This window comes from Xiphophorus couchianus, chromosome 9 (assembly GCF_001444195.1).
Source record: "Xiphophorus couchianus chromosome 9, X_couchianus-1.0, whole genome shotgun sequence".
In the NCBI taxonomy this organism is placed as follows: domain Eukaryota; kingdom Metazoa; phylum Chordata; class Actinopteri; order Cyprinodontiformes; family Poeciliidae; genus Xiphophorus; species Xiphophorus couchianus.
In genome coordinates, this window is record NC_040236.1 from 22,843,185 (window position 1) to 22,901,414 (window position 58,230).

Consider the following 58,230-nt stretch of genomic DNA (forward strand, 5'->3'; position numbering starts at 1 on the left):
ACGACACAGTGTGCTTTGACACGGTCACTGTTGGTAAATTCTATGTGGTAACCTGGTTATCTAATAATATTTGGGTTTCCTAATATTCCTAATTCCTAATATTATTAGAAAACCCTAATAATGGGTTCCTAATCAAATGAGGAGCTGGAGTGCTGCTGACTTTTATTTTATTTATTTTTTTGCTTAGTGTCATACAGTCCGTCTTTGCCAAGCAGGAAAAGAAGTCTGAAAAACAAATCTGAACTTCGCCACACACAGTGGGCTAAAACCTGAAAAAGTTGCAGGACAGGTTTGTTCTGCCTCTGGGGAGCGAATGAGGATGGGGTAGGTGGAGGGGGCATTTCACACCGATTCTCCCTCTTCACTCATCCCCAACAGTAGAGAGGCAGTTACCGCTCGGGCCGCTTACTAACTGTTGGAAACGTGCGTCCGTTTTCAGACGGACCAGGATGCCTCCGAGCCCAGTCGGAGAAAAGCCCGGCTCGATGACAAACCTCTGAACTTTCACTCCTAAAGCAAACACGTCGCTGGGAAGGTGAGTGTAAACAAAGTCCTGTTCAGTGCTGTAAGAAACACATTGTTGGTGCTCTCATATTTGCAGTTCTCGTTGTGTGTGTGTGTGAGAGAGAGATAGAAGAGAAAAGAAGAGTGGAAGAAAAAGGGGATGAATATGTCATCAGTTGGATTTTCCATTAAAGTTAAAGAGGCCAGATTGCTCCCAGCCAACCCCGCCCCATCCCGCCACGGCCAAACGGCGGCGCCGAGTGGCAAAACAATGTGCACACACACACACACACACACGCGCCCACCTGCAAACACACACACCCTAAGGTATAATGAATAGAAACATAATCTCAGAATTCAAACAATGAATGCTTTGTGACTTTTAATGAGTGAAAGAATGACATCTTTATTTCTTCTTGGGGATTAAAGCGTAAAATCACAGCTGCCGTTTCAGTTCAGATTCCATCGGTCACATTTCCCCCACAAACAATGGATGAAAGTTACATGTCAAACCATAAGTAATTGTATAGATGCACAAACCTACACAATATGTAAGATGAAATCAAGTCACCCTCTTTCTGAGTATAAAGATTTTTAGCAGCATAAAACATGCATCCTAAAGTTGTTGTTCTGAGAAACAAGGGGCTCAACCCTCCTACTTGCTCTATGCTAAGCTACAGCTGGCTCACCACAACATAGCCTGTCACGAATGCTAAGGCTAGTTAGCATGGCCACCGGTGACGGCGGAGAAATGGTTTTCCTGTAACGGTAAGTTGTTTTTCCACCATTAGCACATTGAGCAGAATACAGAAGGTTGGTTTTGATTGACAGCACTAAGCCCCTCCTCTTGGCTCTGATTGGTTGCTTCTAACTGGGGACGGTGCAGCTCTGCAGACTGCAGTAGCAGTTCCGGGTGGAGGTGGAGGAGCTCGATGTCTTCAGAGATTATCTGTCTCATACTGTCTGGTGAGAAGTTTTATTAAATATGGAAAAAGCATATTTTTGTAAAAGCTACATTCTGCAAAAACAGAACAGACAGTTTAATTAAGGACATGTAGGAACATGTATGGAGGACTGATCCTGCCACATTTCTAACTATCCATCCATCCATCCATCCATTTTCTGTTCACCCTTGTCCCTAATGGGGTCGGGAGGGTTGCTGGTGCCTATCTCCAGCTACGTTCCGGGCGAGAGGCGGGTTCACCCTGGACAGGTCGCCAGTCTGTCGCAGGGCAACACAGAGACATACAGGACAAACAACCATTCACACACAACACACACAACAACACCTAGGAAGAATTTAGATAGACCAATTAACCTAACAGTCATGTTTTTGGACTGTGGGAGGAAGCCGGAGTACCCGGAGAGAACCCACGCATGCACAGGGAGAACATGCAAACTCCATGCAGAAAGACCCCGGCCGGGAATCGAACCCAGGACCTTCTTGCTGCAAGGCAACAGTGCTACCAACTGCGCCACTGTGCAGCCCCATTTCTAACTAAAGAGAAAAAAATAAATAACAAAATAATGTGCCAAATGTTGCAATCAAAATAATAATATAAAAATAATGTATTTTTTTCTTTTCCAGACTTATTGTTTTAATTCATTTTTTCATATTTGGTATTTAATACTTGTTTTTGTTGTTGTTGTTGTTTACACTTTTATCATACATTGATTTTCTCACCTCTAATTTCTCCTTTGCTTGTTTATTTACAGATATCTTTTTTTAAATCTCCATTTTCTTTTTTTCTCCTTCAGACTCTTTGCAAGACTTGAGGTGTAAAAAGGTGAAAGAGAGGCAAAGGGAGCCTGGTGGGCAGAAAGTCGGAGTCAGATTCTCTCCTATTGGTCAACATCAAGATCCCAGCTCCTCACACACACAAAACTTTATTGAAATCTTCCTTTTTATTTCCCTTTGTTGTTGTTGTTGTTTTTTTTTTTCTCAACTCTTAGCATACAGTCTCCAAGCTGCCGATTTGCAACACTGCAATACCCACCCTGCACCAGGAGATGGCAGATTGTCAACAGTAACAACATCAAAATTCCAAAGAAGAAGGCAAAGCAGGTGAAACGATCGCAGCCCATCTTTTCTCTGACCTTTTCGGTCTTAAACTTCTTCAGCCTATCTGTTTAAGACAGTCAGAAAAGAGCGAGACATGTATGGAAAAAAACCATTTAAAATGCTTCATTGTTTTTTTTAATTTTTAGTGCAGAAAGTGACAATGGCCATGTGGAAAATGGGCCTCTGTGTCACTGTCTTTAATGTCTTTGCAAGACAGTGCAAAGCTCAAAGCTAACTAAGCGTGTAAGTTTATTAAAGTAAAATAATAACAATATAGCAATACTGCTACTACTTCTACCTCTGCTATTAGTAATAAACTGCTACTAATAATAAATTACTGTCAACGTCGCCCCGCCATTTAGGTTTTTTTAATTACTTTTGTTTCATCCTTCTGCTGATTTGTTGAAATTTCCTAGGAAGTAATCCAATACTGATTCTGACTGATGTTGCAACAACCTGACAGAGACACAATGCAGTCATCTTTTCTACTGTTGAGAGAAGGAGGTTTCACAGTAGTTCGGTTGTCTTTTTTTCCATCTAATTTATAGAGCCTAGAAGCAAGAATTTGTCCAAGTTTTCAACTTCACTGAACCCCGGTAATGATCTATCGCTCGTTCTCCAACAGAATTATGGCTCAGAGCAAATAAGCATGCATGGTTTATTAAGCTGTGGGAATGTTTTTTAACAACCTCCATTTTTATTTTGCCCTCGGGCGTCCAATGAGTTCCATACATACGGCTGGATGGTGCTTTTCTGTTGAAATCCATGGTGGTAACTTAAAAACAAAGAAACAAACGGGGGGTGGCGGGTTGGGGGAGGGCCTGTGGTTGTTAAAAGCAAATGTTCCCGGTCTATCCTTTAGCTGTCAGCCTACAAAACCTTTAAGGCTAATTTTTAAATAGTAACTTGGAGGGATGGATGAGAAATCAGATAGTGACAAGAATGGTCAGATTTTCAGCTTGACTGGCTCTGAACAGACACCAGAGAGACAGAAACTTTAAAATAATTCAGTCTTTTGCCAGTTAGTCAACGGTAGAAGTGGGCGGATCGATCCACAATATCGATAATATCGATACACCAAATCAGTATTGGATAGATTCTAGAGTAGTAAGAGTTTACTTTAGATTCAGATTCGCTCTTCATGTTTTAATTTATGTTTGTATTGCAGTTTTTCCAACTCTACCGCTAAAATAATTTTGTTTTGATGTGCTTTTAATGATAATGTTTTGCAATGTATTTAGGAAGTGCACACAAATCATGATAATATTAATTATTAAAGTATTTTGTAGATAACTTCTAACTTTGCCCAAATCCTGTCCTAGGTTTGAACAAAATAATTCAAAGGAAAAAAAAAAACCCAAACCTAAATATAAGAGGTTTGACGATTTAATCTAACTTGAAAAATTTCGGTATCATTAGTATTGGCGATACACACTGGTGATTTACTTGGTATCGGATCAATACCAGAGTATTGACTCCTTCTTAAAATAACGGCCCAAGTTACCAGCTCTTTCTTTCCAAAAGATGTTTTAGGGGGGAAAAAAAATCACTTTTGGCAAAAAAAATGGCCATTATTTTAGGAAGGTGACAATATGCAGAATCACACAGGACCCAACATAAACGTCAATAGCTTTCACTTGCAACCAAACTTCAGTATCCATGTCAACGCCTAATGAAGTAGTTTACAAATCAGGAAGGTTTTCAAAATCAAGTCAGAAAATGCCAGAAGATGTAAAAAGTTATTTAAAAACCTAAACATATTTTGTACCTCATTTCGGCACATCTATGTGGTTCCTTTAGGCTTCGTGACTAAACGAGCAGATAACAGGAAGGCTCAATTAAGTTTGATCCTTTTGAGCTTCTCTCCTCCGTGCTACAGGTCACGCTGGCCTCACAAATGTTGGCAACCTTTTTAGAAACCTCAGAGTTAAAGTAAGTATCCAAACTCAATGCACATAAAGCCATTGATAACCCTAGCAATGCTAACTGCTATTATAAGACGGTGCAGACAGTTTAAAATGTCTACTCTGTTGTGACGGCTTTGAAATATTACGGTGACTCCTCTCTCACTCAGTCACAGTACGGTCGCCCCTGCTCCTAATATTACTGATTAATGAACGCTCATGTCATGGAGGATGGAAACATGTATTCTCAACACTGTTCTCCTGTTATAGCGCTAAATGAGAAATTCAGCTATGGCTGGTTTCAGCAGGTCCAACCAGAAATTACCAAAGAAAAAATGAGATTGGAGAAATTCTGATTGGTTCATCTCTAGTAGTTTGTAGCTATTTGGACATAGAAGCCACATAATTATGTAAAAATGCCAACAGTCGTTCTAAAATTAGCTTTGGCTAGAGGCAACGGTGTAGTTAGGGCATCCTCCATTGAAAGAATAGTTTCTCTAGACAAATAAGGTATAGAAAAGAACCAACTGCAGTGATGAAAGTTACATTTCTCATTTTTACATAACGTCTTCTTCCATTTACTCGTAAATAATAATAACAATAAAAAAAGCTTGTTGATAATAGGTTTCAATACTGTTGGTACTCTCTCCGATTAAACGATCCAGAAGATTAAACAGACGTAAAGCTTCGAAGTCGGACCAAATTCTTGCTTGAGCACAATCAATCAAGTTAAGTGACCCAAAATAGTATTTTGCTGACATTTTTTTTCCCCAGTGCAACGGAGGATGGGAAATAGATTACTGACAGGGTAATCTATTTCCCATCTGACAGATCGTCAGAGTGCCAAAATTACTGTAAGGTGATTCTAAGGCGGCCATATGTTCCCACACACACACGCCTACAGGTGTCATCACACCTACTCCTTCCTCAGCATTAGTCACACAGAGTCAGCTCAAGAAGAAAAGGCCCATATCCATCAACAGGAGAGGCCTTTCTAAACACCACGCCATCCCTCTTATCAAAACAATGTTAAAAGCGGTTGACTAGATTTCAGCGATGCCAGGAAGCGCACGCATGCTGCTGAAGTCATCCCGGGCCCGGTTCATGTCCCGTTGGAGTGACCGGGAGCGTCTGTGTCTGTCCGTGTGTGAGCCTGCGATCAGAGCAGTGAGCACCGTGACCTGACAGCCGTGTTGATGGCACATTGCTTCTCATCACACGCTGAAGACTGCAGGAATGTAAACTCTGTCTGCACTCTGACATCAATGCCGTCAGCCCAGTCTGCACTGAAAGAAATCCACTTTTGGACCTCCGCTCACTCAGTCGAAAGTACTTCGGTGTCGTTTCTTTTTTGGACGTTGAAAATTGAGAGCCCAACGCGTGTTTGTCGTCTGAGGACGATTGTTCCTCGTTTTCCTACAGTGTCTGGTGATGGACCGATACGATGTAGGGAATAATGGTGAAGTGGAGGAAAAATGACCCGAAGGTGAAACTGAGACTTTTACCAAACTGAGACATTTTTGGCAAAACATCTGTGGAATCATAAGACAATTCGTAACTGCGTTTCCATTGCGAATGTGCGCAAAGCTTTGTCAATGTTACTGTCAAAAAGCCCACAATTTTATAATTTAATGTTTCCATTAAATAAGAAATGCAATTAAGTTCATGTGTATAACATGCCGCGCCATCATCGTCCAACTACTTCCTGTTGTCGTCTTCGTAGTTTGCACCAGTGGCAACATGCGGTTGTTGATCATGTCACTGGAGTGAAAAAAAAGTGTTTCCACTGCAGTTTTACAAAATAAACTAATTTCGATACGGCCTCCTCAAACTGATGAGAGGAGGTTGTAAAATGACCAGATACATAGATGCTATTAGCTTCTTTGTTATTTGCTAACCTGGTCAATGAACAATTAGCAAATCCCAATGTTTTCTGAAACTGAAATTCGGGACAAACGGTAGACACGGTAGGTTTGACGGCATTCTCATATCCCAGTAAACTGGTGAAATGAAACGCCATAGAAATTTTGAATATGTCCATATTTTCCAAACAAATACAAACATTTCTTCTGAATTTGCCAAAAGCAGACTACATAAAATTAGTAGCTGCTTTTCCATTACAAGTGTCAATACTTCACAAGAGAAAAGAACAACACAATTTCACAATTGCAGTGTTTCCATTAAATAAAATACGCAATTAAAATCACACGTGAATAAGTTTGTTCACTCGATAAGTTATTAAAAAATATGCCGCGCCATCATCCTCCAGCCACTTCCTGTTTTCTTCTTCGTGGTTTTGCACTAGCGGCAACATCCAGGTGTTGATCATGTCACTCGTGTGACGTGAACAAAGTGCTTCCATTGCACTTTTGCGAAATAAACCTATTTTTATACGGCAAAAAAAAAAAAAAAAACACCATCTTGTTCTAGCGCCAAACCTTTTATTGCAGCCAGAGTTTTTTTCTAAATTGGCATGTTCCCATTATGCAAATTAATTTTCCACATGTCAAATGGCACAATTATGTGGTGAATGGAAACGCAGCTCGTGGTACTTGCGCTGCCGTTTTAAAATTTATTTTAAGAGCATAGATCAAATTAAAATAACTACAAGATAAATTGATATATCAGGTCATGGTGTGTTTTGAACCTGATATCGGTTAAGTGGGTGACACCCAGTCCATCGCAGACACTCTCCAGAGACCTGAGCTCTTCTTCCAGCTCTGCTTACCTGACCAGTAGGAAGGTGTCACAGTGCCACCAGCAGGCTCTGCAATAAAGGACAAACTCTCTGCTACCTCGCTTCTGTAGAGGACATTCCTCCAGTGGGGCCGTCCAATGAGCCCATACCCAGCAGAGGACCAGAGTCTGTCATGACTCCAGCTGTGAGTGAGTAAAACACAAGCTTCCTCCCTTCAGTGTGTTCCTCTGGGTCTTAGAAATTGCTGCCCTGAGGCCTCAGTCCATGAGCGCCGTGACAAGCAAACACTGCAAAACCACAAAATCTTACCAAGGAGTTTTGGTCTGGTTTCTAGTCCAAATATCTTATTTCAAGTGTACTAATTTACAAGTGACTTCTCAGCAAGACATAGCAGCTTATTTTAGGTCCATAATTTATTTATATTGATGAAAAAGTGCTAGTCCTACTGGCAGATTATTTCATTTGTATCATGGGAACATTGCTTTTTATAAGGGACATTATCTGCCAGTGGAACTGGTACCTTTTCATCAATATTAAGTCGAGTTTATTTGCACAGCACATTTCAGCGACAAGGCAGTACAAAGTGCTTTACATCATGAGAACATAAAAGCATCATAAAGTGAAAACCAGTCACAGTCATTGCATTTTGTCAAGCGCCATAGTTAAAATCATCAATACACATCAGATATGTTGGTCAATGTTTCATTTATTATGGCTCAAAAGCAACTCTAGATTTGATTTAAAGGAGCTCAGTGTTTCAGCTGTTACGCCGTTTTCTAGAAGTTTGTTCCAGATTTGAGGGATATAGAACCTGATATTAAGCAATTAATGACTTAAAAACTACTACTTGCTGAGTAGTTACCTGTAAGTTATTTCAAATGTGCTGAGATATTTGCACTGAGAAGTAAACCAAAGTCTCTTGGTAAGATTGTGCTTTTTGCAGAGAGAAATATTTACTGTGTAAAGTCTGTCCAGATAAGGGGGGCAGGAGGACTTGGGCCATTTCGTCTCTGCTGAAGGTTGGCAACGGTGAAACTGGTGAAACTGTAGCCCACAGCTGTTGCCAGCCTGACATCTCCTTGCCGTCACAATTACCTCCCGCCTCTGGGACACCTGCGCCCGACATGGCGGCCGTGTCGGGGGCAGGGAGGTGGGGCACATCCCAGGAGGTTGCTGGGTACATGGTGGTTCACGCCAGGAGCTGCTGCGGAGCCCACTTCACGGAACGGAGGGGTGAGGAGGGGAGACGAGCTCTTGTGTCAGGGGTCAGGCTGGGGGGACGGTTAGAGCAGGGCCGTCTGTAACCGCAGCTCACGCTGACATCTTGACCTCACTCGTAAATTGCTCCACTTGCTAAGGAAACAGGGCCTTCAGGCGGCGAGGGCTACCGGCTCAGACCGGTATGGTTAGCATTCTTGGAGGATGATAATAATACTATTTTGACATGCGGCCCATGCAAGGCGTGTTTGCTCACTCATAAAAACTGAAAACAGTGGAGATTTCATTACAGGTCCGGAGAGCAGTGTCAAATAAAAAAGGCTTTTGAAAATCGTCACAAATCAGCACCACCGCAGGACAAGGTAGACATGGGGACTTTTTTCTTTAGCATTGTAACGTCTAAGTGGCATTTTTTTTTGAAAACACACACAACTAGGCAGAGCTTCTATCCAACACAAACTTCCAGAAAAGGGCAAAACAGCTGAAACACTGATTTCCTTTAAATCAGGTGGTTAAGACCTGTTTAGAGCTGATTTGATTAGCAGTAAATGGAACATCAATCAGCATATTTGGTGTATTGATGATTTTGATGACGGCATTTGACAAAATGTAATGTTTATATGCCGTTTCTCAATTGGTAACCGTATAATGCTTTTATGATGTAAAGCATTTTGAGCTGCCCTGTTGCTGAAATACAAAGCTTTCAAATGTAAAAATACTTTATTGGTCTCAAAGAGAAATTGAATGTTGCTACAGGAGAGCTTTCATCAGCAACTGTCTGAAGAGTCTGGAACAAAATGAGTTACAGTGACATTTAATGTCCCTTTGGGATCAGTAGCTGCGTTTCCATTGACCATAAAATGGCGCAAACTGAAGTTACGAAAATAAATTTGCTTCATAGAAAAGGCAATTTTGAAAAAACAACTCATGTTTTTACACTAGGATGAGGTGGGGGTGGGGGTTTCCACCTTTTTCGAAATTGGTCTACTTTCCTAAACTGTAAAAAAAACAGTTGTTTTTTTGACATCACAGGAGTCACGTGATCGACAACCGGATGTCAGCACTGGTAGAGAAGACGAAGTAGTGATGGCGTGGCATGTTTTCTAATGACTTGCATTAAACTTAGTCAGTACTGGTAAATTTAACGTAAACACCGCAATATCAAAATTGTGTTGTGTTTTTTTTTTTCCACATTAAAAAAAAAATGTGGAAAGTCTACAAAGTTTTGCGCACATTTGTAATGGACACCAAGCTACTAAAGTACTTTTTGAATTGAACTGGATGGAGGAAAATGCAGGAAGGAAACTTCTTCGCAGCTGCAAAAGATCTAAAACCAGGCAATTTCAGTCTTTTAATGCCTAAACTTTAAAGAGCCACACCCCATGTGACCTGCAGATGTAAAAACACAGTCATTTCATAAAGCGTGCTCTCTCCACATTAGCCGAACGTGGAACGCAGGTGCTCGGATCCCTGTGTTGGTAAGCAGGCGAATGTTAAAACACTTTACTCCAAGCTCCAAACATGAACTCCCAACATTCATTAAAGTTAATGATAATCTATGGCTAATCACAGCCTAGGTAGCGCAGATCAGACACTTTGTTTTCCGTCGCAGCAATAAAATCCAATCCCAGGCGTCGGATTGCAGGCGGCTATGCTGTGCATTGCGCAGCGGCTGAATGTGGGCTGGTGAGTACACATTGGTGAGTACTCACCAGCAGACACGTACTGGTGAGTACGTGTCTGCTGCTCAGGCCGTGCAGTCGCCCCCTCGCTCCGTCTTCCACCGCCGCCTTTCCAGCAACTTGGCATCAGCGCTCAGTTCCCACCACCGTTGATGGCCTGCCCGCCGTCGGAGGGCGGCATCCTAAAACAAGAGGCCGGACGACTGACGAGCCGACACAGATTGGGAGTTTCATTTGGTCTGAAATGCAAAATATGTCGGGGAACGCAGTCGTCACCGAGCCCTGCTTTCATGCCGGCCTGCTGGTTTTCAGGAGCTGCAAGTACAGACTGGAAGAGAAGCTCAAAAGCCACACTTTCCCCCTGATGTTTATCAGAAAGGGAAAAAATCAAAAAAAAAATCACTCCAGCACATTCAGAGACGGTTTATTTAAGTGACGATGACAGACGCGCAAGTCTGTGATTGAGCGATGATGTGAGGCACGTTTATATTCACTAAATGGAAAACGAAAGCGGCCTAAAGAAATGCTTCTGTGAGCACAACCCGTGTTTTATTAAATATATCTAGACGTTACATTAAAAATATTAGGGTGCAGTTAATCTACATGGAGCAAAATACTTTGGCTAGTTAAAAAAACAAACACTTGAAGCAGATGAGAAGGGGTTCACATATTTTCGCTGTGACTGGCTACAGGAAACTAAAGGCTACATCATATCTTGCTACTTAAATCAGCTAGCCAGCTATGATATGTTTTTTTTGTTCTGATATGTTAAAAAAAGAAAGTTGTCTTCTTAATACATCCATTCTGACCTAAAGTTATTTGAGGAAACTATTTAGCTCAGGGATGGTCAATATGTGACATGTTAGCCGTTTGTGGCTTTTGGACTAATTTTGTGCGACTCCTGATTTCAATTCAAGGATGGTACAGATTTGGCTGCAAATGGTGGTAATACAAACGGACACTTCTTAAAATGATTGTAATCTCATTTTGTTTATGGGAATAGGCTAAAAAATAAAATACTTTCTACAGCAACAAATTAACAAACAGTCCACTGAAGAAGCTAGGAAGCTCTGCACATACGGTTAAGGTAAATGTCTGAGACCCTTTCTGGACCTACTGTGGCTTATTCTCTACTTTTCTTTATTAATGAAAAGTATGTGTTTTTACAGATTTATTTCTGCTTTTACAGAAATAAATCTGTTTTTAATGGTGATTTAATTCACCATTAAATCATTTGGTATTTCTAAATTAGGGGGGAAAATGGTCTGAAAGTACTTTCAACTGCAAAAGGTTTGGACAATGATCAAGCTGTTTTCATGTGTCGTATTTATTCGCCTAAGCATTTAGGGGAATAAATGCCTAAAATAAAGCTAAAATAAAGCCTTATTTTAGCTGCAACGAAGCTAAAATTTCATCAGATTATTAGAAACTAGGTGCTTTAATTGGGAGCAATATTACCCTGTGATAAAAGATATTACTTAAAATATAGAGAAAATATATGTTTTTTGTCTATCCAACATAAACTATAGGGCTGAGGTTAGCTAAGAAAATGCTGGGTCTTTAGGCTAAGGCTAGGTTAGCATCCAAATGGAACTAGCTAGCTTCCTCCTGCTTTAAAATATCAAGTTAGCTTCTTAAAGCTAAAAATAAAATTCTATCTTTCTATTAACTGTATTTCTCCTCTAATATGTTGTATCATGTTTTTTTTTTTTTTTTACCACAATATGTTACCTTTACCTGTTGCTATAACCTTGCTGGTTTAGGGATTAAACCAAGTGCTACTCTTGGTAACCGTTCTGGGGCAAAATCAGTATTGTGATATCTATCAACACAAAATAACAAAACAAACAAACAAGAAACAAAAAAAAATCACTTTTCAGAGGAGGCCATTTTTAAAATTAGTTATTCAATTACTTTGTCTTTGCAGGAAGAGAAACGACGAGTGACTGAGGGTCATTGCGCGTAACGGAGTGTCAGTGTAAATTCTAGACACTAACAGGTACCATAGAATTGCACAAAAATCCATGAGGGACGGCGGAGTCCCTGCTTGAAATTCTGTGAAAGAGGTGTACTGAGCCTTGTGCCAGAAGCCCATTAAAATGCTGTTTACATCGTTTTAAACTGTGATTGTGAGCGTGAGTGGGAATAAAAATAGCAACAGGTATTTTGTTCCATATAACACAGTAGGAGTGTAACAGGTAAACCTTCTATGGATGCAAACTCGACTAAAAACCCACCTGTTTAGGATTGTATTTGAAACGTAATCAATTACAAATGTATTGATGGAACCTGACTTAATGTCGTGCTTTGATTGCTGATTCTATGTTGCTTTGTGTTTCTGTGTTTGATATGATGTGAAGCACTTTGAAATGCCTTGCTGCTGAAATGTGCTGTACAAATAAAATTTGATTTGCCTTGCAATAGTATTCAGCAACCTTTTCACATTCCTTCACAGTTTACAACAAGATTTTTTGCGAGGGACCAAAACAATGTAGTGAACATATTAGCAGGGAAAAAAACAAAAACACATGGATTTCAGTTGTTTTTACAGAAATAAATCTGAAAAGTGTGGCGTGGATTTGTATTTAGTCGGTTTTACTCCAATACCTCTGAAGAAAATCCTTCGCAAGACAAAAGTATTCCAAGAGACAAGAAATGTAGGAGAATATTTTTTCAAAAAGAATAACAAAAGAAAAAAATAGACTTGATGGAGTCAGATAAAGGTTATACTTTTTTTTTTTTAAACATCCTTCTCAGCTTTTGTTTTCCATGAAGTAAATCCAGGGTGTGTTCTGGGCTGTAACATTCTGCATAGTTGGGAGCGTTAGTGGATTTGACAGTTCTCCAAGTGTCCCATGGCTCCGAGTTCAACGAGCACACTTCCAGACACAACAGTGACAGCTGGGAGAGGGATAAATAACAACAGTGTCTCTAGCTCCATTACAAGACAGCAATTCAGACAACAAGCCAGGAGTCTCCGTGCGCAAACACAAAACCTGCGTGGGCAGACGCACGCACGCCTCCTGCTCACACGTTCGCTCCTTCACACTTACTGCTTTCGCCGCTGCGAGGGCAACAGATGGAAAAACGAGCGAGGTGAGAAGAAGGGGAAAGCGCCTCAGAAAATAGGAAACGCCCGTTGGACTCGGCCCGTTAGCAACCGGCGCTCCTCTGACAGGTGTAACGTGTTTACCAAACAAACAAGCGACGCGGATGTCAGAGAAATGAAAATGGTGACCTGAGGTGGCTTGACCTGTGAAAAAGAAGCCCCGGTCTCCAGGCTGGCGTATCTATAAGGACGTTGGGAGGTATTCCAGAGAGATGAGAAGACTGCGTGCCACACCAGGATTGCGAGAGTGTCTCGCAGAATCTGTCTCGAGTTACTCGCCTCAAGCATCCCAGGCAGCTCTGGTTGTTAGCCGAGGCCATCCGGGGTCGCGGGCCCTGATGGGCAGGTTTTGAGCCTCTCGCTTTCAGATTCCACTGCGGGGCAAAGGGGGAAACGCGTCTCGCATCGCGTTCAAGGCAAAATAACCACTTGGACCTGTCGAGCCAGACATGAAGACTTCCGTTGGGAGGAAAGGCGGCCTTGACCTCCCAACAAAACCCATTAGACCGCGCCGTCTATCCAGGAGGCGGCTCCTTTAGCAGCTAATTTGTTTATTGGGTACTTGATGTCGTTTCCTCCAGGTCACGCTTCGGTAGATACGATGCAGGTTATTTACATAGCGCCGGTTCGCAACAGACGACACACCTGAAGGCACTGAGCAAGGATGGCTGATGAAACCGACCCAGTCATATAAACCAAGAGGTGTCTAAAATCACTCAAGTTATTGAGACTATTGAAGTCAGAATGTAACTTTTCATTCAGTCAAGAGGTTTGCTTCTTCATTTCTCAAAAAAGAAATCTCTGTAAAGGTCAACATTACTTAAAGTCAGAAGAAACACGTTGGTAAAATTAAAAAAAGATTAAATCTAAATCTGCTGGGTGCAAGAATAATATTGGCCATATTTTTGTGTTCAAAGCAATTCCTGGATAGAAAGGAAAGTTGGTGTACAAAAATAAAAGTCAATCAGACAGGAATGCTTTACCTGCTTGTTCGTAGTTTGTGTTTCACACAGGAAGATCATTGGTGGCGTACCGCCTCCAACTTTCCTTCCTGGTATAAACAAGGCTTTGACGTAATCGGCCGCCCAGTGAAAAAATGACGATGGTTTAAAGGTGCGTTCCGATCATTTCCCGCCAACATTTTGTACGTTTGCAGTTTTTGCTATTTCTCACGAATTTTTTCCTAGTAAGAAATGGAGTCGTTTGTTGTTTCATTCTGACCAAGAGCCAGTATTTTCATTTGGAGAACCTTGAGCAAAATGTGAAAACCAGATGCCGCTCGTGCCGCATTTCACTCAAATTTTGTGCTCCAAATGGGAATCAGAACCAAAATAAATGCAAATAAAATGTAATGTAAAATAAAAAAAATAAAAAATTTTGATCAAAATTGAATTCTACAAGAGAAGCTCATGTGTCATAATTAATGGATGTGGAACTGTTGGTATTATTTATGAGAGCTAAATGGAAATTGAACTTTAATAGCTGTGGCGTTTCTCCCACTACCCCATTAGCTTCAGCCTAATGGGGGCGACTAATGTGAATTTGTAATGAATAAAGAACCCTGCTGCAGGGAAGATAATAACCGCTCGGACACTTTTCGCAGAACCTCACTTTGAAATTCCTTTAAGTTTAAGTTTTTGGAACTGCCAGAATTGAGCCGCATCATCAATAAACAGGCTTGTTTTTCTTGTACTCACCGGTGTCATTTAATAACCGCAAACTGCGAGTTAATTTCTTTGATGCTGTTACTGGGTGGAGAAAAAGAAGGAAAAAAATGAAGCTAAGTACACATATTGTCTAGCCCAAGGCAACAGCCTACCTTTGCAGAAAGGAATGCAGTTGCACTAAACCTCATTTATCTTGGCCAGGTTAACCAAGTGGAGCTTCATCCATACATCAGCTCATTAAAAAAAAGTGGTTTAATGTTTTATTTTCCAGATCTCTCAATAACTTTCAACATTTCATTAAGTTCTTTCATTTAGCTTGTCAGTTTGTTTCAAACTCAGTATCTTATTCTGATTAGAAATAGGATTTCCCCTCCATTAAAGCTATGCCAATTGAAAACTTATTTGTTTGAACGTGACATTTTAGACTACAGTTCATTTTAAGACCGCTAAAATTAAATCTGTGGCTTATTCCAGATTTTTATTGTTTTATTTTATAGTGATTTTTCCATTTATTTATACCCGCTTTATTTTCTGCGATGACGTTGCGTTTTGCGGTCACCTCGTGGTCGCCGTCCTTGACACTCTGCGGCAGTCGCACTTTTATGTCTCGTCTCAGCCGCCAGTTCTCAACTGTCATGTAAATCTTAAAGAGCAAAGCAGAGCTCTGACTCGGTTGTTCTACCTTCGGGGCTAAACATGATGATCTAGAAAAAAAAGAAGAAAAGAAAAAAGATCATGCGAGGACAAAGGGTAAATCACTCTCAGTAACACGCCCTCCTGTATCCTGCACGCACATCTGAACTGGTGCTGGTTCCTATTCATCCCGAACTGTGGCGTCAAAAAAGAAAGCAGCGGCACACAGGCGAGGCCACATAGCGTCGTCTCCCTCCTGCACTCGCAGTAGAACGATAAAGTCGTGGTGATTGCAGAGTAAAACTTAAAGAGAGAGAGGGGAAAAAAAGGTCCAAGCGGTTTCCATGGAAACAAAATAAAAGCACACGCTCTAGCACAGCTGTTGTCGGGTGAGAAACTTCATGAGCATCCATTTATCTTCCTGCTGATCCTGTTTTCTGATCACCGTTTCCACCTTAAAAGAGCAGAAGCAGGAACGAGGCGCTTCGCTCCGGGCCAGAGCCGCTCCGTCAGGCAGCAGAGACACGTCCTCGTTCTGGGAGGAAACACGTTAACCCTTTTCGACCCCCCCGGGTCACGGTGATACATGAAACCAAAGGGTGTCGAACCCGGCCTTATAATTTACCTTGAAGAATTACAGCTGCACAGACTGCTGGGTAACCTCCTGCTTAACCTCGTCTTCTGACAGTCGGAACATTTTTGGTTCATTTTCTGTTTCCTCGTCATCTCAACGCGACTGTTGAGATATACGCACACAAGGGCGAGTTTAGGGAGACAAGTTTCCATTGTGAGATCATTGAAATAAAGGATTAGCTACGTTGATTGTAACACAGTTTGGTAGGTGATGCGTTTCTGTTCTCCAGGCCTGAATATTCAGGGTCACATAAAGATAGTTACAAAATCGGCCTTCTGTCACCAGGACTAAAGGACGAATGTCTCCGCAAGATCTAACGGAGCTCATTCATTCATTTGTCTTTCGTTGCATTGATTACTGGAACAGTGTCCTCACAGGTTTGCCTAACAAAAGTCAGTCCTTCAGCTGCAGCTGATCCAAACGCTGCTGCTGGTGTTCTGACTAAAACCAGGAAGTTAGGGCACATCACCCAGTTCTAAAGTCCTTCCACTGGCTCCCTGTAGCTCAGAAAATAAACTTTAAAATACTGCTGTTGGTTTATAAATCCTTCAATTGTTTATCACCAAAATACTTTAAAGATCTGCTGTTGTCATAGCAACCTTCCAGACCCCTCAGATCCTCTGGTTCTGCTCTGCATCCCCAGAATCAAACACGGAGAAGCAGCATTCAGCATCTATGCTCCACCAATCTGGAACGAACTTCCAGAAAACTGCAAAACAGCCAAAACACTGACTTCCTTTAAAATCCACCTGTTTAGAGTTGCCTTTGATTCATAAAAACTGGAACTTTGATCGATATTTGATGTGTATCAGCTTCATGATTTTGATTTTAGGTCCAACAACTTTTTTCCTTTCTCTTTCAGTCTCCTATTTGCCTGTCATTTCAGTTTAAAAAAAATACATAGTAGGAGTTTCACACGTAAAAAACAACAACATTTTAAACAGCTGCCGATCTCAACACCAGAATAAAATTCACCCAAATTGATCACCTTGCAAAAACACTCAAGAACTACACCTGAGATTCTTCAGGGCTCAGTTGGCACAATGAAAATGTTCAGATTCATGACAGTTACAGTGAGACAGAACGAGTTCGGCTTGTTTGAAACAGTTGGCAGCAGGATTCATTTTCATCAGGAACATGAAAGCAAGACTTAAAGGTGCAACCAGGTCAAACCACAAGAGCTTCAGAGGGGTTTCCCTTGGGCAGATGAGACCAAGGTGTCAAATGTATCTGACCATAATGTCAGCAAAAAACAACTGTCTTTGTACGGAGGGGGAAGGGTGTTGATTTGGGCTCGTTTTCTAGCCACAGACACTGGGTGTAGATTTATAGAGAATATATTTCGTCAAACTTTTTATTAAAAACCTGGTTTTTCCCTCCCGAATATGAACTACATAAAAATACATGACTGAAACTGTGATTGAGATTTTTGTCATCTAATGAAAAGGAGATGAAGTATTGGTAAAATTCAGTCAGATCGTATTCACGTAGCCGCCGGGTCTCATCTTTGGACCTAAAGGGGAACAACCTACTTATAATTCATAGAGCCGAGTTTTATTTATTCTCTTCAGCGGGTAATTCATAAACCCGCTGAATTACACCATGTTGTTTTAAACATGCCAAACCCATAGGGGGCAGTGTAGGGCATAGTTAAAACCTGTCAGCCAATCAATATCCTTCAAAACAATCACAGCTTCCTGTTAGAAATGAAATAAGAAGCCAGGGGGCTCGTTTTTGTGGACAGAGATGAGTTAAAATACTTTTATGTGCTTTCTTTGAATATAAAAATAAAAAAAACTCGAGTCATTGTTGATTGGGAATTGTGTCAAAGCAAGTATTGATGTTGGCAGCATTATGCCTCCGTATTGGGGGGGGATAGCCGGTGTAAAACAGTTGACCCCCACCTATTAGAGCAGAATAGGGGTGCACTGATTGCATTTTTCAGGCCGATCGCCGATTACTGATCTTTTAAAAACCTTAACCTCCCGATTCCGGTTTTGGCCGATACCAATTTTTTTGTCTGAAATGTTGCTGAATATAGCAAGAAGGTTGTTGAGTTGGCAACAGTGGGGTCACTATTGTTAATTGTAAACGTGCAGACATGACCTGGTGGGCCGGTCTGCCAGTTAAACCTTTCTCACCGGAGAGCAACAGAGGACAGTGGTTGATTATTACACATAAGATAAGATCGGCTTCAAATGTAAAAATCGGCCAATCTCTGATCTCTTAAAATTAAGAAAATCTGCATCAATAAATCGGCTGGCCGAATAATCGGTGCATCCCTAGTAAAGAACAAGTAAAATGCGTCTGAACAAAAGTAAAATTCAGCTCTGACATCAGTCATTTTTCCATGGCATACCCAAATAATAAAGGTCACATATGTGACGTCGGGACCACACCGATTGTAATGAGCTGACCTCTAAAAATCTCCATCTCTGATGTGCAAACACAAACAAGAAAAATTCTCAAAACTCCTTTTTTTTTTTTAAATCAAAAGTTTTTAGTATTATCAAGAGTTTACATTTGTGTAACACTGAAAATTTTCCACATATCGGGCTGCAAGTGGAAAGCTGAACCTCGAGTCTACAGGATGTTGTCGATGCACGTCTTGCGTCTTATTTTCTAACCTTTTCAGAAAAAGACAGTTCTAAACAAGTTTTTTGACATAACATCAATATGTGCTTATGCACAGTCACATTCAAAACTTGGGAACAGGACCAAAACGGAGACAGGAGAGTGGAATTATGATGCCAGACATTTATTAATGAATAGGGAAAACTTAGAAAATTGATAACGAGGACCGCGGAGGGAGAGCGGGGGATGGAACGAGTGGTGATTAATGAATCTGGAGTTAAATATACAGAGGAGGGTGGAAATGACAAAAGAACCAGTTACAAGTAACTGACTGCAACTGGGGAAGCGAGCCAATGAGGAGATGACAAAAACTAAGATGGAACCAGAAGGAAGCCTAAACAACAGAAAATACTAAATGTAACTAAATAAATCCAACATTTAAATTAAGGACTAAACCACAAAACTAACAAGAGAATAGGAAAAAAAATCTAAATGCAAAAGAAAAAACTTAAAAGAGAAATAATTAAACTGACAAAGGGAAAAACTAGGATCAGGGAAAATAAGGAAAAGAAATCAGTAGGAATAAAGTCCATAATGATAATTGATCACAACAAAGAAATGATTTTCCTTGACGATGGAAGAATATTTTCTCTATAAGAAATATATACACTTACTATTTTTGATAATTGCTCAATATGTTGTTAGAATCTTGTCTTTACTGCATCATATATTCTTCCGAACTTCATTTTTTATGTATTTTAATACTTTAATAGTTTGTGTGTACCTACACGCCTCAATTCCCCGTCACTTCGCTTCTGCTACACCTGGGTTTCTGCTCTACTTCAGTCAAATCTGTAGCTAATTTAGAAGACTAAATACCATTTTGATCCTGTGTACAGTTTGATTACAGCTATGGCTTTTGAATCTTTCAAACATCGTCGCGTTTGTGTGCTGCAGACATGCCTCGTCGCTGCGCAGCGGTGAATTCATGATGAGCTGCGGCCTTGTGTGGCATGGCAGAGTGGTGAAGACTGCCGAGAAGATTGACAAGACTCTGCAAAACATCCACGAACCCCGAGTCAGGAGGCAAGTGTAGGACTTCTAGAATAAATATTTCCCACACTGGCTGTATATACAGGTTCAATTGTTCTCTCAGTGCCGACTGTGAATGTAAAAATAGGTTTTCTGCAGGATTATTTTTCATCTGTAGACAGGTAGGGTTGGGTGATATGGACTTAAAATTTTTTATCGCAGTATTTTGTACTATTGTGACAATAAACGTGACAATAAGAACCATTTGTTGCTTCTCTTTTAGGCGCCTGTAGAGCTGCGACTGAGCGGCACGGCACTTGTAGTGCCACAAACACGACATTCTCATTTGCAATACGCTTCTTTAGGACACCAGTCGTAAAAAAAAAAAAAGAAATTGTGTGATTTGCATCACTAAAATGCAGACAGTAAGAGCATTTAATCTTATTATTTCCAAACGTATCGATACACTTTTACTGAACTGAAAATGGAGAATAGTAAAAAACAACAATCCCGACAATGCAGACAGTTTAAAGAGTCATTAAACGTAATTAGTCGGAATTTATCGCAACAAGATATCAAAATAGTCCCATGACTAGAAATCGATCCCGATTTATGATAAACGAAATAATAAATGACGGGTACATCTTCAAAAATTAGAATAACGTAAAGTTAAACTTGTTTTTAGACGTGTGTCTGTAAGTAGCATGAACTGCATAGTTGTACGATTGACTTCTTGAAGTTGCGTCTCTGAGGGACAGAAGATGAATATTGGCTCCAAGACCTAAAGTCAGGCACAAAACATCTTCTCATAGAAAAATACATATTTTCTAAACGGGCTTCTGAAAAGTATGTTCAATATTTGTAGACTCAGTACCTGGTTGGGGCTCCTTTTGCACGAATTACTGCATCAATGCGTCGTGGGACGGAGGACATCAGTCTGAAACAATACTGAACAGAACACAAAGAGGCTGTGTGTGTTTTTCACCATGAAACAAGCAAATAATTATGACCATTCTGCATTAGGACCAGAGAACAATGAAAATAATGCACGGCATGTTGTTGTAAAATTATTTATTTGGATACATTCCCGATCCCAGCTCCATCACTTCACTCCCAAGTGCATTTTGTCATTAGAGTATATACAATAACAATCAAAAACACGTGTAGAAGACAAAGAAAAATGATTCGGCTTCAACTCATTTCACAAACCACAAAATATTAATCAGACCGGAAATCAGGGCTGCACAGTGGCGCAGTTGGTAGCACTGTTGCCTTGCAGCAAGAAGGTCCTGGGTTCGATTCCCGGCCGGGGTCTTTCTGCATGGAGTTTGCATGTTCTCCCTGTGCGTGCGTGGGTTCTCTCCGGGTACTCCGGCTTCCTCCCACAGTCCAAAAACATGACTGTCAGGTCAATTGGTTTCTCTGAATTCTCCCTAGGTGTGAGTGTGTGTGTGCATGGTTGTTTGTCCTGTATGTCTCTGTGTTGCCCTGTGACAGACTGGCGACCTGTCCAGGGTGTACCCCGCCTCTCGCCCGGAACGTAGCTGGAGATGGGCACCAGCAACCCTCCCGACCCCATTAGGGACAAGGGTGAACAGAAAATGGATGGATGGATGGATGGAGACCGGAAATCATTTTGTATTCGCTAAATTCTTCATGAACACCACTTTGAATTATTTGGTTGCCTTGTAAAGACTTAATCTGCTCTTCCATTGTAGAAATCAACAAACACAGGCTGGAATGTTAAGACAAACCAGCTGTAACCCAAGAAATAAAATGATTAACAACAAAAAAAAGGCAGCATGTTCTTCTGTAAAGAACACAAAAGAGGGAAACCGATTCTTATGAGGAAATAAACCAAACAAGGCATTAAAAAGAACATCATGGGCACCAAGATGCAAACTCACGAAACTAAGGGAAATTCCTCAACTGTATGCACTGCAAAAATACACAGAGAATGATAAAAACTAAGCTGACAAATGAGCCCCTATGCTCCAGTGACTCTCTAAGGGGCCGAATGGCATGGGGAATGAGCTCCTAACAGAAAAACCGGGGGAGGAAGAAAAGAGTCTCGTTGCGAAAGAGTTGAATTACCATATCGCTGGGGTGAAAAGGGAGCGGGGGGGAAAGCTGCTTTAAGCCAGAAAGGAAAGGAGAACTGCTCTGAAACCGGGAATATGTCTGAGAATCACACGGCAGTGAATGAAGAGCGCCGGGGACCCAACCTTCAGAAGAAGCAAACAAAAACAAATCTTTGACCCGCTTTTGGAAGGTTTCCATTAACTTTCGAGATTTAAAAAAAAAATAAAAATATCAGAGAAAACATCCCAAACATCGAAAAAGTTACACCAAGTTTAAAATCCGAGGTTTCCTCGGGCCATGCAGTAGCCCAGTTTGTTCTGGTTTCCGAGGAAGGACATGGCGCCCACGTACGCCTCGATGTAGATTGGCTGCTGCAGGACCAGGACGCCGTTGGCTTTCCCAGGAATCGGCTTTCTGATGTGGGCTCTCTCAGCTGCATCCTTGAGCCTCTCGGAAAAAGTCTGTATCTGAGGAAAGATCAGAAATGTCAACACAGAGAAAGCAACATTTTAAATCCATCCAATGAAGTGCTGAAGGTTCTGGTGGGCCAAAACAAGAACACTCATGTATTCATCCATGCAGAAACGCCTAAACATGTTGTGCAACAATAGATTTGGCTATGAATAACTAATAAATACCAAAACATTTATTTAAATTTTTTATTTAGATCAAAATTACCAAATTGGGGCACCACGTATGATGGCATATTAGTGCCACTGTAAATAGGGAAAAAAAGGAATAACCTTCAGACAAAAACTCAAATTCTGAGATCAGAATTATTTTTAAACTCAGATTTTTTTTTTCTAGAAAATTATTCTCAGAATTTATGAGCTTAATAAAATATACTTCTTTTTTTCTGACTATCATGGCCCTTGCATGCCATCCTACACCACTTGATTATCAGGGAAAGCCAAAAAGTTTGAAGTCTCCATTATTGTTTATGAATATCTGCATAATGGTTTGTTCCTGAACAGCAACGAACTCCTCTTGAAAATAGGAAATACTTCATTCAATAAACACACTAATTAAAATGAAAAGTAAAGTGAAAATTTTACTGACAACTAATAAAACTACAAAAAATCAAATAGCACAAGAGAATAAATAGGAATAAAATCAATGACAAAGTAGTTCCTTTAAATATACCGTGGAATTGTGTTTGCAGGAACAAAGAACCGCGTTGTCGATGCAACAGCGTCCCAAATTTATGGCCGTAAAGATGTTACTGGACACACAAACAGCAACAGGGTTCTGGAAGGTTCCACCAACTCACATTAAGACTTTCTAAGACCATTATGAATGAAATTTAAGACCGATATCGCAAGAGAAATGTATAAACTTTGTTCAGTCAACTGGCGCTAAATTTGAACTTACCCAAGACAGAAGCAAAACAAAGATAGCTAGCGAGGCTAGCGGTGAGTTAGCGGTAGCCCCAACCGCCTCTAGTCACGGATCTCAAACCTTTGGCTGACAGAAAAGTGCAGCGAGAAAAAAAAAAAACATAGAATATACGGGATTAAATAGTCCTGTCGAGACAAAATTCAAGACCTGTGATTAATTTATTAAAAGCTAGCTTACATTTTTAAAATGAATTTAAGATATTTCAATGCCTTGATTTTTTTTTTGATACATGAATGTAAAACTTTTTCTATAATGTCACAAACGCACTAGGAAGCTCCTTCTTGCTTGGAAGTGTGAATAAAAATAGGTCAAGGCAAGGCATTCTGGGATTTAGAGTTTTTACCAGTATATTATTTTCTACATGTCATTCAGTTCTTGTTTTCCAGACATAACTGAACCCAACAGATAAAACACTGGGTAACAAAAAATATTTGTTGGACGTTGTCTTTGTTTTTTCAGCTGAATTAGGATTATTTTCACTTCTGGATCGAAACATTACGTCCATTTTTCGCCGTCAGGTTTTTATTCTAATTTTATTTAGAGAAATACAATCTTCTGATTAAATTCGTTAAGTTTTTGTGATATTATCAATTTATTTCCGTTAATATTTCTCATCCAATAAAGGTTTTAGTAAAACAAAAAAGTTTTCCCAACAGTGTATTTAAAATGTTACAAACGTGGATTTCTGTAAATTGAATAATAACCACTGATAAGGTTAAGTAGTGAATGTGAATTGAACATTACGTCTTCATTGTGTAAAATTCTGCGTCTCTTTTCTGTCCTGATGGAGTCTCTCCTCCTGCTCATCACTCATTGATCCTCAGGAAACCGATCCAGATGTGAGAACAAGTCGTGCATTTTGATGCTGATGTTGCTCCATAGTTCATAAAGTTGACCTGATTGAGCAAAACCAGTGTGACTTTTGGACTCAGCTCATGAAAAATGACCCTAAAACAGTTGAAAAACCTCAGACAATTTTTTTGTCTATTGACCAGTGTGATGGATGGAGACGAGTGATGCACATCAGTAAAATTAAAGTAGTACACTCCAGTGTTAAGGATCTACCAGTTCTCACACACAGATCCCCCGGATTTCTGATTAATAACATTCTTTATTTTAGGGCAATAATATGAAATGATTTCAAAAATTGAGACAAAATACAGAGTTTACAAGATAAACCTCTGTTTATCTAGTTTAGAGGACCAGTGCAGTTTACCGCTTCTATATCCATTATTAGGAAACTGTTTGAGGGACTCTCGTATGTCAACATACATCTATGTCCTAACCATAAAGTGCTGCCAAGCATAACTGTAATTTCTGCCTCAGCGGGGTAATTAAATCCTTTCCTCACAGCAGTAGCAGCATATTTACCTTGGTGCTACACAGGAGCTGAGTTACACCCAGTAACTATGTTGACCTCCCAGAAAACACACCTGTACGCTACGACATGAAGAAATGAAGTCAGAGTGTTTAATCACAGCTTTTCACTGGAGATTGTTTCTGTCAGTGGCAGAGTTTACCGTCAGGCATATTACAATGTGCCATATGTTACTTTCATTATATATATATATATATATATATATATATATATATATATATATATATATATAGATATTATATATAGATATAAGTTGAAACTACCACTATATTGCGACAGTATGTTATGAGAGAGATAATCTGAAAACAAAAAACAAACAAAAAAAAAATCCAAAACAAACAGCTCCTTTACCTTCTCCCAGTGCAAACTAGAAACAGCCAATCAGATTAAGGAGGCGGACCTTAGCGCTGTCAATCATCATCCATGTTGCCCCTTGCTCTCTGTTTGGGCTGCAGCTAGCAGAGCCTGTCAATGTTCAGGCTAGTTAGCAGAGCCACTGATGTCGGCAGATAAATGGTTTTCCTGATACGGTAAGTCGTTTCTCCACCATTAGCATATTTAGCAGCGTGTAAACAAGGATCACTGACGGCGCTAAGACCCGCCTCCTGGCTCTGATTGGGTTTTATTTCTTCAGATAGAAATAGTAGCTCAGGAAGGAGCTGGATTTTTTTCACAAATTTGTCTCACGTTACACTGTGAAGGTATGGCAATAGCTTTAACAAATATGTAAAAAACATTAAAAAAAACCCAAAACCTACACACTGCAGCTTTAAGGATGTTCCCACTTTGGCAGCCACTTGAAATGTTTGCGTTCCTATCTATGGCAACTGGCACTGCATTTACTGTAAAATTCTCCAATTGACACGAAAACGTCAGATTTTAGTTAATGCTAGCGCAGAGTTATGAACCACGGGGGGGAAAAAAGAGACTCTCAAATAAAATAAACAAAGGTGAAAGTAAAAACAAACATGATGTTGTTTGGCACACTGTTTAATCTGTCCATAACTCATACTGTGGCGGCACACACAGACTAATGATCAGGTTCAGACATGTGGAGGTAAAGGATCTTTAGCCTCAGGGAGAAAAAGTTTTAGTTTTAGTCCGACTTAAACTGTTTATTGTATCGTTTCTAGAAGCAGCCTCACCTCATTTACAGTTTTCTAAAGCATCTTGTTGCAGAGGATCAGTTTCTGTTTAAATAAACTTTTTTTCTTTTTTTTTTTTAACCAAAGACGGGATCAAATTCCTGATTGCAACATCACTGATGACACCTTTTAAAAAGGAGGTTGAGTAATGTTCAGCAATTTCCCTTTTAAATTCCACACCTCGAGGTGTGAAGATGCACCGTCTTATCAGATCTAAACTCGGCAACAACTCGTTGTGAAACTACATTCGTTTCAAAAACGACTGAACGCCTTTGAACAAAAAGATCTTCTCAAATTCATAAAATACGCTTTTAAAAACCAGCAGCTAGAGAACAGAAAGCTGCAAAAAAAAAAAAAAAGAAGCTTTGATGCAATATTTAACAAACCGGATGGTGAATCACGCATCCAGACTGACTCAGACTCGGAACAAAAGAGTGGACGGTTCTAGGTACTGTGGTTTGTTGAAAAGCCCCCCTGCGTCCCCTCAGTGGGGCAGGAAGGCGACATGACCTCGTTTCCCGCTGTAACATACACAGTTTGATCTCCACATGCACCGTGATGTAAGGTTGATCGATATGTAACATTTTACCAACCGATATTTGTCAGTCCCAGGTGACGTTTGGACTTTTTTTTTTTTGTGGACGGAACAATGGCCAAAAAAATGTAGGAATTAGTGGTCAAAAACCACAAAGTCGCCCATTTGAGATGACCTTGGTTTTAAACGGGATAGGAAAGATAAACCGCAGGATGTAAACAGAGCGGTTTTAGCAAAGGACTCAAACATGACGAGATTACACGAGCGCTACGTGTTATGTTGGCTATGCTAGGCAATAACCAGCAGAGATATGGATAAATATGTGAAGGACGTCCTCAGACTCGCACAGCGAACCTTCGCTGGAAATGTCTCGCAAATCAAAATGCATGAAAAACTTTTCCCACTGACGTCACAAATTGCAAGAGAGTTAGTTATCTGTACCTGCCGGCCGCAAGCGTGCCTTCTGAACTCTACGGAAGCAGATCAGGGTCACTGACAAATTCTCACTTTTTTCTCAAAACTGTTTATGCACCATAGTCTTAAAACAGAGCCTGCGTCATTATTTATTTGTGACTCAGCGAATAATATGTGTTACGTTCATTCTTTTTTTCCTATTTCTCATTTTGTTTGTTGCATCTTTTTACTGTGGACCTACTTGTGTGTCTGGAATATTTTGCATTTTTTTAATGTGAATTTCATTTTGCATGCCTGCTATTTTGAACATCATTTTAAAGACACAGCTCGAACAAAAATGTCTCATAATTTCAGATGATGATAATGATGATGATTTGGACCAGCTTTCGGTGTGAATAATGTGCAGGTTTACAAATTTCACAACAAGGAGGAATAAGTCGTGTAAGTTTAATTATTTTCCTGTCCGTATAAAGAATTACGGTGGTAATCATTACTTTAACAGTCACATTTTTAAACCACAATAATATATATATGTGGAAATAAAAATGTAGCTCAGTAGAAGAAACTGAAACTCAGTTTCTTGTATTTTATGTTTGAATACAAGAATAATGCAAGAATAATTTATATAGGCTAGAAAATCACTAGTGGTGCAAATGCTGGTAGTTATTTGTTAATATAAGGGGACAAATTTAAGTTAATGTAAGCCTTATTAATGTCACTACTTAAACTCGCACTGAATCCAGGTTTCAATTGATAAAGAGAGCTAGGAGTGTTTATCAACTCACAGTTTTGAGGCAACCGATCAAAAGTTAACTGCGCTAACAGATCGACTCTAAAGATGGAGGACAGAATGGAGAAGAAACGACGACTAGTTAGGGGTGTAATGAGATCAAGTCTGATGGAGACGCCAAATATTTCTCATCAAAGTTTGTCTTGAAAACAACCACTACTAAATAAAAACTTGAAATCTCTGAAACTCAAACAAATTAGTTTTCTTGTATTTTGCCTTCAGCACCAACTTGTTAAATTAGATCATGCAGCTCGTTCCTGGATCCAGGTGTGTGTGTGTGCGGGCGTCGGGGTGTGAGTGTGTGTGTCAGTTCCCAGAGTTGAAGATGATCAGTTCCAAATAAATCATCTTTGATGCTCCTTTTCCAGTTAGTCATTTCTCTGTTCTGACTCACTCCACCGCACCATCAAACATGGAGATGTCAGAACAACACCTACACCTGGGTTAGAGAAAGGCAGCTGGAAGCAAACGCAACTGAAGCCTTAATGTGTCGGGTTTTCTATTTCACTATGAAAATCACTAAATTGGAAAGGATTGATAGGAATGTATCTGTTTTTCTTTATAGAATAAATCCTAAGGCAGAGAGTGCGTCTGTGGATTATTCCAAGAACTCCAGAAGAACATTGTTCTATTCTGAGAACAGGATTGTTGTAACAAGCTAAATTCCTTGAAGCACCAGTACATGGGTTCTGTGACAGGAAAAAAAAAAAGAACCGCGTCTCTCTCATGGCGTCAGCGTTTTCTAATAATTAGAAAAGCAAAAACGTCATCAGTCCACCTACGTCACAGAGAGCAGCCAAGGTGTCGATGTTCCTCACAGGGTGGTGAGTGAACGTGGTGAAGGGGAAGTCGTTGGCAAAAGGGTTCCACCTGGAACTGAACGAGGGTTCCCTCAGCCGGTCCCAGAAGATGCGCACTCCATCCCCGTCTCTCCTGAAAAAAAAAAACCAAAAACACACAGAAGCGTTTTTTTTTTGTTTTTTTTCCGCCAGCGTTGGTGACACTTGGCCCACGCGGCAGCCTTTCAGCTTCCTGTGACAGCCGACTCGTGGCCCTGAATGTGCATCTTGTTTTTGTTTTGCTTCGGGAGCCACGCGCAATCTGTCAATCTCTCCCTGGCTTGAGACAGACACCCAGATGATCCGAAGGAAAGATGTTTGGGTTTTGTTTCATGGACAAGAAATTATGTGAAAAGAACAACGCTGCCTAAGATATAAAAGAGCTTTCACTGCTGCTTCCAGCGCTGTGTAGGCTTATAGTTAGACATGAAAATTTATAGAAAATCACAATGAGATTCCCACAGTAGGACACCCATAACCAGAAACACCACAGTCTTATTGTATCGCAGTATTTTCACAAAATATATCACACATTTAGAACAGGATCCAACTGCATTTGAAAGAGAAGGAACAAATATTTTTACTGCTGCCAAAATATTATAATTAGTTATAGTTATGTCAGCTATAAAATTTTAACACAGCAGAAGTTGTGGGTTCAAGGTAAGGCTGATCCCCCCCCCTTTCTTAAACATGTTCTGCCCATCAGTGTAGCAATCAGAATTGTTGTTTAAGTGCTAAGAGCAGATTTACTTTCATAAATGGAGCATTATAGCTTTTGCTATATTTTTCCACGTGATATACAAATACATAGATTTAAGGCTTGATTAGAAATTGCTTTGGGCTTATATCAAATGCAACTGAGACAGAAAAGAAAGGAAGAGAGGTGGGGGAGAAAGAATAGAGGACAGGAGGAAGAAAGGATGCAGAGAATACAAGAAAGTGGCCTAGAAGTCGGCTTCTACACTTGCAGAAAGAGAGAGAAAAAATACAACTGAGAAAGCACAGCAACACAAAACATGCGCATATATAACAAAGACATCACGGGAAAGTACACGGTACTAATTAATACAAGATGTTTTTAGAGACAACCACAGCCCAAGACTGTATCAGAAGTGGCCTTGGACCCAGACGCCCAGGAGTCAAGGACACACTGACCCTCAACCAGACCCAAAACAAGGAGAGGTGGTACTCTTCATTCCAAGATGGAAGCCAGCAGACCATCCAAGCCCCCCACAGCTACAGCCCAAGGGCCTGCATGAGTAGGGGTGTGGTGGAGCAGGTGGAGGGACAGACTGGGGAATACTGCACATCAAGAAAAAATGTTTCTCAGTGAGGATTTCAAACCGAATAACAACAATCTTGGAATAACTACTTTCAACGTTTTTTTGCCAAATGATTATCAGTAAAGAACATCAGGTTTTAAAAAAAAATGTTGCTGATAAGGAGAGTCCTTTGGTGTGGTGACAATTAGTGGGACGTTTGGACCATGTGTATGGTTTATTGGTTTAATACAGCACCATTCATGAGCATCTGATATCAGACAAGCTTCTTTTCCAACGGTGCATTGAAAGCATCATCAGTACCAACCTAAGAAGAAACATTTTTACTTCAAAGTTAACTCAAACCAGGGTTGTGGGAGCTGTGCCACCTCTGCTTAACATGTACCTAACAACGCGTTAGGCTTCACGCTGGGCAAAATGAAAACTACATTCCCATTGAGAATGAATTGTATATGCATGTGTTGCAATTTAATGCATCCTTTGAATAAACGTACGATGTAAAGTCAAAGCAGCAATTACACAAGAATGTAATTCCTGTGTCGCCATATCATACCTGCACACCCACACATGTATGCATCACCAGATAAGTAAAGTGATCTGTTTTCTGAGTGAATACTTAATGCAGACAATCTTATGTATGCCAGGCTTAGCGGTAAGCTAAAGTGCACTCATAGCCTCGTCATTCTTCTGCTCCTCTTTCTTCAGTTAGCTTTAAAGTAAATACTGCAATACAAATGAAACAGCCCCAGGGTCATATCTTTTCTCAGCTTAATGAAAACCTCAGAAGACCGGAGTGAAAACACACCCCGACCATTCAAAGATCTCATCTTCGAAATGATGTGGGTGCTGACCTACATGCCTGTAAGATCCCTGCAAATCTCTACATACTGTACGCCCGTCAAACGTGATCTGGGGATCTAAGCGTGCAAGACCTGAAATGAATGCAAGTTTTTCTTGGCCGCCCCTCAAGTTGCAGTGGGTCACAGAAAGTTTCAAACAGCCTCCTACATATTGTCAAAGCAATGCTACTTGAAATAAATGAGGACAAAACTGAAATAATCACTGGAAGTTTGAAAAATGTAAAAAAAAAAAAAATAAAGAGGTGTGAGGAGGTTTGCCATTTTAGGACACCGCTCTTCTACCTGGCCCCTCCTAAAAAAATATCTAGACATGCCCCTGTTGACAGAGTCTGCTGATAAAGACACATGAACAAGCTGGCTGACAACCATCTGAAACAAAGCAAAGAAGGAGCATTTGTTGTACGATAAAATAAGTAGCAAAGTGACAAATTAAAATGATTTGTAATCACGGTAAGAAGAACTGGCTAACGTTAGTCGCTAAAAATGCTAAAGTTCCCATCTTATTCCTGTCAAGCTCTAACGTAGATTAAGACAAGCATGAATATTACAAAAGAAGAAGAAAAAGAAAAATACTCATTCATATGAACCTTTCATTGCATATAACTCTTTCTTGTAACCTGAATACATTGTTTGAAGTCCAGCAAAAACAAGTCTTTTGTTTAAAACAAATTCTCATCATGAGAGTATAACAACCTCTTCAAATTAGATCAAAACTGGCTATAAAAAATAAAACCAATCTTGGAGCTCCAGCATCATTTATCCCCAACAAACTATTAAAGTTGTTGCTAACCAAATGAGTATTTGGAGGTTGAAATGTCCAGACGTCTCCCTCTGCCAGCGCACAGAGCCCCCCGCTCTCCAGCCCTTCAAGGAGACACGTGTCAACACTGACTTATGAAAAGATACATCCACTAATGAGAAAACCAATCCAAGGGCGGAGAGCTGAGCCGCAGCAGCGTTCTTTTTAAAATCAGCTCTGGAAGGCTCTCGTCTTTAAGACTGCCGATTTGGGCTGCGGTAATTATAGAAGCCATGATGTCCATCAGCTGTAAAATCATCTCAAACGGTTTGCATCCCAAGTGAAACCGAGCAAGCCAGTGGTAAATGCTTGGCTCAACACAGACACGAGCCAAGAATTGAGAACTGCTGGCCCGGGGTCACGGTCCAAGACTCGCATGTGTGAAAACAAGTGTAGAGGGTGGTGGCAGGGGGGTGTAGATCAGTGAAAAACAGGCAGGATTTCAAGATTTTAGATGATATGTAACTTGGCAATAGCCACTGAAACTTAAACCATCTGTACAAAGAGCGGCACATGCAGTCATTGCTGAATTGTCGATTTGCATCTCAATATATTAAGATCGTCTGATTTTGTCAGATGATCTTAAAGTTAGCTTGATGAAAACCAGCCCTGGTTCATACAGAGGGTCTGGACACTCCACTATTGAGAAACGATTGCTTATTGGCGTCAACTCGATTGGATCTGATTTTACCCAATTGCTAATGTTTGGTCATCACCTAACATAATGCAACAACACAGCTGCGCAGGAAGCTATGCTATGAAGCTTACCAGAAATTGCGTGCGCTGTAAATGAACGTCCACCCATTGCAAAGAAAGAAGTGGTGACGACAACATTACCAGCAATAAACCATCTCAGATGGTCCTTTTGCTCAGACTTTAATTACTTGGAAGCGCAGAACAACTCGGACTGAACGGCTTTGTTCACTTCCGCCGCTGCTATTGCCAAACAACACTCGTAGAAGCAGACCACAATTCTAAAACGGCGTAGAAAATCATCGTCATTATTCATAATTCCACTTTCTGTTTGCTGATTGGTCCGGGTTGAAATTCATCCAAAGAAATTGGGAGAAAGAAAGGGAGAAATCCCAGGTGGAGCACTGAAGGGAGAGGAGAATCGAGAAAGGGATTGGGCAGGCTAAGTTCAAGAGTACAAAGTTCTCAATTCCCAATCTTATGGTGTTAACTTATTTTATAAAGGAATCCTTCTTAAAGAGAGATTTCCACAACTGCAATTCCCAAACTTGGATGTGACAAAGAGCTCTCCGGGCGGAAGAGTAGAAGAGGTGGGTTTTGATACCAAAGAGACTGCAAATTAGCAAAATTATAAAAATTTTAATATTAAGTATTGAAATTTTGTGTTGTCGGTCCGTAACTAATTTTTAGCAATTTTTAGTCGTCCGGTCACTACTGGGAAGGTTCACCACCATTCCATGTTTTCTTAACATGTGGGTAATAGTTTTAAAACCTTAGAAATGACTTCGTAACTCTTTCCAGATGGATAAATGACAATGACCGTTCCTCGTCTGTTCGCAAATGGCTGTGATCTGTTCCTATTGGAGATCTTTTAGCCTGCGTCACATTGTCAGACAGGACTCAGTCATTTTTGATTTGACCAGTGAAATCGAACAAAAATGTTAATCACAATTTAGGGGGACAGAAAATTTTCCACAGCTCTATATATCTGAAGTACTTATTTATTTATTTTGCTGATAGAGAAATTAAATTAACCACAAACCTCAAATATGAGGACAGCTACTAGGACTCTGCATATATTAGGAGCCATTAATCAGACATTCTCCAAAACCCAGTCACTAATAAAAATGTTAAGATGTTTGATGTGATTTCTGGATGATCAACAACTGTAACCACCGTTAGAGGAGTTTGTGGTCAGAGCCTTTGTGACAAACGCCGAGCAGAAACAACAGCTGGATTTGATGCGAGCTAGTAAAAACAAATAAAAGCAGAACGCGGGCGATTTCTCAACGCTGTTCTGATTTTGCTAATGACCTGTCATGCTGATGTGCAAATCTTACCACATGCCTTGTGCAACAGCTCGCTTCCTGCCAACCAGAATTAAACACCTGAGGCTAAACAATAGCTGTTGATATGTCATGGTGGCAGGGAGGGGCTGCATCATAATGCAATCGCCATACCCTGTTTACACAAGTACGCTCAGAATGACACCGCCGCTGCCGCCGAACACTTTTGAGTCTCCCTCCTACCTGCCCCCCCCCTACCAAAGGAAATGCGGTGCGGAGAGAATAGGAAGGAGGGCTGACAAAAAACCCCAAACAAAATAAAAACCTAACACAAAAAGCAAATCTCGGCTTGAAAGAGTGATTGTATTTCAGCAAAAAGCGGCTGAGGACGATGGAGTTTGCACACACTGCCCCTTTTGTAGGCGCGTACTGCTGTTTCTGCCCAATCAATGGGAATATATAAAAGCTTTGCTGAATTCCAGAGGTAAGCTATCACCAAGAGAGGGACCGGCCCAAACAGGCAGAGCAGGGCTGGGCTTTTCAGGCAGAGGCTTTGCTAGTTTCCCCCTGTATTTATGCGGCAGAGCTGGGGTTAGGACTTTCACTGCGCCTCGCCTGGATACAGTCACCGAAATCAGAAAAAAAAGGCAGGTTTCAGAGACCGCCTCAATAACACCCAATGAAACAAGAAATAAAAAAGGGTCAAGAGGTCAAACTGGAGGAAATCTCCCACTATTGACCTCTCCTATAAAGTTAGTTTTAACGCTGTTTTAAAGCAAAGTAAACATTGAATTCCAATTCTGTGTCCAAGAGAAGAAAAGTTGCTTCCTGGTCTTTCAGGCGTTTAAGTCAACATAAAAGACACATATCAAGCAAGTTCCAGTTGTCACGGCAAGTGCCCCGAGTTGTTTCAAAGCGCACAAACAAATCTGATCCGATTGCTCAACAGCACCTGCAGGTTTGTCAGCCATCCACTCACCGAGATGTGAAAGGCTGAAAAGAATAAGAAGAAAGGTGGGACTTGGAAAAACAAAAGGAAAGGGTAAGGCCTATTTACATTATTCGTTACATATCTTCTTGTGCATCCTACGAAGACATGTGACCGTACTACTGGGAAAAAACAGAATAGGAAAAAAAAAAGAGACTGTAATGCTATAGCCGCAGGGCTGGTGGCAAATATTCCCATCGTGGAAAAAGCAGAGTCCACAAGCTCTGAAGTTTCAGCAGCATGCCTCATGAGGACATGAGGATGTGTGTTATTATGTGATATGATGTGTGTTATGAGAGCAGCGTGTGTGAAGATTTTATCCACCTTCTGCACTTTTTAGATCATGCAAAGGTTTTCTTTGGGTCTGTGCATGTTTTAATAATTGGATTTCCTCCTTAAAAGCATGTAAGGCAAGACAAAAACATGTTTATGAACTTTATTAAAATAACAAAAAAATTGAAATAGAAATATGAAGTGTTTGCCTTTAAAAAAAAAAAGAAAAAAAAGTGTAAGGGTTTAAATTTGGTTAGGTTGGGCTGGTGACCTGACCAGAGAGTAACCTGACTCCTGTCCAGTGACCGCTGGGTAAAGACGCTGGGCTAAAGCAATAGAGGCTTGGATGGATGGACAGATAATTAGAATGATGAGTTAAAGTCACAGTTTTCTGACTGATCAACAAAATACCTGACCTTGGTATTTGCCAAAATTGGCAGAAACCAATTGTTTTAGTCTGAAAAGTTGCTATAAAGTCACTAAGTTAAAAGACAGTGGGGTAATTGTTGTTAACCACACACGTGGAGACGTGACCTGGTGGGCAGATCTGTCAGTCAAAACTCTCAATGCAGAGCAAAAGGAACCAGTGGCTGATTTTCAGACCTTTGCCGAGGTAGATACAATTGGTAGATGAGATCGGTTTCTTGGGTATTGACTGACTGCCAATCTCCCAAAATTCAAGGCAACTGCCCCTCCTCTGAGCTGCCGTTTCCGAACTTCTGCCTCACAGAGCAGCTGCCCTCCACATCTCCCCCACTCAGCTCCTTCAGACTAGCCAGCAGCAATTAGCAAACACCTAAAGGAACTACACATCTGCTGAGCTCATTATAGGAGCTGCTTCTCAGTGAAATGCTGGTAAAATGTTGTTGAAGGGTTAATAGAGGAGCCATGTTGCGATGACTTCCTGAAGCCGGAGTTTTAGAAAGAGCAGGAGTTTTTAAAGAGACATAGGCCCAATTTCAAGGCACTAAATTACAAAGTAAAATTTCTTTTAAGTCATATTTGATATAAACTTTTTATAACAACTGAAGGTGACATAGTTACTTGACTATTCTAGATAATGGCACTAAGTATTTAACTGCTACAAAGTATTGGCAAATCTTAAATCTTAATTCGTACCGAGAAGGAACAAATTCTGACGAGGACAGACATCTCAGTTTTTTCTTCATTTCTCAGAAGCTAGGCTTGCGCTCTGTATGGCACTTTAATGTTGGGCAATAAACATTACAAATATCTACTTCATTTCTGTACTCTGTTATACAATAAACTGTTAAAGGATGTTTTAGACTAGTTTGTTTATGCAATAGAAAAGTTGTTCTCCTGCATATTATGTTGCTTATCAGCTCCAACATTCCTTACCATGGAAATTCCCTGCTGCCCTAAATATCTCCACAACAATCCACCATTTCTCTGTTTTATGTTCTTCTTTGTCCTCACCAATGTCTCTGTATGCAAACAGACTGATTTTAACACCTACATATCTTGATCAGCATTGGTCATCGGCTTCCCATCTTAGCAGATGGGACACGAGCCAAATGTAAAGAAAAAAGAAAGTGGGAGTCAATCAAAATAGAGATCTGCGTTTATCTTGCAGGTCTTGTGATATCAAAACAACAGGGTGGAGGTTAGCCGGGGCTGTCTGAAGGGTTTCAGATTCTTTGGAAAACATTAATTTGTCAGCACCACCTCCAGAGTAACTTTAAATGTACGTCTTATCTTAAGGCTGATTTGTACCGGTAACCCAATCCAATGAAAAGATGAGATGATCAAGATGAACACAAACATCCTTTGGTTTCATTGTAAACAAAAAAAAAAGACGAAAAAAAAAAAGGAATTAAAAAAAAACCCCAAAAAACTCTGGATAGTGGACCCAGCTCAACCAGCACACCCAGCCCCCAGCAGGGCGTCATGATACCATCTCTAAACTGCAGCGATCTTGAAGTTGCGCTTAGAAGCAACGTCTACGGACGTAAACCCATATGTACATCAACTCATGCCTTCCCCCGGTATCTACACAAAAAAAGTGTGCATCCACTTCTTTAGCCCAGTCAAATGAAACCTTGGAAAAATTCAAGCTCGTTTTAACTTTAATAGGAAACGAAGAAGAAAGAGTTAGACACAGCAGAAACTTCAGGAAGCCTACAGCGATGGGTTGGTTTCGCGATTAAGTTTATCTTCTTTTACAGGGTCTATTTGCACTGCGACTGCTGCGTAGGTGAACCACATCTGCTAACATGACCAGTTAAAGCAACTTTTTTTTGTGATTCTTCTAGTTTTGTAGATATGGAGCCTGTTTTTGTGCCCTTGTTGGTTTCAACAGGCTGATCCGGTTGTTTGGCACTAGTAACCTTTGGGACTTAATTGCTCTCTGCAGGCTCTTTCATAATCATTATCATCATCATCTCTGGTCTCCCAAATCAAAATACTTCCTCGTGAGACGTATCATTATAATTTTTTTTTAAGGCTGTTGCATTTATTCTTGTGCCAATTTAAAAGGTTTGCAACTTCTGCCTATAATCTGCTATCAGAGGTCTGTCCACGTTTGTCAGGCCTGGAGAAAAACATGCATAATCTTTGAACGCAATCAGGTTTGGCATCATATTGAAACCAGGAAGTATCATCACAATATATGAAAACAATCAATTAATAAAATTCCCGGGTTTGTAAGCTGTTTTGATTTTACTGAACAACCTGCTTGTCATTGTGGGCAAATAGTTTGATATATGTTTGGTCTGACTGGGAGTAGGAGATATGGACCTAAAGTTTTATCACAATATTTTGTGGTACCATCATGAAAGTGACAACAACAACAACTGTTTATCACTTCTATCTTAAGAAACTAAGATAGAAGTACACAAATACACAAATACTGCTCTTGAAAGACATTTGAAATACATTTCTTTAGGAATCCAGTCACATGACAAAGTGTGATTTGTATCACTTCAGTGCACAGAGTAACTGCATTGAATCCATCCACCCATTTTCTTACACCCTCGTCCCTAGTGGGGTCGGGAGGTGCTGGTGTTATCTCCAGCTAACGTTCCGGGCGAGAGGCGGGGTCACCCTGGACAGGTCGCCAGTCTGTCGCAGGGCAACACAGACACAGACAGGACAAACAACCATGCACACACAACACACACACAGACCCCAGGATAGGAATTGAACCCAGAACCTTCTTGGCAGCAAGGCAACAGTGCTACCAACTGCGCCACTGTGCATCCCGCATTGAATCATATTTTCAAATTTATTGATACTTTCATTGACTAGTGAAAAACTTCTTCTTTAGCTGGAATTTGTAATTTGTTGCGACCATAAATCAAAATTGTTGTTTAGAAATGGCTCCAGATGACTTTAAATGGGCAGCATGGTGTGTTTTCCAAGCATATAGTGCCATTTTATAGCACAATCAAGTAACTAACGTTATGTTCAGTTGTTACAAAAAAATCGAAGGCAGAGCTGCTCCTTGAATAAGTCCACCCAGCTGAATAGTTGCTATGGGAGATTAAAGCATTTCTGAAACATGCATGAAAGAATCAAAGCAAAACTCCAGGTATGTTTTTGATGAGGAATTTACCTCATAAGATGATATCAAGCTTAAAAATTTTAATTTTACCTAAAACTTCCCCTTTAAGTTGGAAGGGGATTTAAAGGGGAAGCCCCCTTTAAGGGACTTAAAGCTTTTCGATGTCCACAGAGTTCTTCAACTTTCCCACTGTTCAGAAGATTGTGTGCAAAATCATTTTTCTGCTAGCTAGGAGAAACTACCAGCTACAATCATAAACACACACAAGAGATGAATAGACCTTTGCCTCGTCCTCACAAGACCCCAAATAACATTCAGCAGGACGTATTGAATGATTTCAGTGTATTTAAGCCGTTTACATAATTATGACCTGAACTAGAGAAAATTCAAACTTATCTGAGCAAAAATGTAGGTGAATATATGAATTTTATCAACACCGGTGGATGAGTGCTTTCTCAAGGCTTTGCAACAATTTTCTTCTCTCAGCAGGTTTCTTGTGCAACACCACGCGGCAAAAAAACACTAAATCTTACAAAGTATTTTGGTCTAGTTTCTAGTGCAAATAAAACTTACAAAACTAAATAAATAAAGTTCTGAAAATAAATAAACAAAACTAACTGGCGAGGACCTTTCCAGCAAGATCCATTAGCTTGTTTTAAGTCGATAATTCTTGAATACTAATAAAAAGCGCAAGTTCCACGGATAGATTATTTAACTTATAACATGGAAACCCATTTCTTGTTATAAATGAAAGAATCTGTCAGTGGAGCCATTATTTTTTTTAATTATCACTATTAAGCAATTATTGACTTAAAACAAGCTCATATATCTTGGTGTAAAGGTTCTTCTAAGTTAGTTTTGTCTTATTTCAAGATATTTGCAGTAGAAATAGTGCAAATATTAAGACATTTGCACCATCAAATATACTGCAAATACTTAGACTCTAAATACAAGAGAGTATTTAGACTCTTGGTAAAAGTCTAAATACTCTCTTGTATTTAGACACCAAGTATTTATACAAAAATACTTGATAAGATTTTGTGTTTTTGCAGTGTGCGGTCGGCAATGTTCAAGGTAACTTAATAAAAGTAATGACTACCTCATTTCCTGTTTATGTGGCTGAAGGTCGCATACCTGTTAGAAAGTTTGTCTCCTGCGTCATGACAAAATGTAATGTCAAATTGAAAAAAACAACATTGCAAACAGCTGGGTCTTTCTCAAACTTCTTTGCATGTCGTTATAATATAGTGTGCACCGACTCACTGCCCTCTGCTGTTTAAATAATTAAGCTGCAGCAGCGTGAAAAGGTGTGGTCAAAGGGAGAGTTCAACTACAGAAAACGGCACTTTCTACCCATTTCTGTAGCAATCGCTGCTCCACACCCAGCTTTTTGAGACAGAAATAAAAATGAAGCAAAAAAGTAGATGATTCTACATAATTAGTTTGTCTAGACGGTTTGGAAAGAAGGCGCTCAAAACATCTCTAAACAGATTCTGAATATTGGGTCCTTTTTGTTAATTTGTGCACTTGGAGAGCATGTCGCAAAAAAATGTCTGAAGGGTGAAATCCGGAGATAATGGAGGCCAGTCGCTTCGGAAACTACTTTAGTTTTATTTACCGAGTGCTTCCGTTAAACAAAAAAATACTCCAGAAATTTTAGGCATATATAGATACAGATAAATAAATTGTAGGTTGTGATTTCTTTTTAAAGAATTGAGCTGTAACGTTCAAAAAAAAAAAGAGAGAAATAAATCTAAGGGAGAAATCACAGAACAATGAACAGAGGTAACTGTTTGCACCAAAACGTGATAAGAGAACAATTCGACTCTGCCAGATCTGTGAACATCGGTATCGGAGAACGCAGAGGACGCGCAGCAACAGATGCAGGATGTGATTAGATCAGGACAGCAAGCAGCTGTGGGGATGTGATGAAGGCGATGTGGCGCTGCTGCATTGACCCGCTCTACCGAGGGTGCACACTGACATCATGTGGTCAGACGACCGTCAGCAGCACGCCTCGACGATGATGACACGAGCGCGGCTACAAAAGCCACCCCGGCGTTTGGCGTCGCGTTGCCCCGAGAGAGCGACGTGTGTGAATGAATAACCCGGCAGCCGGAGGAGCTCAATGATGCCTCTGGGCTCTCGTTCATAAAAGTCTAATATGGAAACGGTGTGGGAGTGAATGATGAGATGAGCGAATCGGATTTACAGCATCAGGCTGGTAAAAGGTATGAAACCATCTCCAAGCAGTTTAGATGTCATCTATCAACACTCATAAAAGATCCCCTGCAGGGCCGAGCAAAAGTATTTAGAACGTTTTGTTTTTATTATATTTTGCCACATCACAACCACAAACCCGTGTGTTTCTCACAGATTCGATGCGATAGACCAGCACAATGTACTGCACATGATTATGAAGTGCAGGGAAAAATACTCTACAAATAGAAATCTGAAGTGTGCTTTTTATTTATATTGGATTATAGTTTAGCGGAGTTGGATCATAGAACAGGCTCCCAAGCCGAAACGGCACGAATGTTTACGCCCGTCACAACTTTTGCTGGAAGATAAATTGTTGTGGGAGTTATTGCGATAAACGGTAGTGATGTTGCTTTGAAACCATTTTCCAGTAAGATAATGGTAATGGCATAATAATAAAAGTTCACTCTCTCAAAGATCAATATACTTTAAATTAAGGACATTTTAAATATCCAGAATGAATGAACAAAACAACAGAAATAACTAATAAAATGTCTAAACTCTTGTTTAACTTCTGGTTTACACTGTAAATGCCATGTGGGTGACATTTTATGGATGATACTCTGATGTCCCGTTCTCTTGAAGGCAGCACAGAGCTGCACCACCAGAAACTGACAGAAACACTGAAGAGAAGAAAAGTTATGATTAATATAGTTGCATTTCTATCCATGTTTTAATGTTGCAGAGCTCTGTCCTTTTGCAACTAGTTCAAAGTTTAAACTGGTATTGTTGTACCGTTTTTATCTGGTCATTCTATGCAAGATTTAGCAACTAACATCAGAAAATGGCACAGAACAAGATCTTTTTCCCACTCTGATTAGCTGCTGAAAGGCCTACAAATTTTAACTTGGATTTCCATTCATTGACTTTTTTGTAGACGCCTGTAAAAATAATTTTTATTCGCATGGCTTTTTTGTTCTCTGGGAAATTATTTTTGATGATAAATAAAGAAACAACCATAAAAATCAAAACATCAACTATAACGATAGTAATATTAACAATAAAATAATATTCAGTGAAAAGTAGCCAACAATTTCTTTGCTGGGGGGCAGTGAGGGACCTGGATAATGGAGCGGGGGGCGCTGGCCCAAAAAAGGTTGAGAAACGCTGATCTAGAATAATACATAAGCATTTTCATGGCCCTTATTGAGGTGAGAAAATCAGAAAAACCGACAACATTGTTGGTGGTGTTACCATTTTCTGCCAGTGTTGCTTCCATGAGAGCATCAATAAATATCAATATATTTTAAAATGTGATTAAATGCAGCTGCAATGAAAAGTAAGTGGTAAAAAATGATTCATTTTTCTTTTAATTTCATTAACATGCTTATTATGACTTAAACTAATATTTTGGAGCGCTCAAGTCAGAGTCCCGACTTGATCTAGTAAAAAATAAACATCCGTGGAAGAAGTGAAGGATTAGGGTGATGGAGGTGTTCCAACCCTTAAAAGACTTGGAGCTCATCACCAAAGAAAAATCATGTATTGAAATTTGCAAAAAAACTCCTTAGCGATCAGAAGAAAGGGGCAATTTTTTGTCAAATACGTCTGCCTTTTTTTTTTTCTTATCACAAATCAACGTTAAACAGCATTAAAAACAAATCATTCAAAATCGAAACATTTTGAATATTATGAATAATTTTGGGCGTCAGTTGTATGCACTACCTTTGATGGTTCATCACATAAAATCCCAATAAAATAAAGTGAAGATTGTGCTTGCCAGGATGTGGGGGAGTTCAAGGTGTGTGAATGCATGCCACATTTGCATGGTGATGCTGCCTACTGATAGCAGCTCTACAAAACCCCTAAAAGCCTGACCGTATCAAAATGAAAAGAGGAACAGTGTGACAGGAGCTGGGTAGTTTCCTTCACTATCAAAAGCTCTATTCAGGAATAACTATGATGGCACCTGCATGGCCCAGATGCTTTCAGCAGATCAGTCCAAGTAACGTTATTTACAACATTTCTCTACCAAAGACTCACATTACCCTGTCAGAACCAAAAAAAAAAACTATTTTTTTTTTAGAAGTTAAAATTTTATTCCTACTCCGTGTATTGCAGTGCTAAAGGGAGCATATGCAAAAGTAACTTTTTAAGGCCTTAATATTTTTTTTGGTGTGTATTTTGAGTGGAAAAACATGTAATATTTTCTCCCAGTGCTGCATCTTTATATTCTTATTGGGTTATATTTTTCAGGCTGTTCGTTTTTTCCCCCTATTTGCTTTAACATTTTCTTGTCTATGACGTCACCGCATCTGCTGAACAAGGTCATGACTTCCAGCTGATCGGTTTTGTGAATCTGACTTTTTTGTTTTCCTTGGAGCGATTTTGTTTGGTCCAAGTTCACTTATGCCAAAGTCGCAAGTAAACAAGTGGTTCTAGCGTGTATTAACCCTTACAACACCCCCTCCCCTGGCATCAGAGCCTCTTTGAAGTGTCTGGTTAAATTCGATTTTTCTCAGAAATGTACACACATCGGTGGGGAAAGTCCCCCAACATGTAAGGTTGGATGGACAAGTTTTCTGCTGTCGACATCTTTAATAAACTTTGGAATAAAAAGTTTCTCTGCCGGTAGATACTTGCACCGTTGCTTTCAAACTACAAAAATGATCTAACGGGGTGGAGTGGAATGCATGAAATGTCTAATTCATTAAAAAAAACAAAAACAGTACAGCAAAACGAGTTGCCCAAAAGAGCGTTTCAGAACGAGGTAAAGTAGGAGTTTGTGGAGATACATCAATGAGAAATTCAGGCCAAAGCATTCTACTTTATATAGACCATAAGTAAATGATTTACATGCGAAAAGGTAGGATTTAAAAGCATGAAATATCCACTTTAACATATTTCCTGAGCCTAACATCTGTTCTCATGAAACAGAAAGTTCTGCGGAAGGTTCAAGCAGCAGCAAGACTTTGCTTTTCATATATACATGAACACGATTGCAGATCCACAACCAAGACAAAAAAAGGACACACTTCCTGTGGGACAGAGGAAGAAATCTGAGAAGGAAAAGGAGCTAAAAGAGAAAACAGAGAGACAGAGGGAATGTTTGAGGCTCAAGTCTTTGCTATTTGAAAACTGTGTCTTTACAGCCGGACTCCCGGTTGGCTTTCGCAGGCGTTTCATGTATAATTCAGCGCAGCGTGCCGAGATAAACCCTCCAATAAAAGGCCGCGCTCTCTAAGCTCGTCGTGGCACATTACGTTTTATTCATCAAATTAGTTTTAGTTGGTTCGGTGTCCCCCGGGCCCGTCTTTAAAAGGTTTACATGAAAGGAGGACATTAATTTTGCCACTAATCAGCTAAGTGACAGCTCCGAATGACAGCGATGCGCCTCACCCGAGAAAAAGGCACAACTTGCCCGTTTTTTATCCTCCTGCGAAGCGAGTTCCCGTTCCCCATTGTCCCCGTGAGCTCCCTGCGCCGTGTTACACTTTTCATTACATCCTTAGATATTTATTTTAAATGGACTCTGTCTGATACAAGATTAAAGAAATATATTAAAAATGGAAAAACTGGAATAAGTAGGTCAAAAAAAAATCGAGCAAGCATGCTTTTGCTGCAAAGAACACCGGTTAATCACGAGGAACAAGGACATTTTCTCACAGGGAATTTTAGCTTTTGTGAAACTAATTAGAGCGCAGAGCTCATATAATTAGGGCTAATATTTGTAATCCTCCAAGCTGAGGGTTTTTAAGGCTTCTAAATTGCCAACTAACTCCCTGAAAAAAGGGAAATTTAAGCAGCAACGTCAACCAGCAACCAACACTTCGACTTCTAAAAACCGATCAATATTCCAAGGTTAGACAAAATCACACAAAAAAGTACATCTGCAGGAGAGCTTAAAGCTGAAAATCACTGCTGACCAACATGAACAAAGATCCATCTCACATTTTGCCAAAAAAAAAAAAAAAAGAAATTTGTTGACTAACCCCAGGACTTTGGGCACCGACAGGACAAACGTGGGCCCTTCAGAAAGCAACAGCATTTCAGAAAAAGAAGATCCAGCCTGGTGGAGCACGACAGTCTTCAGTAATTTAGTTTTCAGTTTACTTATTTAGCATCAATTCGCAATTGTCAACTCACACCAGTTTGATTCTAGTTAAACAATGAAGCCCTTCATTATGCCAACAAGTAACAATTTTCTAGTCGACTGCATCAAGTCTTTGATTTGACCTGCTTTGCTTTTCCAGGACGTGAACGACTTGATGAGACTCGCCACAAATTCTGCTCTCTAGGAGAAAACCCAAACCTGCAATCAGTTTGTAGCCTGGAGCTACGCGTGGTCAAAGATAAATAAACTTTCAATTCCAATCAACATTTAACATTGGAACTAAAAGACATTTTAAATATCCAAAATAAATCAACAAAACAGAAACAATAAATAAAATGTGTTGTGAAGTCTCTGTAAACAAAACTGTCCTTAAAAAAAGAAAGGGATAGTTGAGACCAAAACTGGAGACTTTTGTCATCCAGTTTTTGGTAGAAAGAGAGAAAAGAGAAAAACAATAAATCATGCAAATGGAAATTATTGAGCTTGTTTTCATTAATCATGTCATTAATTGATTTATTGATTATTGCAACAGGCCTAGCTGAATTAAACCAATTTTACAGAGAAGAGCAATTTAAAAGATTCATTTCCATTTACTGTAACCTCTATGTTGAAGCTGCCGCTGGGATTAGAGTGAAATGTCTTTTTCACACAGGGCAAAGTTGCTTTGATTGCTTTTCCCCCCCTTACTAAACAAAGACATCATTTGAAAACAGATTTGTCCATTTACTCCGGTTGTCTTTGATACTAAAACTGATAAGATTTGAAACATGTCAGTGCAACAAAAAAAAAATCCCTGTAGGGGGAAAAAATACCTTTTCACAGCACTGTATGCATGAATTATGCAGCTGGAGAAGTGGAGGGACTTACTTGAGCAGCGAGCGCTTTGGGAAGCTGAAGGAACCGTGAGCGATGCGGTCTATGTAGTTGAGCTGGATCTTCTGAATCTGCTCGCAGCAGAGCAGGACGAAGTCGTACTTGAAGATCAGAAGCGTGTTGTCGGTGATGACAACAAGGCGCTCCTTCTCGTTGTTCCAGTGATCGACTCTGAAACGGCCACACAGTGAGACATTATCAGTACGAGAGGAAGGGAAAGGGCAAGACGTGTAGGGCAAACTGTAGGCTTCCTGTAGAGATAAAGTCGTAGCAGCTTGGTGGCTGCTGGGGATAAAGCAAGAGCTCATGATATCAATATGTCGCTAAACCTGTCACAATAAGCAATTAATCAATTAATGACATTATAAAGTAAAGAAATCTCAAAATCTTGTGTTTTATTTTTGATATTTACAATATTTTCCAGTTGCAGTGTTAAGTTTTCTTTACAAAATTAAAGTTCATCAGTCTTTGAGAGCGCGAACTTGCATTATTATTCCATTATCAATATATTACTTAAAAGTGGTCTCAAAAGAACAACATTATCGTTTATCGCAATAATTACTGGGACAATTTATTGTCCAGCAAAATTTGTTATGGTGACAGGACTACGTGTCACAATAGTTCTCAACGTTGTGGCTGTCGCTTGTTGTTTTATAAGCATTTTGAATCATTTGTGTTGCAGCATTTTGTTCTTTTGGAGACAAAATAAAAACCAGTGCGACCGGCTGATTATTAGCCGCTAACGATGCTAAAAGGAGTCATCTCCATCAGAGTCCTGTCTGGACAGAACTAAAGAAACACTTTGCTGTTTTTGTTTGGGCAGTATTTTATCAGACTGATCCAACACAGGAAAAAAATGTGATTCTTTTAAGAGGTTTCAAATTTCTGAAACAGTCTGTTTTTCTGAAGTAGGGTCACTTTAGAAGTAGACAAAAACCGCAAAATATGGACTGAATTACTCTACACGTTATAATGAAATAAACCCATAAACACACTAAAAACAATTTGTGAAATATGAATTAAAAGTTACCCACCAAACATTGCTATAACCTCTAATTTTTTGAATACTCAAAATTCATTGAGCTGAATCTTAAACCTAGAGGTAAGCATGATCAAATAAAATCAGAATTTTATCAGACCAACCTCACAATTCTGTGAAAGTTTGACTGCAAATGTAATCTCCTTGAGCTTCTTTTCAGTTTTACACTAAGTTTGATTCTTAATAGCCAAAGCTGAAAAATTAACAACAGAGATCTGCTTTTTATTTTATTTATTTTTTGAGAATAACAGCTTATAAAACCAAAGACAATGAGAAAGACTCAAACAGATGTAAATGAGCTGGGAAGACCACTTGCTTCAGAAAGTTTCTGTTTTAATTTACCATGCTGGTTCATTTTCAAAATGATTCTGACTCAAACTCAGCATCTACATCAGCTGTAAAAAAAAACAAAAACATTTATCGACTTAACTGAAAAGTTGCAACTGAACTATAACTTTGTCAATTTAGAGTTTCGTCCAGCACGTCTCAAAAATGTGTCGTTAATGAATGATTTTTTGACAATAAAAATTGTAGCATCAACCAAAAACAAGATTTATTTTTTTATGAGTAGATTTACAAATTTAAGAATCACTGAAATAGAATTGAAAAACTTTAAATTCTCATATCTAGATGTAGACATCCTCATGGGTGATGTCAATTAAAAAAATATCACTTTTTTCTGTAATATTTAATAAACTAAATGATTTTTCAAATAAAAAATGTTGTTTCTAACGTAATATTTGCTACTATACAAACTTCAAACATAAGTTGAATACATAATAAGACATTGCTAACTAATTATGGGTATTTAGTGTTTAGTTTATGGCAATTTTGAAAATAAATGCAAGAATTGCAGGGCTCTTCAGATTAATAATGACACTTTCTCAACCAGTGATTTAATAATGTACTAATTCTATTTCCAATACCATTTAAAAGTACGCAAAATGTTTGAGTACAACCAGAAAAAAAGAAGAAGTTTACAATACTCCTTTCAATCTGTTTTACATTTTGTAAGAATGTTTTTTAAAGAAAGTGACCCGACATTCTTTCCTGTCTTATTGCATAACGAAGCTTGCCGTTATTGTCACCGACATTTTCTGTAAATAAAGTATTCAAATAGTTTTGTTCCTGAGCAGGTTTACTGCCCAAACCTTTTCTTTATAAATAGAAAAAAAAAGATCTTTAAGACAGAAATCCTTTACCTGATGTCATTGATAGACTGATTGCACAAAAGTCATCACAAATAATTATCCTTAAACATAAACTAGGTATTCTAGGTATCTGCAGGCTAAACTTTGAACGTTTCCTTTAGACTCTTTGACATCAACCACAACTCACACACATGCTCCACTGACTAGACATTTACATCAGTGCTACTCAAATGTTGTAGGAATGATTCAATAGTGTTATGTGATCTCATGCTAAACTATGCAGACTCTCTGTCTGCGCCGATGAAGAGTCACTCACTTCAATAGGCTAAATGTTTGAAGTGGCTGACATGGCAGAGGAGTTGGTGCTATTTTTATGAAGCTTGGCCCATGACAAAATTGTTTTTCATATGCCTACATATATGTTTTAATGCTTTGGTTTATTTGTCTTTAACAGTATTTTTGCATGTGGAATCAGAAGTGTACTTCACTTATTTAACCTGATAAGAGAGTAGATTTATGAATAATGTAAAATCCTGGTAAATAAAGCATAAAAACCTAAATCTCATCGTATGATTAAGATGTCTTGGTTTGAATCATGTGACATTTTTTAGGTCATGGAAGAAAGAAAGGTAGCTCTACAACATTGTGACTGTAAAAAGCATAAGAACATTCAAAACTGGTTACTAATCGCTTGTCAAAACGCAATTTTAGTCCATCGGTTCAGATGCAAAAGAGAGAAAATAAATCACCAAGAGGTTACTTTGAGTTCTCAGACACAAAAACATGTTTTGCAAATCTCTTCAATTATGTACTGTAAAACTTTCACAATTTCTAAAAGTGCCCTTGGCAAACATCATACAATATGCATGCTGGCTTTTCAAAATCCCTGAAAATTTCACTGACTAAAAAAAAAAAAGAAGGTACCGTCAGTTTAGCAGAAGCACATCAGTTCCCGGAAAATCTCCTGGCGTAATTAAAATGACTAAAAAGTCTAGTTTTTTGTACCTCCTATGATCCCCCCCATCTTCTTCTCTTAAACATCCACACACACACACGCCCACACACACTTCCTTAGAGCCCTGCTAATTCATGGTGGCATGGCTCCTCTCTCAGAGTGGCTCTCTTTCTTACGGCCCGCTGAGCCGAGCGTGCGTGGCCCTCTCCCAGTGAACCACTCATGATTGAATCTGGCAGCCAGGGGCTAAAGAAGACAGTTCACTGCACAGCCGAGGCATCATGGGATAGGTGTGGGTGAAGAGGTTTGACTCCAATAATCAAATGACTTAACCTCGACTAGGTGTGAGCATTGTGGATTGTGGTGTTGCGGAAATTCAGGAACAGCGTGTGGGCGGACAGAACGGTGCAGCAGCGGTCGAGAAGAAGGGAGGAGGAAAAACTTCTACGCAGCAACCTGCAGTTTCTGTGTTTTGTTTTTTCTCCACTATTTGGAGAACCATCGGGGAAGAGCATTTTTACTCCTTGGACAAGACAGAAATTTACAGTATTTCACAAAAGGATTCATACCCCTGGAGCTGTTTTCACTTTTTTTTTTTTTTTTTACTTTACAAAACTGAATTTCAAATCAGATTTCATGAGGTAGAGCGTAACGGTGAAGCGAAAGAGAAGAGGCATGGTTTCTGTAAGATTTTACAAGAACCAAACAAAAGGGCGGTGTAGATTTACCTACCATCTTTGCACAAGTAGAGATTAAACTTTTCCCATCATGCAGGTCAGAGTGTCTGTGATCAGTAATCTTAAGCCTTGACACAGATTCTCAATTAGATGCATGTCTGGACTTTGACTGGGCCATTCTAACACACAGACATGCTTCATTTAAACTATTCTATTGTAGCTGTAAGTGTTTGTTTTTTTTACTATTTAATACACTTAACACTTCATGTTGTGAATTTGCGCTGAACTAAGTGCATTTATCGATGCTAAATGTCTTTTAACGATTACCAGAGATGAAATAAATTCAGGTTGTACCACTCTAATGCAGAATTTCTTTTTCTGATTTTCACCCTTATTGGATCCAAACTTCCAAGTTTCTCTGTTTATTCATTTGCATTCGTTTTTTGACATTAACCTTGTTGTGCACTTGTTTAATTCCTTTTTTAATTTTCAATATCCCAACATGTTAGGGCTTTCAACCTGAACTTGGACAAATTGTTGTTACCTATGTTTAGAAATACATCTCGCACATAATCTCACTGAAAAAAACTTAGAGATAGCCTAAATTTTATATTGGTAAGAAAGCAGTAAATGTAGCACCAATATATCTTTTAGGATTTTCTCAATTTTTCAGTGTAAGATTTTGCTTGAATTTACTTTATTTAGTTAGTTTTTTAACACATCAGCACCAGGCGTGCCAACTACTTATACCATCTATACCATCTATGATATTTGCACCAGGGCTGGGTGATCTCGCTTAAAAATAAAATCTTCAATTTTAATCAATTATTTTTTTTCACTCGCCCTTTCTCTTCTTAAAAAGAAATTCCAAATGGCAGAAAATATTTTCAAAAACTTAGCGTTTATTTCGATCGCACCTTCTGCCCGTTGACCTGGATCCAATGTTAAACATCTTGTGTTTAAAACAAGATGGCGGCTCTGGGCGTACTAAAAATGACTGAAACCCAAGTAGTGCATAGGTGTGGGGAAAAAAACTAAAAGAATTTTTATAAATAAAAATGTGATTAATTGATTAGATCAATTTATCTCCCAGCCCTAGTTCACAACTTTATCGATGATAGACATCCTTAGTTATTGACTTGAAAACAAAAGTCAAACCAAAATGGCTAAATATTCCCTCCTGATCCAGAAATACACCATGTTGAATTATTCACAGCATCACATCATAATTGCAATCATTTAAATACAGTAAAAGGTCAGACGAGCATGAAATATACATAATTCCGCCCATTCATAAATCAGATCCTTTGAAGGATTGATTGTAGCATTTATTCATGGACACTTTGTGTCGCAGTAAAATAAACGTATTCTTCAGATTTTAGAGACGATCAGGATAATCATGTCCCTATTCATCTACAATCACATCACAAGTTACATCACATTCCCCACATGCTGACAGGACGCACACACACACGCACACACACACACACCCCGCCTCGTGAACTCACTCTGCCATCAGCCAGGTGCCGTGAATGCTGCCATCTTCCTCCTTGTTCACCAGAGCTTCGACGTCTTTGACGGCCTGATTGAGAGTGCCGGGCTGAGGAGACAAGAAAACAAGCCTGGGTGTCACTTTCTAATGTTCCGCCGTGGCAGAGCGAGGCTTTAAGGGTTATCTTTGAGGCTGATGTGCGGCGGGGGGACTGAGGGAAATGTCAGCGCGGCTCTGCGTCGAAGACAACAAACAGAACAACAAGGGAGGTGCTGTGTGTGTGGGGGGGTGTAGAACCACGGTACACACAGATGTGAAGTGTAGGTGTTTGAGAACGACTGTAAAATAAAAATAAAAAAAGGGGTGGGGGGGCTGAACATGACCAAAATCTGAGTAACACAGACATCTGAAGATGCTCTGGAAGGCTCCTGTACGCAATTCTGCACTCTACCCTCCAAACTGTCAGCCACGGGCTTTTTCTTTTTCTATCCTTTCACTTTGTTTCATTATTTCAACTCCAAGCTGGAGAACTTAAAACGATTAGGAGTTCACACTGAGGACTCCTGACAGTCTTACTGTAATCTTTGGCTGGGGCTGACTGCAGAGTCGGCCTGGCAGTCCGGGATGCTTTCCCAGTGCTAACCCAACACAACAGGCCTGCATCAAACGGCTTCTGAGATGGAAGTTTCAGTGCGCTGGCAAAAAAGAAAAAGAGAACGTGGATGAAACGGACTCAGAAGAGTGCGTGTGCGTTAGAGACGGAATTGTTTAATGACAAGGACAGATCCAGGAGGATTTAGAGCGTCGTATCAGTTTCAGTGAAAGAGCATTCTCAACTCAGGGTCACAAATCCGTCTATGCAGCCTTGAAGATTACCATCTCTGACTGATGGCCCTTGGCTGCACACTAATCATGGAAACGAGAGGACGGAGAGGAGGTCATCTTTACTCAACAGAGAGCATTAACTCTTCCCAAAGTACTTCTATCTAAACGGGCATGTTTGATTAATCTGATACGGCAGGTGTTCTTCACAGACAATTCGGCAGGGTGTATTACAAGCCTGGCGGGCCACCAGGCTTTACTTGCGACTCCACCAGGCTGAGTATTGTTTGTTTATTTATTGCAGGTGTTTTATACAGCAGTAACAGCAGCTGCTTTTGTTGACAATCTCTGTCAATATTCTGCTGATGTTGAAGAATCACAGTTTTCAGTGTTTCTATGAAATAAGAAATGAACTTAAAATCACACATGACTAAGAATCACACAAGATGAATCATTCGAAATCATGGCGGCGACGGATGTAAACAGTTACATGAGATATATTTATAATTCCCTCATGGCGCTTTTCGTCATCATCTATCAGCCAATCAGAGGAGATGTTGGCGTTTTATTCAGGTGTCGGAGCGACATGCCTCTTATGCTTGTGAGTCGCTATGTATGCGACATTTTTGGGAAACTGTAGTCGGCGATTTCACAGAAGAGCTATGGATTCCACACGTTGGAAAGACAAAACTTTTTATGAACAGTACGATGTTGTGAGAGCTCTGGTGGAGACAGCTGCACATTGTCTGAAAAAAAAAAAAAAAAACAACCTAAAATACTATCCTCTTACCACTTCTTGTTGTCTCCTTCCTGGTTTGCGTTAGTGGTACCATCCAGCTATTGATCACATATAATACAAAAAAAAGTGTTTCCACTGCACTTTAGCGAAATACATCTAGCTCGATACGGCAGAAAAAAAAACAAACCCTCATCCCAAACTGGTATCCCACAAGGATGTGTGTTAAGTGCCCTGCTGGATACTCTGATCAAACATGGCTGCAGAACAAACTTTAAATCAAACTACATCACTAGATTTGCAGGCCACCATCACCAGGCAACATCTTCTATCTCAACACCAGGGAAAGGTGACCCTCCACATTGCTGTCAAATAATTTGCAGCCGTCAACAAGTCTTCCTCCAGAATTGCTCTGTTTTAAGGGTAGTATCCGTCTTTACATCAAATCTGACCAGGTTCTGTGTTGGTCTATAAAATAAAACCCCAACAAAACACACTCAAGTCTGGCCCAAAGACTGCCGACAGTGCATTCATTGTATAAGCCTTTGCACTGAGGAACACTCAAGTGCATTTAACATATCATTTAAAGTAATATTTAGATTATTTTAGATAAGAATGAATTCTCAGAATTATATTTGAAAAATATTCTACCTATTGGATTTTAATAAGTTAAAAGTTTTTTGTGTGTTATTGTTCATTTTATATTTATCAATGTTCCATTGTTGCTGCAGTTAAACTTACTTTAGATTTAATAATACTTCAAAAAAAATTTATATTCCTAGAATAGAGAAGAGAGTACTTCAGAACCTTATGAAAGCTGAATTTGAGCCCCTTTGTTCTGATTGACTGACTCGTGTATATTTAGTTTTGTCCACCTGGCTGATCAGCTCAATCTTATGCTGCATTTCGGATAGTTTAGTCATTAATAAACGTGTATGAGACAACGAAAGGTGGTTTTAAACCATTTACATCCACAAATACGTCCATAAAGCAAAACTAAATCGAAGAAATTTCTTATAATATGCCTGACGCCACAAAATCATGTCCCACAATAACATAAATCAAATGTAAATAAATGAAGATATATATATATATATATATATATATATATATATATATATATATATATATATATAAAGTAAGGCATTGTAAGGTGGAAATGGAGCCATTTACCCTCAACACAAAGAACTTCCTCATTTTGAAGTGCTGCAGGCAGGAATCCGCGGGGAGGTTACCGAGCTGGGAGCGAGACGCCCCGGGATCCGTCTTCTGCTCCCCGGCGACCTCAGCCCGGCCAGCGGCCTCCGGAGAGTCCTCTGGTCCGCTGGAGGAGGAGCTGAGCGGGCTCTGCTGCTTCTCTGTGGGAACTCCTTCCTCTTCGTTTGCCATTATGAACCTCGAAAACAAACTCTTAGAGGGGAAGAAACGTAACCGCAGAGAGCAGTTAGTTAGTTAGTTAGTGATTGAAGGAATGGGTGGTTTGAACAACACGCTGTTCTCTGGTTTTATCGCCACCGACACAGCGGGGCTCCTCCGACAACAAACTTGGGTTTTTATTAGAAAGCGATACGCTCTTACCTCACCTGTCCTCTCGGAGGAAATGTGCTAAACGTTGGAAGCTGAATGAACGGACGAAAGCAGCAGGTGTACAACTTCCTTGTTCCGTATATGTGCAGCAAGTGTTGAGAGGAGAGGTAGGATGCAGCAGCCATGAACTAGAACATTCTCCAAAATCGAATCTGAAAGCAAAAAAAAAAGACAAGAAAGTCTAAGATTTGATTTTCTCAGTGTGTGTGTGTTTTTTTTCCATCAGCTTAAATCAGTGGCGTCCACACTTTTCCCAACGAGGACCAAAATCGGCAAGCCTTTGGCAGCCACAAAAGATGCCTTTTTAAAACTAAATAAATAAATAAAATACACTCTTTGTGCTTTTTAAAAAAAAATCTTATATTCTCAATAATAAACTAGAGATGGAAGATTTTATTGAAACCCACAAAATAGTTTTGTCCCCCCCCCCCCTGTAAACATTCTAGATAAAAACACACAAAATGTTCTTTTGCAAATACAAGACAAGATCATGGAGCTTATCAAAGATGGTAGCAAAGAATAACCCACTGCCTGTAGTATTACATGCAACATGTTTGAGTTTAAATGAAATATTTTCAGTTTTTTTCCTCCAATTATGCAAATAAATGTGTCAGATAAAACAAAAGTTAGCAACCACATCATGTCTCATAGGACTTTTATGGACGTCGAATGTGACAATATTTAATTACACTGTCAAACTCACATTTTCCGATATTTGTCTTTTGTTAAACTTATAAAAATGAAGAAATTCATAAACTAATATGGTTCGATATATCAAATACATACAGTCTTCATATTTCTCAAACAGTAAACCCCATACCTCCTACTTTGGTCAAAACAGATCAAGTTTAAAATCTGCAGTATTTACGACAAAGAAAATCTGGTGTTCAAAAACTGTTGGCAACTGAGTCAATATTCTGGTTTGTTTAGCCACGCCAAGCCTCTGTTAACCGCATCAAAATGCCAATATAATGTGACTTAATATGTCTTATATTCAGAGCATTTCAAACTAATTAGCATGATGAAAAATAAACATGAACCCAAGTCGTATAGCAAAAGAACTGGTATATTGTGAGTCCCCAAGGAAAGGAAATGTCTGCCTTGCCCACTTTGCATGTCACCATGCAAATTCTGACCTGAATGGGACTCGACTTCATGTTTCAGTACCTGCTACGTGATGAGAAGTACATTATTGTATGCATTAAAGCAGTGGCTCCTAACCTCTTTAAATTGAGGACCTCTTCCACATCAACTGTTTTACATAATAATGCCCACATTATGCAGACTGGTCCACACAAAAGAAAACCTTGTCAATTAATCATCCCTTTATCAGTAAACATGACACTGTTTTCACCAGCAACGCCTTGTTCTCTCATACATCTGTGCAGGGATCACATTTCAGGATTTGACAGCTTACAAAACACTTCCTGTTATTGTGACTGCTGGAGTGTTTGATTCACAATACTGTAGATAACGGTGGAGCTGAATCTGAATGAATTTGCCGCAAGAAATAGACAAGAAAGAGTCGATACAATTGACAGGTGACTGAATAGAATAGAATAGAATAGTAATATTTTTCATTGTCCCATACTGAGCAAATTCGGTAGGTTTATACAAAAGATTTTTTTAAATTATTAAAAATAAACATAATTAACAATAACAACAATAATATACTGTAAGTGATTGTAACAAACATACTTTGCAGCTGTCAGAAATAGAAATGGCGTACTCCAAGGAATGTGTGAGTGACTTTTTTTTTAATGTACATAATGTGCATGTGTATTGAACATTAAAAAGACAACATACGTTGTCTTTCTGATGTTACTGTATATCAATGCAGCGCATAAATACCATATGATACAGTAAAAGGTTGCACTGTACTATTTGATTGGTCCTGTTTGTGTTTTTATTATAAATATGCGTAACAGATACAGTCTGACATGAACCTCCATCTATTATACTACGAAACAGTGCAGAAACATTTAAAAAATGCATTGCTTAAGCTTTACACAAGTTCACTACAACTGTTTCTAAACCTAATGGCAGATTTAGTCTGCTCTGATTTTTCTAGCTCAATTTTCCACTGTTTGCAGTAATAAAGCTTTGAGGGTCGAGCAGGACAGTGAAACAATCAGTGTGACGCCAACCAGAAGTGAAAGCCAGTGAGAGTTTTTCCTCCCCCAAATCCTTGAACGGCAGCAGTTAGACATGAGTTGGTGCGTGTTTCCTTACACAGCCACTTGTTTCCAATGACAGCTCTATCAGAGTCTTGTTCAGAGTTTAAAGCCATTCCAGTCATACTCTGCTTCTGTCAAAGCAATCTAAGCATTTTTCCCGGTTTCTTAAGGCATTCTTCCTTCATGGTTGCTTAGCTACTCCCACGGGCCGCAGCCTTAAATTGTCATTCTCATAAATGCTGTGGATGGCCTGTAGCTTTTATTTCTTCATTTTTTTTTTCTAAAGTGATTGATATTTTGGTCGACTGTCAAGTAGTTATTTCTAGGGATTTTAAAGGCGATTTCCTTCAGCTATGGATTAAATACAATTAAAAACAATTAAAAACAATTCAAAGTGAAATAAGAGCTTGCGAATTTTGCATAACAGCGGATGATCCAAGTTAATGTGATTGGTTTGTAAATAAAAAGCTTTTACAAAATAAAGTAGTAGAACAAACTTGAGGCGAAATCGCCATGAAAAGAAAGAATAATTGTTTTTAAATGACAGAGGATCCGACCGTAGACACGTTTATCACTGAATGCGATGGAGATATGATTAGTACGGTGGCCCTGAAGCGCAAACCACATCCACAAATTAGTTAACACAACTACAAATTTAACAACAACATCTAAAACAACACATTAAAACCAAGCACAGTTACTTCTTAATTGGTAGCTGGGCTAAGCTAATGTTGTTGTGTTTTCTCATTTTGAAGTTGTGCTTAGTCAATGTTGTGTTTTTGAGTTTTTGAGTTTTTAATTGTGTGTTAATGATTTGTCGAAGCGTTTTGCACTTCAGGGCCACCGTAGGCTGGGACTCGGACACAGTCCAATTGCGCCACAGCGACATAAACAGAAGAATTTCTTGTTGGGAGGTAGGACGATGATTTCAATCATCGACCATGAATATGCACAGCTTTGTTATCCACACTCACTGTGCAAACTTGTTTTTCAAGAGGCCTGACATTCTGGCCTGATGACAGACAACAGCGTCAGAGTTATGTCACCAGGAGCTGATGGACGGTTCTACAGTCCGCTGCATCCAAGCAGTTTGTTCAACCTCTACTCAACAAATTTTTTACAGTGAAGTTTTTTTATTCCGCCAGTTCATCCCGGCAAATGTGAGATTATTACAGTCATATTTAATAAGTAAGAGTATGCTGCCCAGTGAGGCTCATTTGTCAGATAAAAAGTACCTTTTGAAAATTGACAACCTTTATGCAGGTGTTTTTAAACTTATTTTTCATAAAGGCTACAGGTCTGATGTGATACTTTAAGTTTAAATATCATGCTTTTATTAGCTGTAAGCGGAAAATCATAGTTAACAGAAATAAGTTACTTTCAAACATCCATCTCTGTGTAATTAATCTATATAATGCATTTCAGTTAGTGATACAGCTCCTGAAATAAGTGGACTTTTCAATAGTACATATAATACATAAAAAATAATTGGCACTCACCTGAAATATGAGCTTCACACATTGATATATGATCAAGAAATGAACAGAATGAACGGTGCTGTGGTGGCGTAGAGGATAGTGTGACCCACGTTTGGAGGCCTTGAGTCCTCAACATCGAGGGTTCGATTCCCGGACCCGGCGACATTTGCCGCATGTCCTTCCCCCCTTTCCTGTCAGCCTAATATAAGGGACACTAGAGTCCACAAAAAGACCCTCTGGAGGGGAGAGAGAGAGAAAAAAGAACGGAAAACAGCAGGAATTTGTTAAACTACAGCATGATCACAAATAAATGTTGCTTTAATTCAGTATGTGGAAAAAGAAGGGAAAAAAATAAGGTTAAGGGTTTTTAACTGCATGACGTTACAGACGGAGTTGCAAAGTTTCTAAAGTCAGTGGTCAGCGCTGCCTGCCCTGTGTTACTCCTGAGGGCTAAGTGTCTTCCCAGTTTTACCCTACTCATCACTTTAACTGATATGCACCCCCCCACACACACACACACACACACACACACCAGGGCCATAAAATTTACATTTGTATGATGTTGTTGTCGTCACTGGTTGCCCTCCACAACCCCAAACCTCCAACTTCCCCCGGTCTACTTGGATGCTAGAATTTACGCTGTCTTTGTTGTCTCATAAGGTTGAACTTCAGATTCGCCTCTTCAGAGAGCAAAACTACGTTGACACAACTACTTCGATATATAATACTAATATTACGTCTGTGGGTCTCAAGAAAAAGTACATTTGAACAAGAATGTCCTCCACAGCATTTCAAACGAGTCCAGACTAGGGGTTGAACCAATTAGTCGACTAATTGACTAGTCGACTCTAGGACGTCTCGCGAGTTTTTACATTTCATGTCGACTAGTCGCAGTCATGTGATTGCCGGTGGTGACAGCCTGTGCTGATC

The 58,230-nt window shown here is 39.6% G+C and overlaps 1 protein-coding gene and 1 long non-coding RNA gene across 3 annotated transcripts; one reads left to right on the forward strand and one right to left on the reverse strand.

Moving 5' to 3' along the window:
* The first annotated feature begins 1,341 nt into the window (after nt 1-1,341).
* LOC114151387 (uncharacterized) lies at nt 1,342-3,326 on the forward strand. Its single transcript, XR_003596931.1, has 3 exons — nt 1,342-1,470; nt 2,263-2,569; nt 3,115-3,326. It is a non-coding gene; the product is annotated as an uncharacterized LOC114151387 (long non-coding RNA).
* Nucleotides 3,327-21,399: 18,073 nt separating this feature from the next.
* On the reverse strand, nt 21,400-53,873 carry tprg1 (tumor protein p63 regulated 1). 2 transcript variants are annotated; one of them, XM_028028487.1, is made up of 6 exons: nt 53,642-53,873; nt 53,232-53,468; nt 50,517-50,608; nt 45,181-45,357; nt 28,242-28,392; nt 21,400-22,266 (listed from the first exon to the last, which is right to left on the reverse strand). In XM_028028487.1, exons 1-6 carry the CDS (start codon nt 53,768-53,770, stop codon nt 22,072-22,074), a joined length of 981 nt encoding a protein of 326 aa, XP_027884288.1. In that variant the 5' UTR covers nt 53,771-53,873; the 3' UTR covers nt 21,400-22,071. The 2 variants fall into 2 exon arrangements, with proteins under 2 accessions (XP_027884288.1, XP_027884289.1); XM_028028488.1 differs by having other exon boundaries at nt 53,637-53,778.
* Nucleotides 53,874-58,230: the final 4,357 nt, after the last annotated feature.

Excerpts from the sequence above, each read along its gene's own strand:
- tprg1 (XM_028028487.1), bottom strand. The coding sequence starts at position 53,770 with ATGGCTGCTGCATCCTACCTCTCCTCTCAACACTTGCTGCACATATAC. Across the intron at positions 50,609-53,231 it reads GGAAGTTCTTTGTGTTGAGG|CCCGGCACTCTCAATCAGGC; the intron begins GTAAATGGCTCC and ends TTGTCTCCTCAG. Across the intron at positions 22,267-28,241 it reads CCTTGGCTGCTCTCTGTGAC|ATACAGACTTTTTCCGAGAG; the intron begins GTAGGTGGACTG and ends ATCTTTCCTCAG.